Here is a 72,089-nt window from a genome sequence, read left to right as displayed (position 1 = left end):
CTGCAAAATGTTTTATACATGAGCAGTAGCTACAATGAAATTAACGAAAATACAAAATACCAAGCTTAAGGCCATCCCTCAATCACAGATTGTTTATAAATTCTGTAAACACCAGATTATAATTCAGTTATGGCACTATTTTATGTCACCCTCCTCACACTTTGGTTTCTGTTGTGTATTGGTGTGCAGAGTCAATATAAAAATAAAGATAGGTGCATCTATCAGGGAGATGACGATACATACACATTTTACCAGGGGGGGGATGTGGTTTTGGGAGGGCTATTTCCTTTGCATTTCAGTCCTGTATCATTGGTTTCTTCTTTTAGGACCAAACCTAAACCTACTAAGTATAAATTGTGTGTTGTGTTTTATATTTCTTCTTATAGATGATCTGTGAAAGAATACAATAGTTAAAAATTGTTCTTAGTCTCTCTGAACTAAAAGAAAATGCATTTTTGTTTGCTGCATTGCAAGTTGTTTAATTCATTCAGTGTTTTTGAAATCTGTTGCAGCTTTACCCCTCGAGCACTGAGGTGGATGCAGACAATGATCTTTGCTGTGAGAGAAATAAACCAGCGGCAAGACCTTTTGCCGAACCTATCTCTGGGCTACCACATTAGAGACAGCGGTGATGACATACCTGTATCTGTCAAGAGGTCTCTTCTCCTGGTCAATGGACAGCCAGAGAGGGACAGTGGACAAAGCTGTGAAGACACACAAAAGCAGCCTAGCCCTGTAATTGTGGGAGAGGCATCATCAGGAATATCCATGGCTGTTCTGAGAAGTCTAAGCTCCTTCAAAATACCTTTAGTAAAACAAAATATATTAAATTTACAAAATATACAGAATATATTAATATTTAAAATATTATTTTATTAACAATAATATAATTTATTTTTCTTGGTAATGAAAATTGTGATGATGTATTGATGCATGATGCATGATGCATGATGCTGTATCATTTAGATTAACATGCGTACATTTGCATGTTTTTATAATTTATTATATGAAAATATTGATCATTTTGGTCCATATACAATGTTATGTTGATAAAGATGTTGCCTTGTACTGCTACTGCACTGCTAATCTTAATGTTTTCATATTTTAGGTGAGCTACTTTGCATCCTGTTCCTGTCTCAGTAACAAGAGAGAGTTTCCAGCATTCATGCGAACAATGCCAAGTGATTTATTTCAAATTAAAGCTTTGGTAAAACTTGTTCATTATTTTCATTGGACATGGGTCGGGTTGATCGGTGTGGATACAGACTATGCTCAGTTTGCCATCCAGCTCTTCCTGAAAGAGTCAGAAAAATTTAATATTTGTCCTGCTTATGTCAACCTTTATCCTGTTGCACTGACGCAAGATGCAGCAGAGGAACTCGTGAACATTTTAAAATCTTCTTCTGCCACTGTCATAATAAGCTTCTCTGTGGATTCATATCTGCATGGTATCCTGAAAGAGTGCAGACGGCAAAATGTTACTCATCTACAGTGGATTGCCAGTGAGGCCTGGGCCACATCAAAAGCCCTCTGGGAGGATTTTGGTGATCTATTAAAGGGAACATTGGGGTTTGCCATACGGAGAGCTGATATCCCACATTTTGGCAGTTACCTCAGAAGAGTAAGTGTTTCTGTTGCTCAGACGTCCCATTTCCTATCTGAGTTTTGGGAAGAGACTTTCCGTTGTCGGCTGAATGGGTCCTTAAAAACCCATGTACATGGAGAAGCAGCACAGAACTGGCCACCCTGCAATGGCAATGAGAGTTTGGATGATGTGTACACTCCTTATTCAGATGTGTCACAACTCAGAGTGTCCTACAATGTTTATAAGGCTGTGTATCTCATAGCACATGCACTACATGACATGAGCACATGTGTCCCAGGAAAGGGCCCCTTTCAAAATGGGACATGTGGGAGTCTGTATCAAATTCTGCCATGGCAGGTGTGTGTGTGTGTGTGTGTGTGTGTGTGTGTTACTTTATATTTTACATTCTCCTCTGATAATGTGTTACTAAGTAATTATTATTGTGCAAGTATTTTAGCAATGGCTAAATTATACAAAAATAAGGGAAAAAACTCTAATATATATATATACAGTGCTATGCATAAGTTTAGACACCCATGCTAAAGTTGACTAAAAAGAGGAATAAAAAATAATCTTTTGGAAATTGAACTTAATGCCTTAATTTAAAAAATTAGGAAAAATCCAACCTTTAAGGACACCAATTTTCTTTGTGAATGAATAATGTATCGTAAATAAATAAATGTTCTTCCTTAAAATACAGGGTGCATAAGTTTGGACACCCCTATGTTAAATTCCCATAGAGGCAGGCAGATTTTTATTTTTAAAGGCCAGTTACTTCATGGATCCAGGATACTATGCATCCTGATAAAGTTCCCTTGGCCTTTGGAATTAAAATAGCCACACATCATCACATAGCCTTCACTATACCTAGAGATTGGCATGGTTTTATTTCAGTTAGCCTAATAGCTAGTTTGATTTGCATTGAGAGATGATCTTATGGAAAGTACTCCATGCCAATCTCTAGGTATGGTGAAGGCTATGTGATGATGTGGGGCTATTTTAATTCCAAAGGCCAAGGGAACTTTATCAGGATGCATAGTATCCTGGATCCATGTAGTAACTGGCCTTTAAAAATAAAAATCTGCCTGCCTCTATGGGAATTTAACATAGGGGTGTCCAGAATTATGCACCCTGTATTTTAAGGAAGAACATTTATTTATTTACAATACATTATTCATTCACAAAGAAAATTGGTGTCCTTAAAGGTTGGATTTTTCCTAATTTTTTTGATTAAGGCATTAAGTTCAATTTCCAAAAGATGATTTTTTATTCCTCTTTTTAGTCAACTTTAGCATGGGTGTCTAAACTTATGCATAGCACTGTATATATATATATATATATATATGTATTTTAATGTGTTCATTACTTTGCATTATCCTTTCTCCCAACCTTCACCTTAGCTCCTGCACTACATGAAACGAACACATTTCACAACATTAGGGGAAGAGGTCAGATTTGATGACAGTGGTGATCCAGTTGCATCCTACGATCTGATGAACTGGCAAAGAGGGTCTGACGGCTCCCTTCAACTAGTGAGAGTGGGATTCTATGATGCCTCCCTTGAAGAAGACAAGGACCTAATAATAGATGAGCCAGTAATTATGTGGCACAGAGGAGAGAAGGTGTGTGCCATCCCACTCATCACCAGATATTGTTTACTATGTTTGCTGTTTCTTCATCTCTACTTAATGTTTATTGCTGAACTAAGAAGCATCCAGTTTCATAATTTTAAATGGAAATGCACTGTTGATTTTTTTTCATACTAAACACATACACATTTTAATATATTATACATGAGTACATTTTCATTGTTTTATGTAGATCAGGGGTGTTCAATCCTGATCCTTGAGGCTCACTGTCCTGCAGAGTTTAGTCTCATCTAATTAAACACACCTGAACCAGCTAATCAAGGTATCTAGCCCAATACCCACACTTGCAGTTTTGGCCAATAACAAGAAGTAAGTGTGCAAGACTGTCTAAGGTCTGGTAAATGCCAAAGATCAGTGCCCTTGATGTACACTAAATCCACAGTATCTCTAATACCGCTTTGATGCTAAGCATATCACATCATGCATAATGTTCAAGAACTTGTATGCTCTTAAAATTGGAGATGGGCAGAGATTATTTAAATATTAGACCCGCCTCCACTCACTCACACCAGCTCACAGATCCACCCGTTGAGGACCACACATTGACGTGATTGGTTACAAGGTAGTTTGTGACGTCAGAAACACCAACGATTTCAAACCGCGTTTTTGAGACTGTCTTTGGTTCACTGCAGTTTTAAGGAGAAAATACTCATCAATGGTGTTGACTTATAAATGTACACATAGTTTGTCTTAAACCATATTAAAAACACCACTAGTCATATAAACAGCATTAAAAACTTGATTTTTGTTTTTAAATAAAATATCTCCCTTTGGAGTGAACTTTGAGCTTGCAAATCTTTTTTTATGCTCAAACAGCAACATTACACACTAACTAAAGTTGAAAAAGTGATAAAGCATAAAAGGACCCATTTAAAATAAAAATGTGTAAATTAAGCTCTTTTAAAAAAGCTTGTATTTTTGCAACACTGCAGTCTTCATGTCACTTGAACAACTGGGCCAAATACAGGAAATAGTATTATGAAAGTAGACAAGTGCTCAACTGCAAAGACTGCAAGTATACAGATGCTGGTCATAAAATTAGAATATCATCAAAAAGTTGATTTATTTCAAGAATTCAACTTAACAGGTGAAACTAATATATTATATAGACTCATTACATGCAAAGTGAGATATTTCAAGCCTTTATTTGTTATAATTTTGATGATTATGGCTTACAGCTTATGAAACCCATGAAATCAAAATGCCAGAAAATTAGAATATTACATGAAATCACACAGTAATTACACAGTAATACCATGGTCATTGAACCAGGTTTTGGTTCTTTTGGCAGTGTGGACAGGTGCAAATCCTGCTGGAAAATGAAGTCAGCATCTCCATAAAGCTTGTCTGCTGAAGGAAGCATGAAGTGCTCTGAAAATGTCCTGGTAGACAGCTGCGTTGAGTGGACAGCACAGTGGACCAACACCAGCTGATGTCATGGCTCCCCAAACCAACACAGACTGTGGAACCTTCACAATGAACTTCAAGCATCTTGGATTGTGTGCCTCTCCATTCTTCCTCCAGACTCTGGGACCTTGGTTTCCAAATGAGATGCAAAATTTGCTCTCATCAGAAAAGAGGACTTTGGTCCACTGTGCTTTATTAAATCCAGAGTCAACGCAACCGTCTACCAGGACATTTTCAGAGCACTTCATGCTTCCTTCATTTTCCAGCAGGATTTGCACCTGCCCACACTGCCAAAAGAACCAAAACCTGGTTCAATGACCATGGTATTACTGTGTAATTACTGTGTGATTTCATGTAATATTCTAATTTTCTGGGATTTTTGATTTTGTGGGTTTCATAAGCTGTAAGCCATAATCATCAAAATTATAACAAATAAAGGCTTGAAATATCTCACTTTGCATGTAATGAGTCTATATAATATATTAGTTTCACCTGTTAAGTTGAATTCTTGAAATAAATCAAATTTTTGATGATATTCTAATTTTATGACCAGCACCTGTAGGTATTGGGGCAGGCCCAAGGACTTCTGACTCGCTAGAAACCTCCAGCAGCATAATTTGACACCCCTGATTTAGATTATCCTGCAATATTTTAAGTTATTTAGAAAATTGTGCATAAATTATGGTTATCTGTCAAAATGTCCCTACACAAAGAGTTAAGTAAATGTAGCGTTGTTCTACTGCTTGTTCTGTTGTGGTTATTAGGAACCAGAATCATTGTGCAGTCTAAGCTGTATGCCAGGCTCTAGGAAGGCCAGGCAAAAAGGAAAGCCAGTTTGCTGCTTTGACTGCATACCGTGTGCTGAAGGAGAGATCAGTAATGAAACAGGTGTGAAGTTTTTCACAGTTCCTCTCTTAGTGGTTTTCTGAGAAGAAGGAAAAATCTGTGTTTTATGCTTCCCCTTTCCTCCAAATTTTCCACAGACTCAAATGATTGCCTGACATGTTCAAAGGAAACATGGCCAAACCAAGCCCAAGACCAGTGCATTCCCAAAACATTAGAGTTTTTGTCCTTTCAGGAGCCTTTGGGAATAATCTTATGGGCAGTTTCAGCATTCGGGGCCTGTGCAGCATTAGCAGTGCTTGGTGTGTTTATAATGTACAGGAAAACACCAGTCATACGAGGAAACAATATGGAGTTAAGTTTCCTTCTCCTCCTGTTCCTCTGCGCATGCTTTCTGATTGGCCTGACATTTATAGGGAAGCCCACTGACTGGTTATGCCGGACTCGGTATCCAGCCTTTGGAATCAGCTTTACTCTCTGTATTTCATGCATCTTGGCAAAAACTGTAGTAGTTTTAATGGCATTCAGGGCCACCCTCCCTGGTAGTAATGTCATGAAGTGGTTTGGCCCTGCTAAACAAAGATCAAGTGTAATCTTGTGCACTTTTGTGCAAGCACTTATTTGCATCGTGTGGTTAACAACTAAGTCTCCTGTTGCTGCATATAACACCAAGTTCATGAGTGCAACAATAATTGTTGAATGTGCTGTAGGATCTGAAATTGGTTTTTGGTGTGTGTTAGGATATATTGGCCTACTTGCTTCTTTGTGTTTCTTATTAGCATTTTTGGCCAGAAAACTACCAGACAACTTTAATGAGGCTAAATTCATCACATTTAGCATGCTTATATTTTTTGCTGTGTGGATAACATTCATTCCAGTTTATGTGAGCTCCCGTGGAAAGTATATGGTTGCTGTCCATGTCTTTGCTATTCTAGCTTCTGCCTTTGGTCTCTTGCTGTGTATATTTGCTCCTAAGTGTTATATTGTACTTATGAAACCTGAGAGAAATGACAAAAAGCATATGATGAAAAAATAGTACTTTTTTATTCAAGTCTAGTTCATCAGGTTACAGGATTAATGCTTACAGGGCTGAACGTGTGCAAAATTCACTCACGCCATGCTCTTACTTACAGGGATAGTCCACAGTTATTCCTTAGCAAAAATATTAATATAACTCATATAAGTTGACCAGTTATTAAACCTAAGAATTGTGCTAAGAATTGTACTAACATGCTCCGGAGTAGGTTTTATTCTTGGGAAGAGATCACAAACCTAAACTAAACCTCAGACATAAGGAAATGTTACATTTATCTGATGCAATAAAGCCACTTTCCCTTTATTTCTTGCTCAAAATTAAAGCAGTTCACAGTGAAAGCATTTTAGTAACAAAATTGGGTAACACTTTATTTTGATAGTCCGTTCGTTGAGACTTTACTAGTTATTAGTAGCCATTCAGTAGCTTGTCAACAGTGCATCAGTTGACATTCAACAACACTGTTTCAACAGACAAGTAACATACGTTCAACTGACTGCCTATAGACTATAAGGTACAATTCAAGTGTTAATCTACAGATTTTACGAAAAAGTGCCTGTTGACTGTCAATGTTATTTTGCAACAGGTTATTAACCAATTGGCGACTAACTTTCAATTGTCAACTAACTTTCTGTAGATTGAGTACCAACAACTCAAGATCAATCTGTCAGTTAAATGTCAACAGTCATGTCAGCATATGAAGTATATGATACTGTATATCCTACTCAAGGGGTCTCATGTGCATCAAATTAATGATTATTTTAGCTGATTTAAAACTGTTTTTAAAAATGTTTTAACCATTTGTAGATAATCTGTTGATAGTCAACTAAAGATTAGATCTGTTGCTTGTCAACAAATAAATTGTTTATGATCAGTAGACTATTAATAGACATTATCCACTAAGTGTTAGTAGATACATTTTAGGACTATCTAATTAAAGTGAAAAACAGTTTATATCAGTAGAAAGTCTATAACCTATCAACAGATTGAAAACATACTTTTTTTGTACGTTTGGATAGATGCTGAAATGTATGATACAGACATGTCTGCAATGTAGAATTATTACGAATTCACAGCTACAAAACGTTTACGAATCATAAAGATATCTGTATCATTTCCCTTATACTGTTTTATAGATAAATGTAAGTTCCCTTAACCCTACTCCCAAACCTAAATATAAATTACTCATTTTATACAGAATATAAAAAGAATACAACACTTTATGGACAGAGATGTGTAGGGAAATGCCAGTTTTATTAATAGCATTAAAATATATTTTGAGCCACTAACATTAATCCTACTCCTGCCCCTAAACCTACCCATAACCATTTCTTAAAACTATGCAGGCTAAAATTATGAAGAAAAACAACAGATGTGTAATCATAATAATTTATTGCGAAAATGTAAATCAGTACCAAAAGTCGCTCAAATGACGATGTGTTGCAGTCCTCTCTGGCAGTATATAATAGTTTTGTATAAGGGACAGAGCAGAATTTAAGTTATTAATCCATGAAAATGTTAACCCAGCTTCCCTCTGCGTGAAGACGGCGCGCGCGCTTCTGCATTTCAATGTTGTTTCAACTGAAACACGGCATGCTGCAATCTGTGACGAAGCAGGCGAGAGCCAATGAGCGTTTGATATCACTGCCGTAAAACATGTCGTAACGCTTCTTGAGGGTGCAATTTTTGAATTTAAATTCATCACGAGCGCGGGATTTGACATTTACGGTCGCTGCTGAGAATGGAGATGGAGATTGCTGGATGTGGATGAAGGGCTGAATTTGGATCTGTTTCTTGCTTGTGTATGGATTATAAAGATTTGGATTACATCTAACGTTACGTTCGCTAATAAAAATTATGTATTTTGTTAATTTATATTGTGTTTTGGTGTATTATGGTTCTATAGGAGAAAACGCCTTTTGTGTCTCACCGTAACGTTAAATAAACTAAATTTTACAAAATGGTTAAACGATTAAAGAAGGTATTGTTAAGGGTTTAAACTATAGTCTTGTCTGTTAATCCTCCGAAGCGCGTTTGCAGCAGGAACAGAGATTATTTCTTAAATGAGTAACTGTTATAACGTTAAACTGCATTTAATAAATGCGATTTTCTGTAACGCTTACTGTCATGAAAGGCTAAATGTATTAATTAATAATTATTGTTATTTGTTGTTTATAACTTTTGATCTTGGCCTCAGGTATTTGAAATGATGTAGACTATTGAGAGTTTTCTCATTTGGAATGCTCAATATAATTGTTTTCACATAATCAGATGGTTCAGATGTGATCGTGATATCCTAGTAAATAATGGGTTGTATTTTTTTTTATAATTTTTTTTTTTTTAATTTAATAAAAGTGATTTTTTTTTTCTCTGATGTGCTGGCCATAGTGTTTGTTCTACTTCAGTCAGGTTAGGTATGCAATCTGTTGATAGGTTATAGACTTTCTACTGATATAAACTCTTTTTCACTTTAATTAGATAGTCCTAAAATATATCTACTGTAACGAATACGACTCTGGGTAAATTTGAATTAGCTCAAGAACCTAGGGAATTTTGGAAATATTAATAACTATGACTCATGGTCATAATTCATAAGTCGCATGTACATTTATTTTATCAATTATCGAGATTATCTTGTTCTGTGACTGGTCTGACCGACATTTAATTCGTCCAGCGAAATAAATGTAAAATCATTACAGTCAAGAAGAGATATTCACAAACTTCAAGAGTTTCATGTCCTGGCCACGGACATCAACTTCCTGAGTTTATTAATTAAAACTACTCAAGTAGTCTATATTTCGAGCTTGTAGCTTAAGATCTTTTGTTTCATTGACTTTAGAATGGTGGATTTTCAAACACAGAGGCAGTGAAAAGTATTTATGAATTTTAATAAATGCAAAACTATGATTATATGAGCTATGAATATAAACGTACGTAAAAATGCAAACAATAAACAAACAACATATAACCAAACAATAACATAAGTGATCAGAATGAACTGAAAGAAAGAAAAAGGGGGAAAAGAGAAGAGAAGAGGAAGAAGGGTAACTTAATTCGCAGACCTAAGAGAGAGAGAGACCAGGAAATCAACTTTTAGGTTGATAGATAGTACTTGCGAGCTGTTGTACTCTTTCAGTGCGATGCTGGAAAAGGGGACGCGCGCGTGCGCGTGTCCGGCTGGTTTGCGTCTGGCTTCGTCTTCTGGGTCGTTTCGCAAGACGATGTAAAGGCTTACTTGAATTTAAGTTACCGAGAAAATTAGATCATTTCCCTTTTTGAGGGGAAAGGCACGGATGAGCTTAGTTGCAAAGGCAAGGCAGCTACTCGAACATGTGTTGGTCCGAGGAGAAGACTAAGGCCTTCTTCAGATGATCCTTGGAGAAGCGCTGCCGGGGAGGAGAGGAGGAGGTCAGCGGGATCGAAGAGAGAAGAGGGGTCGAAGAAGGAAGAGAGTGTGATGAGGGGGTTTCTGCCTTTTAACAAACATCTGTTTACGCCTTCTCTTGGAACGACAGCGAATCAGATTGTCTTTTCTGAAGCGGGAAAATTCTCTTTGTGTGAAGGAGAAAACGCCTACTTTCACCATATGTCTTATGAGAGAAAGAATTCATATTTCTTCTTAAGATTGTACACCTGGAACAATACATCTTACTGTAATTTACTATGTGTGACGGGTTGAATTAAAACAGGACGGTCAGACAGATACTAATTATGACAGATAAAGGTCGGGGCAACATGATGTTACATCTATATGCATAATTACACACACATAAAGTTTGATTAAACACACAATAAAATTGTCATCGTTTCCGTTATGGCAAGTGAAGGCACCTGGGAAATAAAGGAATATGTATCAAACATTTGAAGAGTTTTCTCTGAAGAGTTCCATGAAAAGTAAATGTGTTGGAATGTTGGTTTGCCAAGGAACTGGATGAGCTGCAGCTTTGGGACCATAAAGGTTTATGACCAGGTCGAGGTCGTATTACAAGACACTATTGAGTGATTTTCTTTCAATGAACCTTCAGAATTACAGATTTTACTCTAGCAAGTCACACCTCTATTATAAATTTGTAATGAATGGTAAAATGACATTTTACTATGTGAAGTCCATATATGGAAATGTGCTTCAGTTGCATCTCGTGGTGGGTTTCTGGTTGAAAGTCCACGAGTGTGTGTGTGTGTGTGTGTGTGTGTCTTCTGGAATGTCCTGAGGCTGTAAAATCACAGGAAGTCAATACTGAACTAGGGGGGTTTTACAAAGGGGGTCTTAAAAACAGGGTCCTCTTTATGGCTCAAATGTCCCTCTGGGGAAATTATTAACCAGACGATGTGTTTTGACGTCACATGATTCCTTAATTTGAAAAGCAGATGCCATTGTTGCTACATAATCCCCCCTGTTGTTAGACGAAATCCGGGATGGACTTTGTCGAACAACAAGTAGGCACAATGGATAGCAGCCCGACTCCTGACTGCCAAAGCAGGACTCACACTCAGAGAAGTCTAGCACGGTGATGTGCATCTCCACGGTCACCGACCACGCCCTGACACTCGTTGTGCCTATTTGTTGTTCAACGAATTCCATCCCGAATTTCGTTTAACAAAAAGGGGGAATGTAGCCACAACGACATCTGCTTGTAATTAAGTGCATCATGTGATCTCCGAACACATCATCTTTTGTACTGACTGGTTAATGATTCCCCCAGAGGGACAATAGAGTCACCGAAGAGTTTTGTGACTTTACAACCTCATGACCCACGCACACACACACACTCACCCCCCCACACACAAAACCTCCTTTGAGTACAATTTCAGGTAGAGATATGGCTCTTGAGTGTATACCTTCTGATATGTATTTGTGATTAACTTTGATTAATAATAGAAGTGTGGTTTGCTAGAATATAGGTTGGAATCCTATAGACTTATGTTCCTTGAAAGGAATTCCTCAGTCGTGTCCTGTTGTAATCCTCCCCCAGACCATAAAACTTTATGACCTCAAGACGGCATCTCATCCAGTTCCTCTGGTAAAGCCAACATTCCAACACCTTAACATACATGAAACTCTTCAGAGAAAACTCCCTAAAATGTTGATATGTATTCCTATGTTTCTCAAGTGTCTTCACCTGCCATAACGGAAATACTGACCATTTCATTGTGTGTTTAATCAAACTTTATTTGTGTATAATGATGCATATGAATGTATCTCTATGTTGCTATCTATGTCACTATTCGTTTTTGGTGTTGTTCTAATCCTCGTCGCGAGACGAAGGAGATTTTTGGTAAGGGACTGTGATAAACGTTATGGTTCCATGCATTTTAATACCCCGAGCATAATATCATATTTTGCCCCCTCGTGATTCCACACGTGGGTCGAGCTGCATTAACACGCAAAGGGATCTTCCCGCTGGAAAACCTCGACAGCCGATTCGTCCTGCACAAGAAAGGGGGCGGGACATTGGACATTGATAAAGTCCAAGCCTTCAGTTTACTCTCTCTCTTATCCTCTCTTCTCCTCTCATCGATCCCGCTGATCTCTCCTCTTCTTCCTCCGGTCCCTGGACCTCCTCCTTCTTCTCCACGTGCAGCGCTGCTCCAGCTGAACGGGCCTGGACTTGGCCTCTGGGACACATGGCCCGCGTCATGTAAAAGCCTGCCGTCGCTGCAACAAAGACTTTAAACCTCTTCCACACGGAAGACGAACCTAATTTTCGCGGTAACTTAAATTCAAGTAAGCCTTTACATCGTCTTGCAAAACGACCCAGAAGACAAAGCCAGACGCAAACCAGCCGGACACGCGCGCCTCTTTTACAGCATCGCACTGAAAGAGCACAGAATACTGCAAGTATATTGAGTTGATAAAAGCTGTTTTCCTGGTGTCTATCTCTTAGGACTGTGAATTAAGTTCCCCTTCCCTTTTTTTTCTCTTTTCTTTCTTTCTTTCTTTCATTTCATTCTGATCACTTATGTTATTGTTTGGTTATATGTTGTTTGTTTATTGTTTGCATTTTTACGTACGTGTATATTCGTAGCTCATAATCTCTAGTTTTGCCTTTATTAAAATTCATAAATACTTTTCACTGCCTCTGTGTTTGGAAATCCACCTTATAAGTCAATGAAACTTTAAAAGATCTTAAGCTACAAGCTCGAAATATAGACTACGTGAGTAGTTTCAATTAATAAACTCAGGAAGTTGATGTCCGTGGCCAGGACATGAAACTCTCTTGAAGTTTGTGAATATCTCTTCTTGACTGTAATGATTTTACATTTATTTCGCTGGACGAATTAAATGTCGGTCAGACCAGTCACAGAACAAGATAGTCTCGATAATTGATAAATTAAATGTACATGCGACTTATGAATTATGACCATGAGTCATAAATATTAATATTCCCAAGATTCCCCATATTCTTGAGCTAAGTCATATTTACCCAGAGTCGTATTCGCTACACTACTAACGCTTAGTTGAGAATGTCTATTAATAGTCTACTGATCATAAACAATTTATTTGTTGACAAGCAACAAATAAGCAACTACATGTAATCTTTAGTTGACTATCAACAGATTATCTACAAATGGTTAAAACATTTTTTTTAAATCAGCTAAAATAATCATTAATTTGATGCATATGAGACCCCTTGAGTAGGATAGACAGTATCATATACTTCATATGCTGACATGACTGTTGACATTTAACTGACAGATTGATTTTGAGTTGTTGGTACTCAATCTACAGAAAGTTAGTTGACAATTGAAAGTTAGTCGCCAATTGGTTAATAACCTGTTGCAAAATAACATTGACAGTCAACAGGCACTTTTTCGTAAAATCTGTAGATTAACACTTGAATTGTACCTTATAGTCTATAGGCAGTCAGTTGAACGTATGTTACTTGTCTGTTGAAACAGTGTTGTTGAATGTCAACTGATGCACTGTTGACAAGCTACTGAATGGCTACTAATAACTAGTAAAGTCTCAACGAACGGACTATCAAAATAAAGTGTTACCCAAAATTGCCCAGCTTTTGCTGCTAATTATTTATTATATTTATTTTATATAAGTTATATATGCGTAATGCATTACACATAAGCATTTATATTTTGACAATTTTCAACTTTTCATTTAAATTATTATCTATAATTGATTTTGTACTAGGCATCATTCTATTAAAGATATCTGTAATTGAATTACCAATAGTAAAAATATAATTCAAAATAGCGCTAACTGGTGATTGACTAGTCATAACTCAAATATCAAAGATCATAACTCAAAGATATCTTCAATTTATCTTCTTTAAAGATCCAAAATACATGTTTAGATTTGAAAGTAATTTATTACTACTTAAGTTACAATTGTAGATATCTTAAATTGGAGTTTTGACTAGGCAAAACTTAATAAGAGATATACTGAATTGGAATTCTTCCTAGTCAAATTAAATTTTGGATATCTCAATCTGATTTTTGACTAGAAAGACCTTTCTCTGGAGATATCTGCATCTAACTTTGTGACTGGGAAAAAAATCAATGTAGATATCTGGAATTAACATTCTTGCTGGTCAAAATTTCTTGCATGAAACATGAAAGTGACAAAAAAAAAAAAAAAAAAAAAACCTGAAAGTGATGTGACTGTAGCCAAGTATGGTGTCCATTTTTAGAATTTGTGCTCTGCATTTCACCGATCCAAGTGCACACACACACACAGCATTGAGTACTGAACAAACACTCTCACAGTGAACACACACCCAGAGCAATGGGCAACCTTTTTTGCTGCGGCACCCGGGGTTATGAGAGTTACATTCAACAAGAGTGGGTATAGAGAGTGGCAGAGAGCACCATTCATTCATTCACTCCCCTCACCTACATTTCCTGCCGGTACTGAGACTCAAACCTGCGACCTTTGGGTTACAAGTTCGACTCTCTAACAAATAGGCCACAACTGCCTAATGCATGCAACATGCATGCAAATACACTTTTGCTAAGCCCCACCTTAAACATTTTATTAACCAATCCTATCTTGGAAACTGTTATCATCTGGCATTTTGTCTAAGAAATTGTATAATAAAGGTCCTGTATGGGTTTGGATCATTTTAAACTGCTTTATACATAAGTAATTAACAAATATGAAAAAAAAAAATAAAAAAAATTGCTGCATGGGGCACATGTAAAAATACCATATATGCAGAGAGGACACTGGAAGTATTTGCTATTCTATATCATTAAAGGCCATCTTTCAATTTAATTTTATAACTTAATTTATACAGAATCTTGTATGAAAATGTCAATTCAAAAAGACATACATAAGAATACATATGTTTTATAAGACCCACGGGCAGAAATTAAGAAAAAAGTGTACCTTCTAAGCTAGGCTTCAAAAAACCGCCCTTTTCCAGAGAACGCGTCATATGACGTAAGGACAGGCAAACAAAGGCGGGGGCGCTGCTGCCCTGGACCTGGTTCTCAGTGTGGGTTTACGTAGTCTGAGAGGTGGTAATAGAAAAGAGAGCTTGTCGTTATCGTTATTATATAGTACGTTTGAGTTGTCACAATGGTGAATTCTTGTGTTTGTTTTGGATGCAACAACTCCAACTTGTCTGGCCATCGGGTCCACCGATTTCCAAACAAGAAACACAAAGATTTCCGTGCTTGGATACGTTTCGTCCAGGCAAAGAGAAGCAATTTCGCTGCCTCCTCGGTGACAAGACACACGGTGGTATGTGAAAAACACTTCACACCGGACAACTACAACCAAGGAGATCTTATGGAATTTCGCATGGGATTTCGACGAAGAGAGTGGGTTAGGCTGGCAAATGGAGCTGTCCCATCGGTGCATGCAAGTCCACCAGCAAAATCTGGCGGGAGTGAAGAGTCTGTTAGCACTAGCAGAGAATCTGCGCGCCGAAAACGGGAGCTTTGCACAGTAAGTCTTATAATACTTTATACAAATTGTTGCATCGAAATGTAGCTCTGCATGTAATTTCTGCAAATGTATTTTTCTTGATGTTATAATGGATTAGTCTTGGCATGACTTAGTTTGAGAAGTTAACGTTAGCACCATGAAGGCACGAAAGCCCGCCTAGCTGTTAACGTTAGCTTACTCATGTTACACCCCCATGAGGCTGCACATGAGCCTCCTGACACTTATTTTATTGAACTAATAAGACAGGGTTCCAGACTGCGACCATTTTCTGAGAATGTGGGAGTTAAAATTTTATGTGGTCGCATTTGTGCGAGTGCATGCAGGTTCATGTAACGTTAGCCTACTACTCGGTTAAATTCACGCATAAATTTTCCTGCATTGAACTTGGTTTAGCGCCCGCCAAAGTGAATTTTTGTCCCGCCAAAGCTTTATTTGATCGGTGAGTAATAGATGAACTGCTGCGCTTGGCTTGTGACAGTGTGCATGTTTCGAGCAGAGAGAGAGAGAGCCCCTGTCGCGCGCGCGCACTCTGTAAACAAGACTTCACCGTCTCCAAAACGCATCCAAGTAATGCTTTACACTTTCGCCTGGCATCCGAAGAGAGAGAGTGCGCGTGCGTGCGCGCGCGACCGGGGCTCTCTCTCTGTGAAGCTGGTATCAACAGGGCACAAGGGAATGCAGCTCGGGACTACTTTGAAAAGATTTTGAAAAGATTAGCAGTCTTTTAAATAATGCATGAATGGGGTATTTTCATGAAAGGACTACATTTTTTAAAGTTTAAAGTTGTGATTTTGTTTTTAGATGTCAAATGTTTAGTTTGTCAAGTTTAGTTTGGTTTTATCAATACGTAACCCCATGTGTACTAATAATTACTTGTGTTATGAAATGCGACAGACTATATGACAGAATATGTTTAATTTAGGATCACCAGCAGCCACTAAACTGGAGAGTGTAGCTGCCAGGAAAGCACTGGTAAAGGATATTCGACAATTGTCACCTCAGCATCAGACATTCTCCCTGGAGGCCTACCATTCCCTCATTCTGCACTTTGCGCCCAAACACACTGGCTTTTATTTTCTTGGGATGTACAGCAGGTAGTGTTATCACTCAAAAGTATCAATACTAATAAAATTAGGCATTTATTTTCAATTTCAGGATATTGCAATACTTTTGTAGCAGGTAAATGATGACAGAATAAATATGGCTAAAAACTAATGCAGTCTTGTATAGCAGACCAAAATGTTATTGATTGATAACTGCATTAAATATTATTTGCAAAAAAAAAAAATTGCAAAGATGAGTCATTGTCTTAGACCCATTTGAACTGAAAACATTAATGTCATGTATTTATGTTGCATTTCACTGCATTGGGTTAGCTTTGGAGGCCTAATGTTCTATCTGCTTATCTCCTACAGACTTCTCTTGGCGGCCCTACATTACAATAGTAATGGCAACAGAGATGTAGCTCGAACCAGTGAGGGTGAGGCACGCTACGCCGTTCGCTACCCACGGTTTCGGAAAGGTGGCTGGGTAGTCCACCCCATCAAGGAGAAACCATCTTACGGTTAGTAGATTCACTTAGTTTTTCAATATCTTTTTTATGTGGGTCAACCATGTTTCTAAATGTGTTCTAAACATTTCTCTCCTCAAGGATACACAACAAATCTTATGGTCTCTCTGGTAGAGGAATACTCAAAGTCACCACAGGCCCTACAAGAAAGCAGTGCTGTCTTGTCCTCTGCTGCCCCGCCCCCCCTCACCACTTCCCTCCAGAAGGTTGCCAAGGATGAGGCAGTCAGCCTCCATCTCGCACGACACTCACGTTTTAACATCTAATAAAAGATCAATTTTACCAGTTGAGTTTGTTTCACTATGGATTTATTAATCATCTTCCAAGCGGGGCCACTGGAAACCTTTGTATGTTTGTCCCTCCTCTGCAAACTGCCTCCTTATTGCTGACACAACACACGAAGGTATGGCTTTCCTAATGTCCCTGCCTAGTATTCCGTACGCCCAGCGGACAACCTGCCTGTATGCTGTGTATCGGAACTGCCTGTGGTGGAGATTGGGACATAATTACATTTTGATCATACCATGTTTTCATAATAAACAATTACAATGGTAAATATTGCATGTCCTGTTGGCTGATATTCTACTGTACTACACAACACCAAAATTGTTTTTATAGTAAGTATATGGAAACCACTGAGTTTAAAAACCTGCTTAACAGGATTTACTATTTTGGTGTAGAAAAGCTGGTTCTTTAAATTGCAGTGTGAAATTATTTTTGCTCAAAACATACTCTGGTCTGCTGGTTCGGAGAGGGCCATGCTCCTGTCTGAAGTTCATGTATGCTATCTGCAGCACAAAAGGATTCAGACAGGATGCTTCAAACCCTGGATGGAGTGTGAGGCAGGTAATGTCTTCTGGGGGATCAAGGTTTTGGACAAGGGTCCAATAGGCGTCGACCTCCCTACAGCACACACTCTCCACTGCTGATGGCATAGCCTCACATCTACCACACAAGCACCTGTTAAACAAAATGTGCTAAGATAAACTCACTCTCCTTCCCTCCTTGTAGCTCTAGTGGTTGGTGTAAGACCTTGTAAGAAACGACATGTAGACTACCTACTTACTTCCTAAAGCTTATGTAAATATGCACTGTAAAAAGACGACCCCCCCACACACACACACACATTTATGCACAGTATAGGCTGTCAATTAGATGCATTTATCTGCATGCCTTACACCCAGTATCCCTCCACGTGACAATAAAATATCCTTGTAACAATGACTATATTTACATGAACAGCATATTCCCGTCCTAACCGGAACACTAACTGCTTTCATACACGTACTCCGCAGTACATGCAAGCTCATTTACATAATGTCTGTCGGAAATACTAGGAGGGGAGTAGTATAACAGCCGGCTAAGTTCGGAATTCCAGCTGGCCGGTTATGTTGTTCAGATATACGGCCCAAACGCTTGACATCTGCAGAAGCAGAACATGCGGACACCTAGGTCTGAAAGCAGCTACTGATTAAAAAAATCAGCTAGCAATTTCTACTAAATTTCACGATAAACTATGTTGTGCAGAAATGCACAGCTTTTCCATCCCTGTCCAGACTAGCTGACCGTCACAGATGTAAGCTAACGTTATAGCCTACAGCATTCATTAGAATCTGGGATCTAAACTCAACATTTTAAGACACATGTTGCATATGGTGACAATCTACATGGATGCTTGAAAAACAACAAAGTCGACAGCAATATTGCAAAATATGATTTATTAAAGATGCAATGTGATAAACATGGAGACAACGTTAGCCACAATTAGCTATAGCCTGTAGTCACTCACCAAGACACCTGCCCAATTCTCCACCGATTCTCCTCACACCACAACTCTATCTCTCTCCTCTGTCCATTTACCCTTCCCCTTAACTCTGCCTGACCCCTCTCTTGCCTAGGTGGCTCATAATTATACGGCAATGGCCCATCGTAAGAGTTTACATTAACCCCTACTGCAACCTCTTCACTGTCTGACTCCATTACGAAGAGATGAGATTTACCGGCCGTTGCGTCACTTCCGATCAGAGCGTTTTTGACAGCGGAAGTAATTTTACTCACACTTTCTTTTTAAAAACTTTTTTCATGCACATTTATGATTAATTTCTTCACGCAAATCGAGTTCCTACACTATTTATCTACACGTTCATTCACAGGGATCTTCAACTTGAAAGATGGACTTTAAGTAGGATAATGTTGAGATATGCATGCTGTGGATTAAATTGTGTTAGCCTTCATTCCCAAACAAACAAATATAATATCCATAAACATTTGTATATGCCTCATGTCTGGAGTAACCTCCTCAACCACCACCAATGTGCAGTATTAATCTGTGTCAAGTTTTTGACATTTTCACATGCAAGTTCTACATGAAATATAGTAGCACAAAATGAAATGGAATTATAATAAAGCTTTTTAATGTTTTTTTTTTTTTTTTTTTTTTTAAACTCTAAGAGTTTTTCACTACACTGTAAACCCGGATAAGTTATACTAACTCAAAAAAAAATTGAGGCAACTGATTGCCGCTATTTTTGTAAGTTTGCAAACTTAAATATCATCAGTAAGCATATAGCTACTTACTTTGAGTACCTGTAAATTATAAATAAACATTAATTTAAATCAAAATATATATTTAGTGTATTGCTCATCTTTACTTTAATGTAACTCAAAGTTTTGAGTACTGACAACTTTAATTATTTCACTTAATTAAAATATCCCTCAAATATATATCAACACTTTTAATTTATCTAAACTTACTTTAAAGAACTTTAAGTGTTATTAAATTAAATTATATAATTTACGTAACTTAAATTGTAGTAGTAATGTTACTTAAATATTTTGTGGCAACTGATTGCCTTGTTTTTTTTTAAAGTTTTCTGTACTCAAATATATACATTTTACAACTTAACAGTACAAATTACAAATCTGAAATCATTAAACAAAGTACAAAAATTTATTATAAAACATGAAAAATTAAAACAGTTCTGTGCAATAAAAAGGCACACCAGGTCAAATAAAAAACATTGAAATATTACCTAAACAGCCATTATGCCAACAAAAACTGTGACAACAGTTCTGTGCAACAAAAAAAAAGCCACACCTGGTCAAAGAAAATCAATTGTCATATTACCTAAAGGAATAGGCATTATGCAAACAAAATTAGTGACAACAGTAATGTGCAATAAAAAGTTACACGACTTAATATGATTTAAAAATGTTCATGTGCGCTGCATCATTTAAAATCCTAACGTTAGAGAAATTTACATATGTTTGTACACTTTTAACTGGTAGCTCTATTCTAAATATTTTGAAAAATGGAAAACCTAACGTGGGTGTTAGTGTAGCTGATACCAACTAGACAGCAACATTATTTGAAACCGCTGAATACTTGCATATGTTTGTAGCCATCCAAACAGTTCGCCCTCAGAGCGCGAACTTCTGTGCATCTGTTTGGAATACGTCTGAGTGCATGTTCAGCGATGACGTCACTTTTTTTTTTTTTACGCCACTAGAGGACGTATGTTTGACATTAAAGTATTTGATTATGGTTGAATCTATTTTTCAAGTTCCCTAAACTCTTAACTTTAGTGTAGTTGTAAAAACTCAAAAAAACTATTACTGTTAATTTAAATCTCTGATAGATGTTGAATAAACTGAAAAATAATAGTTAGCTAAACTTTTTGGCGCATTTTGAGTAACAGGTACTTTCCATTTTAAGTTAGTTATACTGTTTGGGTTTACAGTGACATTTCAGATAGTGAAAATGCATCTGAATGTGTATGAGGTTTCAGACAATTTGCCAAAAATAATTCACGAGTTCACACGTCCACGAAATCAAATGTAGTAGGGGTGGGCAAAGCAGCCGGTATTTGTATCTGTATTTGTATTTGTTGAGGGGGGAAAAGTATTTGTATTTGTATTTGTATTCGAGTAAAATTCAAAATAGGTGTAAAAATCATTTTTTTTTGCGTTACACTTCTAATTTACGTTATAGTGTAAGTATTCTTTAATTATATCCATTATAATAATTATGGATATGCAATATTGGTTGATGTTTTTCCATAAATCCAGCAATGAACATGTAACAAGGAACGTCATTGAAAAGAAAATAACATAACAGCCATTACCTACGTTAACATTACTCTGTCAACAGCCTATTGTCTAAATTACAGAGCTAACAGAGCTACTAGTGTTGTCACGGTACCAAAATTTCAGTATTCGGTACCAATACCAGTGAAAATCCACGGTTCTCGGTACCAATTTCAGTACCAAAGCTTAATTTAGATTAAATTTACATATTAAAGTGTATATCATGGTTACAAAGATGGAAACTGTAGTATTAAAAACACTTTACAATAAGATTCAATTTGTTAGATAACATTAGATAAAATGACCTAAGGGACTGTTCGTTATTTATTTAAGGGGCCACCGGAGGAGTTTTGAGATCTGTTGTCAAAAAAGACATGACCCTCCCTTCGCCAGCAATAATTTTTTCTATGACCCTCCAAAATGATTGTGAAAAAAGGCATGACCCTCCCCGATAATTTATTGATTAGCCTAATTCTGTACTGGTTTGCGCTTGGCAAAGATGTTCAGATAGCCATTGTTTGTTTGTTTTTTAAACCATAACTCTTGCTTTCTCATCTGGCTGTAACGATAGACCAAACCTACGATTCGTTTCGTATCACGATTTTTTATTTTAGATTTGAAAAAAAATAATGTTTTTGGTGCTGATGCGGTGTGACTCGTTCAACATGTGGGTGGCGTTGCGAATAAAGCATCTAAAAGCTGTCACAAAGAACCGGCAAAAGTAATGATTATTAATATGTCATATATAGCTAGACATTTTAATTGTTTTTAATAAACAAGTGTTTTCTGTGTCTACTGCAAAGATGAAGTGACGATGCGTCGCGATCTTCTCAGAACGCGCCAGAGAGAAATGCACATTTCATAAGCAGAAAGCAGTCTGTTTTCCTTCGTTTTGAATTGTTCTGCATGTTTAAAAGTAGACATTTCAAGCTTTCTATATATTTATCAGGTCTATGAGGCAAGTAGCATACCTTACGCTGAGTTTCGGTTCATTTATGAGACAAGAGTCCAGTTCACTCGCCCGCGCCTCCGTGTCATGATTATCTATTTTCTACTATATTTAGACTACTTCTTATTTATTAAATCCAGATGAAACATTGATTAAAATTAAGATAAAATTAATAAAAAAACGAAATTCACTTTAAAGAAAGGCTTTGTGCCTTCTGTTTGAGGTCTCTGTGCAATTTTTAAAGTCGCTTCAGAGCAGTCATGTCCGTGCGTAATGGAGAACTGTCACGTCCGTAACATTTTTTTTTTTTTATTCACATAAATGCAAACACGAAAAATAAAATAAAAATAATATAAAATTTAATTTTCTGTGGAGGCCGATCTTTATTCATCCGGTGGGTATATATATTTTGGTTTGCACAGTGTAATTTATAGAATTACTGAAAAAATATTTTGCCATCTAAAAGTTAAAGATTTTTTTTGTGTCACGTCACATGTGTATTTCCCTCATATTAAATATAAAACGCATGTGTAGACTGATATTTTTCTAATGTCTTGACTCCTTTCAGACGTTTCAAATAAATGCATTTTCTGAGAATTTTTATTTTAAGTTTTGACTGCAAATGTCACTTCCATTCACTGGAATCGCCCAATTTTAACGAATTTATCCTCAACTAGTTTTTGTGGTGTAGGTCTATGTATTTTATGTTAACTTAAATAATAGCCTACTAATAGTGATTTAAAGATGTTGTAGCGCTGCGAAGAGCGCGAGTCGTCAACTTCATCTGGGGTGCGTTTCCCGAAAGCATCGTTGGCCAACTATGGTCGCAAGTTCCGTCGTTACCGACATTGCGATGAACTTGCGACCATAGTTGCCAACGATGCTTTCGGGAAACGCAACCCTGTCTAGCCGACACTGACATAAAAAATAACTGTTTTATTAGTAAACAATTAAAATGTCTCCTGCTATATTGAACATATTTGCCTGTTCCTTACAAAACACTGACAGTGGGGTTTTTGACTGTGTTTTTTTTTTTTTTTTTGAGCAGCTGCGGACAAATTATTACGACACACACACACAATATTGATAAACAGATTTTTTTGTTGTTTTTTTAATACAATAAAAATTTCATTTAATTTATTGTTTAATAAAATCATAAGCCTATTATTTTTAGTTTATTAAAAACAACAACAGCTGTAAAGATGAAGTTAACGATCGCCATCTCCGTAGTGAACACGCCTATAGAGAGAAATGCACATCATTACATAACCAGAGAGTAGCCTATTTCTTTTCGTTTTAAATTGTTAAAAAGACATTTCAAGCTTTCTTAAGATATATTTCATGTATGTGAGGCATATGCTGAGTTTCGTTAAGTTAGGATGAGATGCGCTCCTGTTTACGAGCAGTGCAAGTGACCACGCGGGCGCCTCTATGATTGTATTGTCTGCTATATTTGGTATTTGGCAATTGGTTGATAAAAAAATAAAAAAATAAAATTAAGATATAATTTATACAAAACGAAATTCACTTAAAAAAATCGTTTTCTGCAAAACAAAACTTAATTAAGTGGTCAAAATCATGTCTGACCCGCTCCATGTCTCTCTATTTTGCGTATACTCGTGTGTACAAAACCATAGGCTATAGAAAATGGGTGGGCCCGGACCTAAATGCCCACCCGGGCCCAATGGTAGCGCCGCGGCTGGTGGTAGCCCTACATCTTACACATCGTGGAAACAAAATAAGAATGGAAACTAAAATATGCAGTTTTGCCCTACAGCGCACATTCTATCAGCAGTTCTGGCGCCTCAGTCCCAATACTGTTCAACTCGACGTACGTTCACATCACATGTTAATGCAGCGGTAGAGTTACACTCACAGGACACTGTGCACTTAACAAAAGTTCATTATTTGCTCGTGCTTTAAAGCTTTGCCGGGTAAACATTTATTTGGCATTCTGTTCTGACATGATGCTGCACTTTTTCTAAGCGCGAACTGAAGCGCACACTGTCAAACAGCGCCAAACTGGATTTTTGTTGGGTCAGACCCATCTGATAATCGAAGGGGGTCTGATAACGCGAGATCAACATGGAGCTAAATGGAAAAAAAATAGCACCAAACAAGCCACTTTGAAATGTTGCTGTTTTAATGAATATAAAAGTTGGGTGACCCTCCCCCTAGACTAAAAAAAGTTGGATGACCCTCCCCTCAACAAAGAATAAAAAGACATGACCCTCCCCTATTTTCCTCCGGTGGCCCCTTCCATAAATACCGAACGGTCCCTAACAATAAACAATAGTTATATACTGTCGCAATTATTCTCCTTGGGGTTCATTTAAAAATACATTTTTAAAATCAAAAGTTAACATTATTTATGTTAACATTATTTAATGCACAATGACTGAAGTGAACAAACATGACCAATCAAGTGTTTGTATTAAATAACATTCACAAACATTAATTAATGTTGTAAAAATATATTGTTCACTCAATGTGTTGATGTTAGATGCGCATTAAGTAATGCTAATGAATGGTATCTTATTGTAGTGTTACCAAATACAGGAGATAAAACGTGTTTTATTTGACTTGGCTGTACTTTTATTTAATCCAAAACTGCATTCATATTTAATTTTGAAAGGGCTTTTTAACCCTGCTAAGAGTTATCCAGCCAAGAATAAGCCTAGAACAGCTTTTCTGATGGACTGATATTAATGACATGATGACGGCTTTTTATTTCATTTCTCATTTCAAATCAATTAGTTCTTTGCTGATACTTCCTCGTCATCATGGAGAGCGCAGTTCGCACCGCGTCTGTCGTTGCTATGCAACCAACATAGTCGCGCCTGGAAAAATGGGCGCGCCGCTCGCTTCTATTATAAGCGCGCTTGCCGCGCGCCTACATTTGAAATCTGTGAATGACCCCTTATGGCAACGTGACATTAGCCTAATCCAAAATATTTCCGTGTCATTTCCTCCTTTCTTATCAACAAATGGATTTACAGCCGGAGGAAATGCAGCTTTTTGATATAAAGTATTTCTTGTTCCCGAATACAAATATTTTTTAAGTATTTGTTCGAAATAAGTATTCGTAAAAAACACATTATTTGTGCCTTTCCGAAAACCGTATTCGGGTTCGGCTCCACCCCTAAAATGTAGTATTTCAAGCGTATTTGGCATGCTGTCCAGGGGAGGGCTCCGAGCTCGGAATTTAGCCCGAACCCAGAGTACTCCCCCTTTAACTGGGATAGAAACCAGCCGAGAGTGAGGTGATGGGGTGGTGGAGGGATGCTGTGAAACTTGACATGAGACAGAGGTGAGTAAAGGCTTTATTTATACCGGCTTCCTCTTGTGCTGATTGGTTGATTACATGAACGTGCTCCTCCCGAACTTTGTTACATAAAACTTCATTTCACGAGTTCACACGTACATGAAATCAAATGTAGTATTTTAAGCGTATTTGGCATGCTGTCCGGGGGAGGGCTCCGAGCTCGGAATTTGGCCCGAACCCAGAGTACTTCCCCAAAAAAGCCATGTAAGCGCAGGACAGCGATCATAAAATGAAGTTAAATTAACCCCCCAAAAAAGTGAAGGGTACGAGAAGGAATTTGCAAAAAACGAGTTTGACCGTTCGACTGGGAGGGCTCTCACAGCATCCGACGGGAGCTTGGATGCTCGCGGCATCGGACGGGTAAGCCCCGCCAACAGTTGAACGGTCAGCTCGAGTACGACGCAAGATTTTTACGAGCGTGATTTGGGAACACAAGTAACTTTGTGGGCGAGTCTTGGGCGCTGTTGCTATTATACCGGCGGGATAAATGACTCTTGCGCCCGACGCAAATCTAAAATGGGTTGGTCTGAAGTAGCTTCATTACTCATAGGTGTGGTTTGGGCGTAACGTGAAATAAACCAATCAGAGCGTCATCTCACATTCCCTTTAAGAGCAGACGCGCTTTTTCCATAGCGGATTGCTATTGTAACGGCGGATTTGCCAGGCGCGCGCCAGGAGCGGTTCACAGCCAAGGAGAGCAACGCTCTCGTCACGGCCGTAAAAGAGAGAAGTTACATTGAAATGGAGAAACCCACCCAAATTAACTTCGGTTAAACAGGCATATGATAATTTGGGTAAATGTGTAAGCTAGATGTATGCTTTTATAGTAAATTGTCTATCTATCTATCTATCTATCTATCTATCTATCTATCGTAATAATGTATGATTTGCAAAAATGAAAACTGCTGCTTCTGTGTAGATGAGAGAATCAAAGTGTATGCGCGTTGTGCACACGCTACATTGATTATGGCCAAGCATACGCCCTTAAAATAGCATATGAATAACATGCTCAACGCGCCACTGACTTTAAACAATTTTTTCCTGGTTAGTGGCGCAATTGTTTTCTAAGCCTGCAAAATAGCATGAAGGAACGTTTGCGCTGGAACATGCCTCCTCTTTGCGCTGAACCGCCCTGGGGAGCGCAAGTGTATTTCCTAACTTACCGACGTGCATCTGTGGAGGGAAAAGTCCGCTTTGCGCGGGTGCAAAATAGGAATGATACATGCGTCGGTGTACAAAGTCAATTGAGCTGGGTGCAAGATAGGGCCCATCATGCCCATAAAGAAGTTCAAAGGGAGAAAAACCAGTGGAGGCTTGGGGTACTTCCCTGTATGCAAATAAAAGATATGGCAGCCAGAGATCCCAGTCTGTACCACTGCTGTTCACAAACTTTCGCAGCATCTGCTTCAGCGTCTTGTTGAAACGTTCTGTCAGCCCATCCGTTTGGGGGTGGTAAGGTGTGGTTCTCAGGCTCCTGATGCCAAATAATTGATAGACCTGCTTCAACAGAGTTGACATAAAGTTAGCTCCTTGATCAGTCAGTATTTCACGAGGGAAACCCACTCTTGAAAAAAACTGTACTAGACAAAAAGCAACAGATTTAGCTTTTATGGACTTCAATGGGAACACCTCTGGGTACTTGGTTGCATAGTCTGTTATAACCAGCATGTAACGGTTCCCAGCTTTACTCTTCTCAACAGGACCAACAATGTCCATCCTAAGGTGTTCAAATGGAGTGGCAATGATGGGGAGTGGTATGAGTGGAGCTCTGGAGGGAAGGCTAGCAGATGTCATTTGACACTGAGGACAACTTTTGCAGAATTCAGCAACATCTCTACACAGTCCAGGCCAGTGAAAATGCTGTTTAATGCGGGCTGTGGTTTTGTGCTTACCTAGGTGGCCAGCCCAGGGAACAGAATGCCCCAACACCAGTATAGCCTCTCTGGCTGCTTGGGGGACCACTAGCTGCAATACGGATTCCTGTTGACGGTAGAGAATGTCATTTTGCAAGATGTACTCCTCTTTGCTCACGTCCAGCTCATCTCCTGGCTCCTTCTCCTTGATTTTCTGAAAAAGAGATGCTAAAGATGGATCAGATTTCTGCATGTTTATGATACTGGCTGGCATTTGAAATTCTAAAGGCAACTCGGGCTGGGTGTTAGTTTGTGACTTCACAACTGTGTGAAGGAATTTCTCTTGTCTTCTCTGCCTACGAGTTTTACGTGACTTCCTGGGTGTTGCCTCGTCACTGTAGAATGGCAAGGTACTGAGGATCTCCAGGTGCTCGTTAGACTTCTCACCCCCAATTTCCACCAACTGCGGAACGGCTGCGGATCCGCTCCGGAACGGCGGCAGAGTCAATATGTTTCCATTAAAGTCAATGTGTGTATTTTCACTGACTGCGGAACGGCTGCGTTCCGACTCCGGCGATCCGCAGCCCTCCAGAGCAGATACGCAGAGCTTCTATTTTTGCCGGATGCCGGAGAGCTCCGCAGCACTACAGGGCAGAGTGCGCAGGACAGGAAGTCGAGCAAAAAACAGAACAAACCAAAACAAAATAAAAGATCCGGTTAATTTTTAAAATAAAATACACCGTGATCATGGCGGATCATATTTCCCTACACTACACCTTGAAAACGTCATAATATACCATTCGTCATTAACGTTCTGTTTATAGAAACTATATATCGCGCGATCATACGTGAATTAGCGAGATCTCGTGGGTCCTCGTGACTTCAGCTGTCAGTCATGGACGCAGCCGTTCCGCAACAAATCCGGACCTGGTTGGTATTGAAGGACGACGAAGCACGGAGCCGACACGCAGCGGAGCCGATCCACAGTTGGTGGAAATCCGGGGTTAGCCTGCCACCTGGTGACAGCAGCATAGCATTTTCTGGTTTTGTCTGATTCGAACAAATAAAAAAGTACTGGGAGGTCTCGTCCTAGCACAACAGGATAAGGCAATTTATCAGCTACCACAATGTTCAAGAGATATGTTTGATTGTCAACTTTGATATACATGTCAGCAGTTGAGTAACTCTTCTCATCACCATGCACACAACATATAGGGATGGTATCTCTGGTGCTGATAATATTGGTTGGTACAAACTTCCTGTGCACAAGTGTCTGATCACTCCCGGTATCAATTAAAGCTTTGAGAGCAGTTCCATTAACTTCAACATCAGCCATCTTTACAGCCTGGTCATTCTTTGAAACAGCATCCACATGAGGGCGTGGTACAACACACATCTGAGTCAACTTTGCTGTATTTTTAGGGCACATGGGATTTGTATGGCCTTCTATTCCACAGAGATAGCAAATTGGTTTTCTACCTGAGGGTTGCGATGGTCTGCTAAACAACTGGTTCTCCCCAGTGGGAACCTTACTCCCACTGGCCTCTGGCTTTGGTTGGTACTGCTGGGTGGATTGATACTGCTGAGGGGGTTTACGGCTGTCTCTTGGGGTCTTCCATGAGTTGTAGCTCCATGGCTGTCCTTTTCTCCTCGCCACCACAAACACATCCGCTAGTTTAGCAGCCTCCATGGCAGAACCTGGGTCGTGCTCTCTGATCCAAATCTGCAGCTCAGGGGACAACATTCTCAAGTATTGCTCCAGCATGATCATTTCACCAATTTCTTGTGTTGTTTTACCTTTTGGATGGATCCACTTTCCATACAGCTCCTTGATTCTTGCATACAATGCCTTTGGGCTCTCGTCAGGGCTCACCTCTAGGGAACGGAATCTTTGCCTGTAGGTCTCAGGTTTAATGTCATACTTGGAGAGAATTGCACCTTTAACCCTATCATAATCAAGAGAGTCATCAATGTACATATGCACATAAGCACTTCTAGCTTTACCAGTTAGCAATGGCATTAAATGAAAAACCCAGTCTGGCTTCTGCCATCTGCAGGCTAAGGCAATACGCTCAAATGCAATGAGAAAGTGTTCAATATCGTCATCATCAGTAAATTTCTCTAGTCTGGGCACATGGTGTGGATGGACTTGACCTGCTGCTGTCGTAGTTGAATCAGTCACAGCAGTGGGATCCATTCAGGTTTGAGAACGAGGTCTGTTGGGTGGAAAGGCCTCCAGATCTTGATCAGAATCTGTTGGTGGAGGCTCTGACAGTGGAGATGTTCAGGCTTGTACTTCCAACTGCAGCATCTGAAATTGATGTTGAAGTGTTTTAAACCACTCTTCTTGTCTTGTAGTTGCTTCCTTCTGCTTCTCATCTCGGGCCTCCTGCTGTCCCATGTGTGCTCGAAGAATGGCTGCCAGGTCAGACAGGGTTGGCTCCTTTCCTTCATCTTCAGTGTTTTCCACTCCAAAAGCTCCATTTTCTCCTTCTTCACTAACAGGTTGCTTGTCCGATGCAGTTTGGCTTGCAGCTCCTCCTTGTTGTCTGCCTTTTCCACCTCTTCCACCATGATTCATTTCTTCTTGTTGGGGAATAACAGCAAAAAAAAAAAAAAAAAAAAAAAAAAATCCTGTGTCCGTCACTGGATGATCCCACCGCTGCCACCAATTGTCAGGGACCAAGGCAGTGAGGCAAGAGGACACAGGAGGCTGTTTTTCAAAAAGTGGGGTTTTATTACCCAAAATATTGAGAAGTTACATAAGGACCAAAATTAATAACTAGGCCTTAAAAAGAGGTCAACAAAAAAGTAACTGAATATAGACTCAAATACATAGACTCGTAACACAAGGTTAACTGAACAAAAAACTGACCTGCCACAAAGACACAGAAAGGAGTTTATATAACGGCTTGACAAAACCAAATAACATAGAAGGGGTAAACAAACTAACACTTGAGAACTCAAGAGCTAACTAAGGACAAAATCCCCCCTGGCACATGGTGAGACATGGTATGGCCTAATGAGCTGGCTCCCGGATATAGGTCTCCTCAGCCCTTAGCCACTCCTTTCGCCCAACCAGGAAGGGACCGCCCCCAACAGTCCAGGTAACTCAACACAAAGAAACGTGATTAGTGCACACCCTGTAAATCAATGTAAAAGTATAGCAAAATAAACCAAATAAAAAAACTGTATTGTATTCGTTATTTAGATATCATAGTTTAGATGACTGTAAATAATAATCAGTGCAACAAACTAAAGAGGTGAAATAATAAAACGGTAATCAATGTTTAGAACTGAGGTGATGTTACCCTGTGTGGCCGTAGCCATCACAAATGTCAAAAGTCAAATATAAATAATACCAACAACAAAATGGATTTAAATGTAATTTTATTTACTGGATAACTTAAGTAGTATAGGTCATTTCTGCTGAGGAAAAATTTTGGCTATTCATGCATTTTTTACTGTACCGTATTATTACAACTTTGTAACACTTTTTAAAAATGTATTTATTTTATTTTTTCATCATATGTTTTTTCTCATTTTTCTCAGGTTTCAGAAGTACAATATAACATTTAGGAGCAAATATACACAACAAGAGACCAAAGGCAGAAGCTAGAATAGCAAAGACATGGACAGCAACCATATACTTTCCACGAGAGCTCACATAAACTGGAATGAATGTTATCCACACAGCATTTAAATGTAATTTTATTTACTGGATAACTTAAGTAGTATAGGTAATTTCTGCTGAGGAAAAATTTTGGCTATTCATGCATTTTTTACTGTACCGTATTATTACAACTTTGTAACACTTTTTAAAAATGTATTTATTTTATTTTTTCATCATATGTTTTTTCTCATTTTTCTCAGGTTTCAGAAGTACAATATAACATTTAGGAGCAAATATACACAACAAGAGACCAAAGGCAGAAGCTAGAATAGCAAAGACATGGACAGCAACCATATACTTTCCACGAGAGCTCACATATACTGGAATGAATGTTATCCACACAGCAAAAAATATAAGCATGCTGAATGTGATAAATTTAGCCTCATTAAAGTTGTCTGGTAGTTTTCTGGCCAAAAATGCTAATAAGAAACACAAAGAAGCAAGGAGGCCAATATATCCTAACACACACCAAAAACCAATTTCAGATCCTACAGCACATTCAACAATTATTGTTGCACTCATGAACTCTGTGTTATATGCAGCAACAGGAGGCTTAGTTGTTAACCATACGATGCAAATAAGTGCTTGCACAAAAGTGCACACGATTACACTTGATCTTTGTTTAGCAGGGCCAAACCACTTCATGACATTACTACCAGGGAGGGTGGCCCTGAATGCCATTAAAACTACTACAGTTTTTACCAAGATGCATGAAATACAGAGAGTAAAGCTGATTCCAAAGGCTGGATACCGAGTCCGGCATAACCAGTCAGTGGGCTTCCCTATAAATGTCAGGCCAATCAGAAAGCATGCGCAGAGGAACAGGAGGAGAAGGAAACTTAACTCCATATTGTTTCCTCGTATGACTGGTGTTTTCCTGTACATTATAAACACACCAAGCACTGCTAATGCTGCACAGGCCCCGAATGCTGAAAATGCCCACAGGATTATTCCCAAGGGCTCCTGAAAGGACAAAAACTCTAATGTTTTTGGAATGCACTTGTCTCGAGCTTGGTTTGGCCATGTTTCCTTTGAACATGTCAGGCAATCATTTGAGTCTGTGGAAAAATTTGTGAAAAGGGGGAGCATAAAATGTATTTATTTAATTGTTTTACATTTATTGATTGATTGACGTCTATGTTTTGTATATTTATTTATTATTATTATTATTTTTCAAAATTCCATTAAGTGAGGAGCTGTGAAGAAATTCACACCTGTTTCATTACTGATCTCTCCTTCAGCACACGGTATGCAGTCAAAGCAGCAAACTGGCTTTCCTTTTTGCCTGGCCTTCCTGGAGCCTGGCAGACAGCTTTGACTGCACAATGATTCTGGTTCCTAATAACCACAACAGAACAAGCAGTAGAAATGTAGTCTGAACTCAATCAGAGTTTCACCACATACTTTCATTGCATAAAGAAATATGCAACTTAAAACCTGCAACTTATGCAACCTTACACATAAAAAATGTAGCCGGATTATTTACATTTAACATATTTTGGTAATACTTTAGTTTGGGGTACAATTCTCACTGTCAACTAGTTGCTTATTAGCATGCATATTACTAAGTTAGTAGCTGTAATTTAGTACTTATAAAGCACATATGAATGCCTTATTCTGCATGACAATATTCTACATTCCTTAATCCTACCCAATACCTAAACTTAACAACTACCTTACTAACTATTAATAAGCAGTAATTAGGAGTTTATTGAGGCAAAAGTCATAGTTAATAGTAAGTTAATCGTGAGAATTGGACCCTAAACTACAGTGTGACCCAAATTGTATGTACAAATGTTTAGTACAAAATGAAATCAATAGTCCATTGCCATGTAAAGTTACAAAACTGGATTTTATTAAGTTCAGCCATAATCATTGGGAAGATTTGAAGGCAAAACAAACATAGTAAACAATATCTGGTGATGAGTGGGATGGCACACACCTTCTCTCCTCTATGCCACATAATTACTGGCTCATCTATTATTAGGTCCTTGTCTTCTTCAAGGGAGGCATCATAGAATCCCACTCTCACTAGCTGAAGGGAGCCATCAGACCCTCTTTGCCAGTTCATCAGATCGTAGGATGCAATTGGATCACCGCTGTCATCAAATCTGACCTCTTCCCCTAATGTTGTGAAATGTGTTCGTTTCATGTAGTGCAGGAGCTAAGGTGAAGGTTGGGAGAAAGTATGATGCAGAGCAAAAACATTCAAATGCATGGATGGAAATATTTAGATACATAGATGTTATATTAAAATATTGCTTTAAAACTTGTACACTGCTTGATAATTCCTTATCAGTGCTATAAATGCAGAGAACGTAAAATGGTGAGTAACACACACCTGCCATGGCAGAATTTTATACAGACTCCCACATGTCCCATTCTGAAAGGGGCCCTTTCCTGGGACACATGTGCTCATGTCATATAGTGCATGTGCTATGAGATACACAGCCTTATAAACATTGTAGGACACTCTGAGTTGTGACACATCTGAATAAGGAGTGTACACATCATCCAAACTCTCACTGCCATTGCAAGGTGGCCAGTTCTGTGCTGCTTCTCCATGTACATGGGTGTTTAAGGACCCATTCAGCCGACAACGGAAAGTCTCTTCCCAAAACTCAGAGAGAAAATGGGACGTCTCAGCAACAGAAAAATGTATTCTTCTGAGGTAACTGCCAAGATGTGGAATATCAGCTCTCCGTATGGCAAACCCCAATGTTCCCTTTAACAGATCACCAAAATCCTCCCAGAGGACTTTTGATGTGGCCCAGGCCTCACTGGCAATCCACTGAAGATGAGTAACATTTTGGCGTCTGCACTCTTTTAGTATACTATGTAGTTCTGATTCCCCAGAGAAGTTTACTGTTACTATAGCAGATGAGGCTTTTAAAATGTTCACAAGCTCCTCCACTGCATATTGTGTCAGTGCAACAGGATAAAAGTGGACATAAGCAGGACAAACGTTAAATCTTTCTGATTCTTTCAGGAAGAGCTGGATGGCAAACCGAGCATAGTCTGAATCCACACCGATCACCCCGACCCATGTCCATTGAAAATAATATACAAGTTTTACCAAAGCTTTAATCTGAAATAGATCACTCGGCATAGTCCGCATGAATGCTGGAAACTCTCTCTTGTTACTGAGACAGGAACATGATGCAAAGTAGCTCACCTAAAATATAAAAACACATTTCAGTAAGATTAAAAGTCTAATTTTAATCTTCTTGAAGATCAATTAAGTAATATTAATCTATCTGTCAAACAAAATATGATAGTATTAAATCAATACAGCATTACAACCTTCATAACGAAGAAAGAAATGCAAAAATGTATAATGTTAAATGTTTTACCAAGGGTATTTTGAATGAGCCTAGAGTTCTCAGAACAGCCATGGAGACTCCTGATGCAGCATCTCCCACAATTACAGGGCTTGGCTGCTTTTGTGTATCTTCACAGCTTTGTCCACTGTCCCTCTCTGGCTGTCCATTGACAAGGAGAAGAGACCTCTTGACAGATACAGGTATGTCATCACCGCTGTCTCTGATGTGGTAGCCCAGAGATAGGTTTGGCAAAAGGTCTTGCCGCTGGTTTATTTCTCTTACAGCAAAGATCATCGTCTGCATCCACCTCAGTGCTCGAGGGGTAAAGCTGCAACAGATTTCACAAACACATGTATTGAATGCATTGCGTAATTGCAATACGACAAAGAAAATTAAAACAATTTCTAAACATTTAAATTGTTTTACACAATTTACACAATGAAAGCATGACACACAATTTATACTTGGTTGGTTTAGGTTTGGTCCTGAAAGAAAATAATGACGATATAGGGCTGGAATGCAAAGGAAAAATCCCCCCCAAAACCACATCTCCCCCCTGGTAAAAGCTGTATTTATCCTCATCTCCCTGAAAGACACAGTTGTCCTTGGTTTTAAGCTGACTCTGCAAACCAATACACAGAGGCCAAAATGTAAGCAACATTGCATAAAGCCATGCCATAACTGACAAAGAGAAATTAATCTAATGGGTACAGCATATATAGATAATCTGCGATTGAGGGATGGATTTAACTTTTCACCTGAAGACAAGCAAACCAAAAGCATAGGCCCCTCCTGCTGTCAATCTTTAATGTACCAAGCCCTTGTGAATTTAATCACTTATTTTAACCAATTATAATGCATGCCTGATACACATTCAACCATGAGACAACCTTTAAACATTCAATTAAAAAGGATTAGAACGTTTGTAATCTTTAAAGCTGCAGTCCGCAGTTTTTCCTCTTTGTCGCCATCTCTGTTCGAAATCTGCAATTGCAATTCTTCGCGGAATTATCAACTTTACGTGCGTTGTCCCTCGGCATGGCACAGTGCGGATGAATCCAATGTTTTGAGGAGAATGTGCGGCTGTCAGTCAACGTGCTGTCACAGATTCTACTTTTTGGAAATATGAACAACATAAGAATTTTCACCGGAAAATGTCGTCTAAACAAGTAAGTAACATCCACTTTTGTTCTGACCAACTAAGGGGAAAAAAGCATTGCAGTGAATCGCGCCAATTAAATCTAACGATCGCTTATCATATCACGTCAAACCGTGCAAATTATACTTTGTTCTCAAATTGTTAATGTTAACAACACCAGTATTGCGTGACTACATGCCCTTCTGATATTTTTCTTTGTTTTCGCATGGGCCAGTTGCAATCTCTTTTTTTTCTCCCAAGTCTTTAGCGTTTTACAACGGGTGAATATCAAGTTGTCACTGGTGATTGTCGTTTGAACCTTTCTGGATCCGCCATCAAATTGATAAGTTTAATTATATCAAGTGCTGTGAGAAAAGGCTATAAATCTCCACCACCAACATCCTCACACGCAATATAGCCTACTAGCCGAGACTCCTTCTTTATGTGAACAGATGTGACATCATGACGCAAAGACATGCTCGAATTTCCCGTGGAAATCCACCAGTACCACTGGAATTAAAAACATTATTACAAGCTTACCATTTTGAATCGAGCTACGGCAAGCAAATAGTTTTGAACACTGCTGGTTATGTACTTGCTCAAAAAATTATTTTGGATAATTTTTAACCCAAAAAAGCTACGGACTGCAGCTTTAATGCAATTCTGGTTTAATAAAGTGGTCGTATAACAACTTTAAATGTGTTATTTTATATATATATATATATATATATATATATATATATATATATATATATATATATATTGTCGTGGATATTTTTCTCAAAACCTAACGACATGGGGCGTCTGCACTCGACACCCAACTGATCTTAATATCTCTGGCGTCTCCAAATCGACACCAGTACCTTAAACTCTCTGGCGTCTGCTCTCGACACCAATACCTTAACTCTCTGGCGTCTGCTCTCGACACCAATACCTTAATACTCTAGCTCTTGCGTCTTCAGTCGACAACTGGCCGAGTTTCTAACTTACTTGCTTCCCTAAACTAGCTTCCTAAACTAGCTTCCTAAACTAGTTTCCTGTGCAGGAATAAATTGACAAACAGACCTGCAAATATCCTTTAAATGCTTTAATCACGGCCAGGAGATCTTCCCGAGCAGTTCTCAGGGAATCTCTCCCAAGAAGCAAGGCCGGAGGATCTCAGACAAATTCCATTGAGAATCCCACCCTAAAACACAGATACAACAGTTTTTATAGAATCAAGAAAACAAATAAGACTAACATGTCACCTTCAATATGATTGGTTCAATTGGTTCAAAAATATATATATATAAATGCATTTAAGTCCCCCGCAATAATTAGAAAAGGCCATTGTCTCCCCCGATATTTGATATTCTTGATGCTGCTCTGTTGCACTCAGGGACGGACTGACAATCTGTGCGTTCTGGAAAAGTCCAGAACGACCGTCCAACCGAGGGCCGTTAGCACAAAAAAAAAGTCTAATAAAGCAATATGAACAGCTAACAGCAGGGGCACTTATACGATCAGTTTTATAAGGCTTACCTACTGAACTTTTAAATTTGCAATGCAGTACGGAATGTGATGAGACAAGAAATGATTAGCATTTTTAACACATTAGAAATATACAAATAAGAGTGAATTGCGCAAAATATTGCAATAAAATATTCTTTGGAAATAGTTTTTGATTCCTTCATAACTACAATATACCTGGAACTTTCAGTGTTCTTATTTATTTTTCTTTATTCCCTTAAATCCCTTGTAATCATTTAATTTCTTTAACTAAAAAGACCAATAACACCCCCTCCCCCCAATGTTCAAGACATGGTTACGGCCTTGATTTACATTGTACAGTAATTATATACCATCAATTATCTGAAAACGCAACATAATATAATAACATTTATATAAACATCTAGGTTAAGCATTTGGCAGTTGCGTTTTATGATTTTATGCATAATTCTGATTCAATATAGCTCAGGAAGACGTCATGCATAATCATATGCATGACTAACATATAAAACCGAAGGTAAGAGAAGCATCACTTTGCATTTTTTTTCTTCTCATGGAGGTTAACAGGATAATGATTCATATTTTTGTCTCTGTATTTCACCTTTCCAGTGCAGCTGTGACTTCAAACTGCAACCCACAGGGTGACTTTAATCTGCCAGTGTTCATGACTAGTGGAGACTTCACAATAGGAGGAATTTTTCCTTTGCATTATAGAGTAGAGCTTCCACCAACAGACTACATAAAGAGACCTTTGGCAGCACAGTGTCGAGGGTAAGGACATGTCTTATGTTTTTTTTTTTTTTTTTACGTCTTTCCTAACCTGTAATTTTTTTTAAAAAACTGTTGTTTACTGTTTACTTTATTATTTCTCCAATAAATAATTCTGAGAAACCAATCCATTGTCTTACAAGAATTTCAACTAAGATGTATTTTTTTTTTTATGAAGGTTTGATCCAAGAGCTTTCCGATGGGCTCTCACTATGAAGCTTGCTGTGGAGGAAATTAACAACAGAAAAGACCTTTTACTAAACCATACTCTGGCTTATAGTATCTTTGACTCTTGTGCCACTCCTGTAACGGCTCAGAAAGCAGTCCTGGCAGTACTGAATGGGCAGGATGTTGTTCAAAGTTTTATGTGTTCTGGAGCTAGTCCTTTATTAGGAATTGTAGGGGAATCTGGATCCTCACAATCCATCGTTGTCTCCAGAACTCTGGAGCCTTTCAGAATTCCCATGGTAAATATATATATGACTTATAATGATGTCTTATAATGAAAGTATGTTAACTACTCTTGAGAGATTTTTATATAAATTTTTCTGTTATGTACAAATTTGGCTAAGAGTTGTTGCTTTTTCTTTTTCTTTCTTTTTCTATTTTTTGTTAAATTTATAGATAAGTTATTTCTCAACCTGCTCTTGTCTAAGTGATCGGAAGCAGTTCCCAACATTTTTCAGAGTGGTTCCCAATGATGATTACCAGGTCAAAGCTATTGCACAGCTGCTAGAAAGGTTTGGCTGGACATGGATTGGTGTGGTCACTGAAGACCATGACTATGGCAGGTTTGCTTTACAAGGCTTAAAGCGAGAAATTGAAAATACCAACATTTGTTTGGCCTATCATGAAATGATACCTAAAGACTATACCCAGGAACAAGTCCTGAAGATTCTTAAAGTAATGAAGGAATCAACAGCTAATGTGGTCATTGTTTTTTCAGGAGAGGGTGAATTTTACCCTTTCTTAAGAGAGTTTGTGGCTCAAAATATCACAGGAATTCAGTGGATTGCAAGTGAGGCTTGGATTACAGCTTCAATTTTAGCAGAAACTTATCCATTCTTAGATGGCACAATTGGGTTTGCAATACGTCAAGGACACATCCCAGGTCTCCAGGATTACCTCAAAACAGTGACCCCAGAAAGGTACCCTTCAAACCCTCAAGTTCAGGAGTTGTGGGAGGCTCTGTATGGTTGTTCCCCCTCCACATCCAACTTGAACAGTCATTTGCCCTCCTGCACTGGGAAAGAAACTCTCAGACAAGAACACTCTGCCTACATGAACACTTCCAGCCCTCGTGTGACCTACAATGTGTATAAAGCAGTGTATGCCTTTGCTCATTCTCTACATAACCTCATTCACTGCAGGCCTGGAAATGGACTGTTTGAGAATTTATCATGTGCAAACCTCAGCAATGTGTTTCCATCGCAGGTAAAAGTACCTTAGGGTTTGATTAGAACTGGTTTTCAGACAGAATAGCAATTATATTGTATGAGATGAAGTGTATTTCTTCTTACTAAATTGACTTACTTCTTGTTGCTTTGTTATACTCCAAAGCTTCAGGATTATTTACAGGAAATCTCCTTTTCTGTTTCTGGAGAGGAAGTTAACTTTGATATCAAGGGAGATTCAATCCCATCATATGACTTGATAAACTGGCAAAGACACTCAAGTGGAGATATTCAGTTTGTGAAAGTGGGCCTGTATGATGGTGCTCAGCATTCTGGGAGAGAACTGGTGATTGAGGAACAGGCCATTATGTGGTCTAAACAACAGAACAAGGCAAGGTGTTGACTGTGCACTGCACTGCCATCTGTTGTTCTTTTCAAATAAATGTCAATATGTGATCCTTGAGCCCCTATTAAAATAAAAACACTGAGTATGATAAGGGATTTTTTTTTTAAAAAACTTGTTTATGCTTCAGTACAATTTGAATGAGTCAATGCACTTTTTTTTTTACTTTATAAAAAAATAATTGTGATATACTGTAGGTACCGGTGTCTGTATGCAGTAACGGCTGCACTCCAGGATTCAGAAAGGCTGTCCGTCGTGGGCAACCTCTGTGCTGCTTTGATTGTGTCCCATGTGATATTGGCAAGATCAGTAATCAGACAGGTGATGTATGTTTTCCTATTGACAATAAAATATAAAGCCTCCATCATTTGATTTAGTTATTTTCTTTCTTCTTTTTTATATATATATAGATTCAATAGATTGTCTGTCATGCCCTGAAGATTATTGGTCCAATGAAAATGGAACAGTGTGTGTCCTGAAGGTAGTTGAGTTTCTCTCCCATGATGCAATGGGAATCAGCCTGACTGTGATAGCTATAGTGGGAGCCTTTCTGACTGTCACAGTGCTGGGGATATTTCTGTACAACAAAGGAACCCCTATAGTCCGTGTGAATAACTCAGAGCTCAGTTTCTTCATCTTGTTATCACTGACTCTATGTTTTCTATGCGCTTTGGTGTTTATTGGGGAACCCACATCCTGGTCCTGCATGCTACGACACACTGCCTTCAGCATCACCTTCTCCCTCTGCATATCCTGCATCCTGGGCAAGACTTTAGTGGTGCTGGCAGCTTTTACAGCTACCAGACCAGGAAACAATATAATGAAATGGTTGGGCCCAATACAGCAGAGAATCATCATCTTCTGCTGCACTCTAGTTCAAGTGGTCATATGTACTGTCTGGCTTGTAGCATCCCCACCTTTCCCCTATAGAAACACTAAATATCAACAGTCCAAGATCATCTTGGATTGCAGTGTGGGCTCTGATCTGGCATTCTGGTGTGTGTTGGGATACATAGGCCTTTTGGCTTGTGTCTGCTTTTTTCTGGCATTTTTAGCACGGAAGTTACCAGGCAATTTTAATGAGGCCAAATACATAACCTTCAGCATGCTTATATTTTGTGCAGTGTGGCTGGCATTTGTACCTGCATATGTCAGTTCACCTGGTAAATTTACAACTGCTGTGGAAATTTTTGCTATTTTAGCTTCTAGTTTTGGCCTGCTCCTCTGCTTATTTGCCCCCAAATGTTACATTATTTTATTAAAACCTGAAAAGAACACCAAGCAACATTTAATGGGAAAAGTTACAAAATAAAACCATTTTGTCTTATTGTATGGATAAAATATTTGTGACAACATCTGTAATACAACAGATTTCAAGAAGATATATTAAGGACATTATAGCTATAAATAACTGTGAAAACCAAATTATATCTGCAACATTTTAATATTACAATAATAAAATTAGATTATACATTTATGATATTTTAAATGTTAATATATATGATTTTTACAATAAATAACATTTACAAAATGCATGTAGACGTCTTTAAAAAAATATTGTCTAAGTCAAGTCAAGTCAGCTTTACAATACAGATTGTTTCAAAGCAGCTTTACAGAGAGAACAGGAAAATAATGCAACAAAGTTTGTTTCGGCTGTACAGCAGATCTAGAAGAAAATAGCATTAAAGTCCAGGTTAAGTAAGTTCAGTGATGGTTCATTTTAGTTGTAAAAAAATTATTAATTTAGTTAATTTATATATAGAGCCACTCTGGAGAAAATGCCATCGTCTATGTCATTGTGATGTCATCGTCCAGCTCAGTTCAGTTCTCACATAAAAGTATCTTTAATAATATAATGCTTTCAAAAGTACTTGATCATTTTACCGATTCTTAAAAAAAAAATCAACCATGTGATGTTTGTTCTAAAAGATAACATAAACACACTTTTCACAATTGTTTGTTTAGAATGACTAAATAATAGACAGTTGAAAGGTTAACTGATTTGCACATGCAATAAAAGGCAATAAAATACATTGTGACACTGGGTAATATAACAGCAAAAATTACTCATTAAACAATAAAGAAAAGTTCTAGCATGATTTCTTTGCAGATGACATAAATTTTTATGTAATGCAGTGGAATATATACATGTAAACGTGTCCATTTAAAACTGCTATCCTGCTGTTGCAAAATGCTATTAAAATAAAGCCTGTATATATGTCATGTATTTAATTTGGGACTTTGTGGACAAATAACATAAAAACCTGTTTGACATGAAAAAAAAAAAATGAAAAAAAAAAGAGGCCTGCAATTTGTCCTCAGGCTAGGGAATACAGACGTCAGTATCACTTATTCCACTTCTATTTTTCTAGAGTTAGATTATTGGCTACTGACATAAGGTCTGGTCCATTGCTGCCTATTCTGAGCCAACCACTTAGAGAGGAGATATCTTCTCAATGATATGGATCTTGTTTTAGGGCAGACCACTGTGAACTGGTCATTTAAGGTGTGTTCACACTTGTAGTTAAGTTCACTTGGTTTATTTGGTCCAGACCAAAAAAACCCAACAACATTTAGTCCTGGTCCGCTTACCGTTCACATTTTCATTTTAACACCGAACCTAAAGGTATAGGGATATGTTCACAACCTGATTGGTCGGCTTTTATTACATATATTTCATGATGGAACTTACCGGTCATCCAAAACAATGCGGTGTGCTGGGTTAAATGCGCTCATTGTATGTGCATAGCCTACATATGATGGTATTTTGACCAGCTGAGAACTCGCGAAGAGCTTATAAAATGTGTAAAGGAGTAAAACAGCAGCAGGAATCAAACAAAGATCTGCTGCAAGGAGACGTGGTTCTGATGACTGTACCGAACTGTAATGGGCAACATTGCGACTATGGCGAGAAAAAACAGGTATGCTTGAGCATTCTGTCGTTTTTAAGGTCGCATCTTGTGACATCATGTCCCATTTTTGGTTCGTTTACATGTCTTTGGTCCATGTTGCATTCATATTCTATTCGAATAGAGTTTGTTTGGAAGCGGACCGAGACCCATCTTTTCATCGGTCTCGGCCTGCTTGTTTGGTGCGCACCAGGGTTCGGATGGCAGCTATCACACTTATTCAAATGAACAGCACTAACAGAGCAATAGCACCAGGGATCATTTTAATGGAACCAAACATGCTAAGTGTGAACACGCCCTTACTCTCTGGGCACTGAAGTGCTATGACGGGCAAGGACTCTCTAAATGGCCTAGATCATTCACAGAGGACTATTATGCAATCATCAAAGCCTATCTGACCCAGTTATTCTGGATTCATTACCCAATCTTCCAAGGAAAGTTTTTCTGATTGAATCACCACAATTCACCTATAAGCCCTGTTTACACCTGGTATAAAGATGTTATAACTTGGCAAGGTTATTTAAAGGCAAATTAGAAAAAAGTAGTAACTGGTTTAGAGATTGGCATTGTTACCAACATAAACATTGGTTTGTGAACCTAGTGAATGCACAGCAAGTGTGATGCTATGCAAATTATGTTGATTTGTGTTTTATTACGAGTATGTCTCTTTCCCTTTTTGCCTGCAAAACCTTTTCGGTCTGAGGTTCTGTTGTTGTGGCTAAGCTACTTCCACTGCATGTAGTAGTAGCCTGACGTTTTTTCCTTTATGAATATGGCATAGACGAATGATGAAGTGCAGTTTCCTGAAATCTGTCCTGACAACTCTAAAATATAAATAATTATCATAGGCTCATAGAGATTTAGGGTAAGGCAAAAACATGATTTGGAAAATGGTTTTATGATGTACTCATTCACTATTTAAATTTTGCTCAAAAAGTTCCATAATATAGCTTTAATTTTTGACGAGGCGTCATATTTAAATTAGATTCGACATATTAATTTGTTATTTGCTGCATGGTTGCTATTATACGCCACCTAATTTAGCAAATTCTGTAACCCATGGAGACATCATACATAATGATATGCAAGGTAGCTAACCATATAAAATCTTTGGGACATAGAAACATCTCTTAGCTCTCTTAGTTTTTTTGGAGCTTGATAGAACAATGATTTACATTTTTGTCTCTGTATTTCACCTTTCTAGTGCAGCTGTGACTTCAACCTGCTCTCCACAGGATGACTTTGATCTTCCAGTGTTCTTGTCTAGTGGAGACCTCACAATAGGAGGAATTTTTCCTTTACATTATAGAGTAGAACTTCCATCAACAGACTACATAAAGAGACCTTTATCAGCACAGTGTCAAGGGTAAGGATATTTGCTATTTTCCAATAATTTCTGGGCAATTCAATATTTTGCCTGCTGTTTAATTTGTATTCCGTTTACCAAAATCAAAAAATAAGATGGTAAACCAATGTTCTAAAAACAATTTTACAAAGTTATTTTTGTGGCTTTAAATGTAGGTTTGATCCAAGAGCTTTCCGCTGGGCTCTTTCTATGAAGCTTGCTGTGGAGGAGATAAACAATAGAAAAGATCTCCTTTCAAATCATACACTGGCTTACAGGATTTTTGACTCTTGCTCTACTCCTGTAACGGCTCAGAAAGCAGTCCTAGCAGTACTGAATGGGCAGGATGTTGTTCAGAGTTCAATGTGCTCTGGGGCTGGCCCTTTATTAGGATTAATAGGGGAATCTGGATCTTCACAATCCATTGTTCTCTCCAGAACTGTGCAACCCTTCCAAATACCCATGGTAATAAGTTATTTCTGTTCTGTTTATGTTCTGTATCTTGGAAACATAAGCTCAATATGCATATATTATTTTAATGTATTTTATGGTAATTAATTTTTTTTTTTTTCTGTTTTATAGATAAGCTATTTCTCAACCTGCTCTTGTCTAAGTAATCGGAAACAGTTCCCAACATTTTTCAGAGTGGTTCCCAATGATGATTATCAGGTCAAAGCTATTGCACAGCTGTTAAAAAGGTTTGGCTGGACATGGATTGGTGTGGTCACTGAAGACCATGACTATGGCAGATTTGCTTTGCAAGGCTTAAAGCGAGACATTGAAAATACTAACATTTGTTTGGCCTATCATGAAATGATCCCAAAAGACTACACCCAAGAAAAAGTCCTAAAGATTCTTAAAGTAATGAAGGAATCAACAGCTAAGGTAGTTGTTGTTTTTTCAGTAGAAGGGGAATTTTACCCTTTCTTGAGAGAGTTTGTGACTCAAAATATCACAGGAATTCAGTGGATTGCAAGTGAGGCTTGGGTAACAGCTTCACTGTTAGCAGAAACATACCCATTCTTAGATGGCACAATTGGGTTTGCAATACGTCAAGGACACATTCCAGGTCTTCAGGATTACCTCAAAACAGTGACCCCAGAAAGGTACCCTTCAAACCCCCAAGTTCAGGAGTTGTGGGAGGCTCTGTATGGTTGTTCCCCCTCCACATCCAACTTGAACAGCAATTTGCCCTCCTGCACCGGGAAAGAAACTCTCAGACAAGAACACTCTGCCTACATGAACACATCCAGCCCTCGTGTGACCTACAATGTGTATAAAGCAGTGTATGCCTTTGCTCATTCTCTACATAACCTCATTCACTGCAGGCCTGGAAATGGTCCATTTGAGAATTTCTCATGTGCAAACCTCAGCAATGTGTTCCCATTGCAGGTAAAACTGTTTTAGGCTTTATACTTGGAACATTTTCAATTTCGGTGACTTTTTTCATAGCAAATGTAATTGTGTAATTTATCTGGTCTTTTAAACAATATTATTATTATTATTATTATTATTATTTTGTTTTTTGTTTTTGTACTCTAAAGCTTCAGCATTATCTTGAGGATGTTTCCTTCTCAGTATCCGGAGAAAATGTTAACTTTGATAATAAAGGAGACTCAATTCCATATTATGATTTGATAAACTGGCAAAGACACTCAAGTGGGGATATTCAGTTTGTGAAAGTGGGCCTGTATGATGGTGCTCAGCATTCTGGGAGAGAACTGGTGATTGAGGAACATGCCATTATGTGGTCTAAACAACAGAACAAGGCAAGGTCACGCGCAGAAAAGTTAGTTCATGCATTTATGACCTCGAGACTAGATTACTATAATGCTTTATTAGCCGGTTGTCCTGCATCCTTAATAAACAAGCTACAGTTAGTCCAAAATGCCGCCGCTAGAGTTCTTACTAGATCAAGAAAATATGATCATATAACACCAATTTTATCATCACTACATTGGTTACCTATTAAGTTCCGTATTAATTACAAGGTACTGCTACTGATTTATAAAGCCCTAAACGGCTTAGCTCCAGTCTATTTAACGGATCTTCTATCGCCCTATAATCCATCGCGCTCTTTAAGATCACTAAATTCGAGGCTTTTGGTCATACCTAGGATATCCAGATCCACCAAAGGAGGGAGAGCATTTTCACATTTAGCTCCAGAACTCTGGAATAGTCTTCCTGATACTGTTCGTTGCTCAGACTCGCTCTCCCAGTTTAAAGCTAGATTAAAGACGCATCTCTTCAGCCAGGCATTCATATAATACTTTTAATCTTAAAGTTAAATCCGACCTCTAGTTTATAAATGCCAGAGGAGAACTGGCCCCCGACTGAGCCTGGGTTCTCCCAAGGTTTTTTTCTCTCCATTAGGTCACCTGATGGAGTTTTTCGGTTCCTTGCCACTGTTGCCTTTGGCTTGCTCAGTTGGGGATATTTGGGGATATTTAATTTAATTAATCAATCAACAATACTATTGGTCAGCATTACCAAACGTGGACGTTTTCCACTAGAAACAAACATTGATGTATTATTTAATAGTGTGAAGCTGCTTTGATACAATCTGTATTGTGAAAAGCGCTATATAAATAAACTTGACTTGACTTGAAGGTGTTAACTGTGCACTGCAATCTGTTGTTCTTTTAAATATTTCACTATGGTGTCCTTGAGCTGCTTTCAATCAAAAACATTTGCTAATGTATGCTGCGTATAACAGAGGAAAACATACAGAAAATACATTGAAATTTGTGATTATATTTACTTTTTTTCATAGGTACCTGTCTCTGTGTGCTGTAATAGCTGTGTCCCAGGGTTCAGGACGGCTGCCCGTCGTGGGCAACCTCTGTGCTGCTTTGACTGTGTTCCATGTGAGAGTGGCAAGATCAGTAATCAAACAGGTAGATGCACCTTACTGCATGTTGAGTGATACATATTTATAATTGTGTATTATGTATAAATATTTACTTGCATTTATTGATAATGTCATTCATGTAATTGTTTAAATTCTAAATCTCTCACATGCACAGTGATTATTATTATTATTATTTTAATTTTTTTTTTTAGATTCAGTAGATTGTCTGTCATGCCCTGAAGACTACTGGTCCAATGCAAACGGAACAGTGTGTGTCCCGAAAGTAGTTGAGTTTCTCTCCCATGATGCAATGGGAATCACGCTGACTGTGATAGCTATAGTGGGAGCCTTTCTGACTGTCACAGTGCTGGGGATATTTCTGTACAACAAAGGAACCCCTATAGTCCGTGTGAATAACTCAGAACTCAGTTTCTTCATCCTGTTGTCCTTGACTCTGTGTTTTCTATGTGCTTTGGTGTTCATTGGGGAACCCACATCCTGGTCTTGCATGCTACGACACACTGCCTTCAGCATCACCTTCTCCCTCTGCATATCCTGCATCCTGGGCAAGACTTTAGTGGTGCTGGCAGCTTTTACAGCTACCAGACCAGGAAACAATATAATGAAATGGTTGGGCCCAATACAGCAGAGAATCATCATCTTCTGCTGCACTCTAGTTCAAGTGGTCATATGTACTGTCTGGCTTGTAGCGTCCCCACCTTTCCCCTATAGAAACACTAAATATCAACAGTCCAAGATCATCTTGGATTGCAGTGTGGGCTCTGATCTGGCATTCTGGTGTGTGCTTGGATATATTGGTCTTTTGGCTTGTGTCTGCTTTTTTCTGGCATTTTTAGCACGGAAGTTGCCAGGCAATTTTAATGAGGCCAAATACATCACCTTTAGCATGCTTATATTTTGTGCAGTGTGGCTGGCATTTGTACCTGCATATGTCAGCCAGCCTGGTAAATTTACAACTGCTGTGGAAATTTTTGCCATTTTAGCTTCTAGTTTTGGCCTGCTCCTCTGCTTATTTGCCCCCAAATGTTACATTATTTTACTGAAGCCTGAAAAGAACACCAAGCAACATCTCATGGGAAAAGTTATTAAATGATGCAGTGGGATGTTGAATGTGGAATAAGTATCCAAAAAATATTTTACCATAAATTAATATAATAATATATGATTATTATCTAATATGATATGTTAAGTTTATTCTAATCTGATATCTTCATATAGGGATATAGGAAACAGACTGTGTAAATACTTGTATATACTTAAAATAACATGAGACTATATACACCACAAAATTGTATCATGTCCTAAAGCAAATTTACTCTCTTTCTAATGAATCCAATGTATATGGTCATGGGTTGCGCTACTGTTGTAAAAAGGAATCATATTAATAAAGCATATTTATGAATATCAGTATTTTGAATCCTTCTGATGGCATATGACCATGACACATAATGAGATGCATGAAGATCTGTGTCTGATATATATAACAGGGTGTCCTGCCCACTGTAGTCATGCTGAGGGATGCAGCCATTAGAGAGCATGACTGTCCTTCTCCTGTGGCTTCTGGTTTACCATCTCAGTGCACTCACTCCTGGAGATGCTTCTAAATGTGTCCTGCAAAGTGACTTTGAGCCAGGCCTCATGGCTAATGGAGATTTTCATATAGGTGGCATTTTTCCTTTGCACTACAATCAGGAAATTCCAGATCTCAACTGTACTTACAAACCGGGGCCAGTCAAATGTAATGGGTGAGTAACAAAAATGTATTTTTTTTTTTAAAACTGCCTAGAGAATATAATATTTGTAGGGTATAAATATCTTAAATTGGTGTTTTGATAGAAATATTTAAACGTGTACAACTTAAGTTTGGATGCCTTTTATTTCATTCTTTCTGTTTACTTCATCTGCAGATTTGATCCGAGAGCTTTCCGCTGGGCCCTTACAATGAAACTTGCTGTAGAGGAAATAAACAAGCGAGCCGATCTTCTACCTGAATACACTCTGGGTTACAAAATCTTTGACTCTTGTGCATACCCTCTGACTGGGCAAAGATCAGCAGTAGCTGTTCTAAATGGGCCAAATGAGCAATTAAGCCCCATGTGTGCAGGTCCTGGTCCACTGCTTGCTATCATAGGAGAATCCGGGTCAGCTCAGTCTATTGTAGTTTCAAGACTTTTGCAGCCTTTCGGGATACCAATAGTGAGTCTAAAAATAAACATTTTTAATTATTTTTGTGTTAATATAAAGTGTGCTTGTTTGTGTGTGCTTTTTTTTGTGAGAAAATAATTAAATAGAGAATAAATTGCGAAAAATAAATGTTCAGTAATGGAGAGTTAACAATGTACACAGTCTTAGCTGTGTAAATTAAAACCATGCAGTGCAACCTAAGATCTAATAATATTCTTGTTACAGAATTTTCTTCTTCTTTTTTTTTTCTTCCCCTTGATAGATCAGTTATTTTTCATCATGTGCATGTCTTAGTGATAGGAGAGAATTCCCTACATTCTTCAGAGTAATCCCTAGTGATGCCTATCAAGTAAAGGCCATTGCACAACTCCTGCTGCATTTTAACTGGACCTGGGTGGGAGTGGTACGAGGAGATCACGAGTATGGTCGCTTTGCCCTTCAGGGCTTACTGAAGGAGTTAGAGGATACAGGCATATGTGTTGCTTATCAAGAGATGATTCCTCTGTTATACGAGCGTCAGAGGGCACTGGAAATCATTCGAGTCATGAGCCACTCCACTGCTCGTGTTGTAGTGGTATTCTCAGCTGAAGGGGAGCTCACACCATTCTTAAGAGACTACATGGAACAGAATGTCACTGGGATACAGTGGATTGCTAGTGAGGCATGGGTTACAGCCTCTGTGTTCACAGGAAGTGAATATTACCCTTTCCTTGGAGGGACCATTGGATTTGGCATACGACAGGGCCAAATTCCTGGGTTAAGTGAGTATCTCACAACAGTGAACCCACAAACGTACCCCTCAAATCCTCTGGTTCATGAGCTGTGGGGGGCTTTATATGACTGTTCGCCCAACAGTTCCAGCTTAAATAATCATCTGCCCTCCTGCACAGGGCAGGAGACTGTTAGGGTGCAGCACTCTGCCTATTTTAATACTTCTAGCCCCCGCATTTCCTATAATGTTTACAAAGGAGTGTATGCCATTGCTCATTCCCTGCACAACCTTCTTCACTGTACACCTGGGAAAGGGCCGTTCAAAAACTCCACATGTGCAAGTGAACATAATGTCTACCCATGGCAGGTACTCAAAATAATGAGTGCTTAAATGATTAATGCTAAATTAACTCTGTACAAAGTTATGACTTGAACTAATGCAAACAGTCTTTTATCTCCTAAACGCAGTTACAGCAGTATCTCCAAGAAGTGTCATTCACTATTTCAGGAGAGACAGTGAACTTTGACATGAAAGGCGATTCTATCCCATCTTATGACCTCATAAACTGGCAGCAGGGCTCAGCAGGAAATATTGAGTTTGTTAATGTGGGGATGTTCGATGGTGCACAAGAATCTGGCCAAGAACTGGTTATCCAAGAGAAGGCTATCATGTGGCCCGGACATCAGACTGAGGCAAGCTGTTCTCACAGTGTATTTCAGTACATGAGATTCCATGTTCTGAAGTTCTGTAGGGTCAAATGGAGGTAAGTATCAATTTGAAACATGAAAGAATTGTTATTCTGAAGATGGAAGATCAGTCAGTGGGAAGGAAATGCAAAAGGCAAAATTAATCGTTGTTAATCAGTATGTCCTATTATCATTATATATCCAGGTTAGTTAGTAGCAAATTAGTTTCTTGTCAAATAATTAATAATGCTATTGACCTATAGGAACATTATTAATATACACTTGTATACATTACTAATATATGTGTGGCTGTGTTGTTAAGCAGGTTCTGGTGTCTGTGTGCAGCAACAGCTGCACTCCGGGATTCAGGCAGGCTGTCCGTCGTGGCCAGCCTCTGTGCTGCTTTGATTGTGTACCTTGTGACAGTGGCAAAATCAGTAATAAGACAGGTTGGAGAACAACTTCAATAATTCAGAAAAAAAAAAAAAAAAGAAAAAAAACCTGTGACCTTGATCCTCATTTTTATAGTCTTTCCCTCTCTTTAGATTCATTAGAATGTATGGCCTGTTCTGAAGATTACTGGTCAAATGCTGATGGAACAGTGTGTATTCCAAAAGTGGTTGAATTCCTATCCCATGATGCAATGGGAATGACCCTAACAGTAATAGCTGTAGTGGGGGCCTGCCTCACTTTAGCTGTGTTTGCTGTATTTGTCTATTACAGAAACACTCCTGTTGTACGCATAAATAACTCAGAGCTCAGTTTCTTCATCTTGTTATCACTGACTCTATGTTTTCTATGCGCTTTGGTGTTTATTGGGGAACCCACATCCTGGTCCTGCATGCTACGACACACTGCCTTCAGCATCACCTTCTCCCTCTGCATATCCTGCATCCTGGGCAAGACTTTAGTGGTGCTGGCAGCTTTTACAGCTACCCGACCAGGAAACAATATAATGAAATGGTTGGGCCCAATACAGCAGAGAATCATCATCTTCTGCTGCACTCTAGTTCAGGTGGTCATATGTACTGTCTGGCTTGTATTGTCCCCACCTTTCCCCAATAGAAACACTAAATATCAGCAGTCCAAGATCATCTTGGATTGCAGTGTGGGCTCTGATCTGGCCTTCTGGTGTGTGTTGGGATACATAGGCCTTTTGGCTTGTGTCTGCTTTTTTCTGGCATTTTTAGCGCGAAAGTTGCCAGGCAATTTTAATGAGGCCAAATACATAACCTTCAGCATGCTTATATTTTGTGCAGTGTGGCTGGCATTTATACCTGCATATGTCAGTTCACCTGGTAAATTTACAACTGCTGTGGAAATTTTTGCCATTTTAGCATCTAGTTTTGGCCTGCTCCTCTGCTTATTCACCCCTAAGGTTTATATTATTTTACTAAAGCCTGAGAAAAACACCAAGCAACATCTAATGGGAAAAGACAAATAATACAACTGATCATGTTTTGAGTCCAATACAAAGTGAAAGAAATAGAAATAATATGAAATAAATAACCAAAAATAGCAAATTAACAGTAATTGAATAAACACTTTTTTATATATATAATTTTTGCTTACTTTATTAATCTGAATACATATTACTGCAATTTTTTTTTAGATTGTATTATGAGTGGTACTTGATGTCTTTTTGTTAACAAGTGTACACATTGAGGCATGTAAATCAAGCATACACTGAAAAAAATGAGTCGTTGGATCAAAGTAAAAAAATTACTTCAACTTGTTACAAGTAATCGGTTTACTTTATCTCAACTTAAAAAAATTAATTTACTCAAATCACATTTCCATAGTCAACTTAAAGTAAAAATACTCTTTCAACCAAAGAGATTTGTTTAATTAGCATTAAATTATAAATTATTATTTGGATTAACTTAATTTTTAACATTTTTTATATATTAAATATCAAAATGAATACAAAATCAAATTACAAACATGAAATATAACCGAATTTTTGTCTGAAAAAATAAGCCTTTTACACTCTGAAATCAACATTTAACTGTTTATTTAGTGCAATCTTCCAACAAACTCACAGAAACCAGAATTTCCACTTGTTAAAACATGTGATGAAGAATTCATTTGATTTACAAAAGTCAATTCTGAAACCGTTTATGTGCATGACTTAATAAAAAAAAAAAAATACATTCAATAATAAAACCGTCAACAATGTAATTTTGTACAACAAAAAAAATCATCCATCAATAAATGTATACATCAATTCCATTTGCTATAGTAAAATTGTCACTTGACATTTCAGATTACCTTGCATTAAATTTAGGAATGTAACAGAAAACATTGAAAAGCCCTTAATATGGCATTGATAAATCATCCAGTGTAACATCAATTCTTTGAAAAAAACCAAGAAAAAAAAAAAAAAACCATTGAAACATTGAAAGCTCCTTAAAAGGCATGACATGCAGGAACATTTAAAGGGTTAGTTCACCAAATTAAAATATTTTTAATGAGATCTGAGAGCTGTTTTACTCCTTCATAGGTTGCTATGTAATTTCATTCTGCCGGCCAAGACAAGTTAGTAAAGACATTGTTAAAATAGTCCAAGTGACTACAGTGGATCAACCTTAAGTTTATCAAGCGACGAGAATACTTTGTGTACAAAAAAAAAAAAAAAAAAACCTTTCGACTTTATTCAACTATTAATTTTTTTGAGTTTGGGTCTTGAGTGAGTTCCCGAGAGCGCCACGACACAAGCGCGAGAACTGAGAAGATGACGCTCACGATGAGTGAGTAAATACCACCAGAATTTTCATTTTTGGATGAATTAACCTTTTAAAATCCATTTGCATCTTCACTATGTCCATGACAATTTTTTGAAAGGCCTCAAAGGTATATTTAAGTACTTCAGGATACCTCAAGTTCTCAGTACGTGATTCCAAACATCATGGCACAAGCAGATGCAACTGAGGACAACTCATGTAAAACCTCAGTACCATCAATGACAATGCTGATGTCCAGGGGAGTGCTTAGACCATCACTTTCATAGAGCACAAAAACTGTCCAAGTTCTCTCTGTGCTTCATCTTTTTGGCCAATCTGAAAGACACAATAAAAAAAAATTTTTTTAAAAAAAGGAAACAATTCTTACTCCGAGAGCTAATTCATAAATTCAACTCTTCTTACCAAAAAGAGACCAATTACTTACCGTTATCTTCTGACTGGACTACAATGACTCCAAACTGTTGTCTTTCAACATCTGTATCTTAAAAAAGACAAACACAGCAATCACCAACTTTCATAAAGAAAATTAAAATCCATGGATATGCTTTTGCACCTAAGAGCCAAAAATTGTGCAAGTTTAGATATTTATAAATAATATGTTAAATAAGTTGGTGTAATTTGAACATTTATCAATAATTATTTTCAAAGTTGCAAAGATGTAATTTCATACAGATTTCATAAAATACTGTATTTTGTGTAACGTATTATGTAATAGGTCATTGCGTGCGTGTTTAAAATGTTTAAACTTTTATGACGTAATCGGAACCTACTGCAGTGTGTTAAAACGTAAACAACGTAATTGATCAATCAAGTATTTACCATATATTTATTCTTTTAAGGTTATACAGTAGTATGTATATATGAGGCTACTGTCACTTTAAGAATTAACACACATACCAACAAAGACAAACTCGATTTTTTGGCAAATGTTTAAGACACAACCAAATGTGTTAAAGTGAATACTTGGCAAGGTAGACATTTTCAATTAAAATAAAATATCTATGACCATTCAAACGCCATATGACACTAAAAACCCATACACAAAAGAAATATATTTGAAATATATTTTCAGGATATATTTTGGAATATATGCAAATATTTGAAATTGGCCCAATAAATATTTTTCATACTTATATTTCATATATTTTTGTTATATTTCAGAATATATTTCAATGTATTTGGAATATATGCCACATATATTTTTAACACTTTTGGGGACCCATACAGAAAAAAATACATTGAAATATATTCTGAAATATAACAAAAATATATGAAATATAAGTATGAAATATATTTATTGGGCCAATTTCAAATATTTGCATATATTCCAAAATATATCCTGAAAATATATTTCAAATATATTTCTTTTGTGTATGGGAAGAACTCAATTCAGTGCTCTGCAATATATTGATAAAGTGTAAATTCTCTGATGTCCACTTTGAATTCAAACTTTGAATTATTTGATAAAACACGTTTGCATTAATCAGTTAACTGATCCTCATGTGATTATAAATGTATGATAGAAACAAACGTAATTTAATTTGTAACATTACTCACCATGTAATTTTGGGTCCACCATGAGGTTATCCTGCAGCAAAAGAAGATGATGGTCGAGAAGAATTTTGTCCGTGCGTGGTCGTCCGTGGTCACTCGACTTAAACAGAATGCAAACTTGTCATTTGATTTGAAGCATAATCACACCAACTTAACTGTTGCTTGACTCATTTTAAAGTATTAACCACTCTTGCTACTTTATTTTTCTCATTCACCAATGTTTCTACATCAATCAAATGTCAGAAACTTATGCAATCCACTCAATGAACGAAATGTATACACGCAATGTATTATAACGTTAACGTTACAATCTCTACCGATAGTAACAATTATATACTATTTTAAGGTTTTTCCTGTATCAAAATGAGTTGAAGGTGGTAAAATCCTGCTTGGAAAATAGGTATCTGAACTTGGGCTGTCACGATTATTAAATTTGGTAGACGAGGAGTTTTACCGCGACGCGCTGTTTGAATGCTGAATGGATCAAATGATTGACAGCTGCAACGGAGGGAAGAGGAGATTGCGCAAACTTTAATTTAACGATGTAAAATTTCTTCTGTCCCTCACAAGAAGATATGAAATGGCTTTACACCACTTAAATCATTATATTAGAATTTGTGAATGATTGAGTAACAATATTTCTGATTATTTATCGCGACAGGCCTAATCTGAGCCTGTCTGAGTTTTGAGGACAGCCGGATCGGGAACGCCATTTGACGGAGGCGGGAGGCGGTCGCCTTGTAATTCTCAATGCAGGAAAAACCCAAATAAATAATGTAATTAAAAGTCCACAAATTATCTAACGTTACTGACGTTACTTAAGTAGCCTATCTATTAATGGCTATCCATCATTACTAGGCCTAACAGTTAACGTTATAGCTAACATTAACTGTACACTTGAAATATCAGATGACTCTGACCAAAATAAAACAGATATTCAACCAAACACATGCATGAATGCATTGAATTCTACTTTAATATTATAGAAATGTATATTAACGGCGATAAAACTTAATGAAAACTTATTTTAGGATTACTCACCAATACTGTGGATCCGCAACGGTCTTCATACAGCAAAACAAGATGGCGGCCGAACAGAAAATTCTCGACCCAAGCTTGATGACGTCAGTAGTCACGTGGTTTGGACGTGGACGTAAAATTGTAATTTGATTTAAAGCAATTAGTTTAAATTACACCCAAAATTTTTTTTTACTTCAAGACAACTAAACTCAATTACATTAGACCAACGACAAGCCAGAAAAGTGAATGTATTGAGTCAGATCAAGTATAAAAAGTTCTTTAAACTAATGACAAGCCGTATGCACTTTTTAGAGTGTACAGTAATAACACAATGCTTCAAAAATGGGTATTTGTAAGAGTATATCAATTTACTGGACACTACAAACAACAAACTATAAAGGACTATTATGTAACAATCAAACTCAGACCTACACTTCTACAGGGATACTACAGCCATGCATACCCTTTACAAATAATAATTATAATAATAATAATAATAATAATAATAATAATAATAACTAAAAGACAAGAAGTTCAGGCTAGAGACTGAGAATGTGAGACAAATGTTAGTTAACCCCTTAACTGTCTGTCACCCCCTTTTTGAGAATAGTCGTGAAAATGCACTTGTGAATGGTTTTAATTCAAGAATGCTTTGGAATATAGACCTACATTTGGTCTTGTTTTAAAGAAGACACTCAGCAGATTATTGCACTTCAAATAATGAAAGTATAAAAAAAATTATGTAAGTTTAAATATACTGTAAACCAAATATACTGTACTAAATATTTGTATTTTATATAAATAAATATTTTGCAAAATAATGTTTACTCTAGAATTACTAAAAAATCAAATCCATACAGGTGCTGGTCATAAAATTAGAATATCATCAAAAAGTTGATTTATTTCAGTAATTCCGTTAAAAAAGTGAAACTTGTATATTATATAGACTCATTACATGCAAAGTGAGATATCTCAAGCCTTTATTTGTTATAATTTTGATGATTATAGCTTACAGTTTATGAAAACCACAAAATCAAAATCTCAGAAAATTAGAATATTACATGAAATCACACAGTAATTACACAGTAATCCCATGGTCATTGAACCAGGTTTTGGTGATTTTGGCAGTGTGGGCAGGTGCAAATCCTGCTGGAAAATGAAGGAAGCATGAAGTGCTCTAAAAATGTCCTGGTCGACGCCTGTGTCGACTCTGGATTTAATAAAGCACAGTGGACCATTGTCCTCTTTTCTGATGAGAGCAAATTTTGCATCTCATTTGGAAACCAAGGTCCCAGAGTCTGGAGGAAGAATGGAGAGGCACACAATCCAAGATGCTTGAAGTCCAGTGTGAAGTTTTCACAGTCTGTGTTGGTTTGGGGAGCCATGTCATCGGCTGGTGTTGGTCCACTGTGCTGTCCACTCAACGCAGCTGTCTACCAGGACATATCCAGAGCACTTCATGCTTCCTTCAGCAGACAAGCTTTATGGAGATGCTGACTTCATTTTCCAGCAGGAATTGCACCTGCCCACACTGCCAAAATAACCAAAACCTGGTTCAATGACCATGGGATTACTGTGTAATTACTGTGTGATTTCATGTAATATTCTAATTTTCTGAGATTTTGATTTTGTGGTTTTCACAAGCTGTAAGCCATAATCATCAAAATTATAACAAATAAAGGCTTGAGATATCTCACTTTGCATGTAGGCTAATGAGTCTATATAATATACAAGTTTCACTTTTTTAACGGAATTACTGAAATAAATCAACTTTTTGATGATATTCTAATTTTATGACCAGCACCTGTATTTCTATCCAAGTTGTGTTCCAAATTCGAAGTTGATATCACAAAAATTGCACAAAAAAGTTCCAATGAGATTTTGTTAATAGCCACCGGGTGTCACCCACATCCCATTGTTTTTTTTTTTTTTTTTTTTTTTTTTTTTTCCTGTAACAAATTTACGGAAGCCCTGAACCGCAACGTAAAAAAAAAAAAAAAAAAAAGTATGTGTAAAAAAAAACAATTATGCAAAAAAAAAAAAAAAAAGCTATCATTTCGAGATTAAAGTCGAAATGTTTCGAGATTAAAGTCGAAATGTTTCGAGATTAAAGTCGAAATGTTTAGAGAATAAAGTCTTCCGTAGAAGTTGTGTGTGTGTGCTTGCCGTTATTTCACACGTGTGCGTGCGTGTGTGTGTGTGTAAATACATGCGCTTGTGAAGTCGAACTGCCGTCTATAATAGTACGTTCTATATACATTTTAAGTGCATCATTCTGTATCCAATCATTTGACCGGATCCCGTGATTTCCTCAAATATAATAACCACTGGTGGTTGAGGAAAGATTCCCTGAAATGATTGTAAAGCGCTTTTAAGTGTAGGCCTACAGTAGACATATGAAAGCGCTATATAAATGCCTCATTCATGCATTCATTCATTCATTCATAAAGCTGGATATCTTGATCCAGTCTGACAGTATATTTTATAACGTCCTATAGCCTAATGTCATGTTGGTAGACCTGTAGAATATCCCTTTGTTGAAAGCCCAGATAAAAGTAAAAAGCTATTATTTTGTGTAGATCCAGTTTACACACACACACACACGCATGAATGCCTGTGCGGCAATGTGAAATAACGGCAAGCACACACACAACTTCTACGGAAGACTTTATTCTCGAAACATTTCGACTTTAATCTTGAAACATTTCGACTTTAATCTCGAAATTATAGCTTTTTTTTTTTTTTTACATAATTTTTTTTTTTTTTACATACTTTTTTTTTTTTTTTTTTTACATAACTTTTTTTTTTTTTTTACAGATTTTTTTTGTTTTTTACGTTGCGGTTCAGGGCTTCCGTACAAATTAATACATTTCTGTTCAAATATCACTTCTATCACAAAATATGGAACCTTGAGACTCAGACCTTTCTTTTCAGAAAGGTCTGAGTCTCAAGGTTCCATATTTTGTATGGCATGTGTTTTGTCAAGATTAGAAAAGGTTTTGATTATAAAGTAGTTAAAATACATTTTGTAATATGAAACTTGACACCGCCCACTACACTTCTGTCAGTACCCAAGAATTTAGAGTACCGTTTCCATGGTAACGCAATGTCATCCAATTTCAAAACAGTTTTCACAGGATGAACTTTGTGTTCATAAGCTTTCGAATGACTGATTCCTAATTTATGATGATTACTAAAATATGTGATATGAAAAAAAGTAAAAAAAAAAGTTAAGGACAGATCTCATTGCAAACTTGTCAAAATAAGTAGGATGATGAGAGAACCAAATATAACAAAAAATCCCAAACGTCCACACGTAATAACCTAGAATACTGTCTAACATTTGATGGCTGCTCTGTTAAGTCTTCGTCGTCGGTTAGGAACCTGGGTGTGCTCTTGATACTAATCTTTCATTTGAAAGTCACGTGTCTAGTATCTGTAAAAACGCATTTTTCCATCTTAAAAATATATCTAAATTACGCCATATGCTCTCATTGACAAATGCGGAACAATTAGTTCATGCGTTCATGACCTCAAGGCTAGATTATTGTAATGCTCTACTGGGTGGTTGTCCTGCACGTTTAATAAACAAACTACAGCTAGTTCAAAATGCAGCAGCTCGAGTTCTTACCAGAACCAGGAAGTATGACCATATTAGCCCGGTTCTGTCAACACTGCATTGGCTCCCTATTAAACATCGTATACATTTTAAAATATTGCTGATTACTTACAAAACACTAAATGGTTTAGCTCCGCAGTACTTGAGCGAGCTCTTAACGCATTATAGTCCTTCACGTCTATTGCGATCTCAAAATTCCGGCCAGTTAATAATACCTAGAATATCAAAATCGACTGCTGGCGGTAGTTCCTTTTCCTATTTAGCGCCAAAACTTTGGAACAGTCTTCCTACCATTGTCCGGGAAGCAGACACAAAGCCAGATTAAAGACGCATCTCTTTGACCTAGCATACACATAACACATTATAGACTTCTTTAATTCAATGATTAGGCTACATAGATTAGATCAGCCGGAACTGGGAACACTTCCCATAAATCCTGATGTACTCGTTACATCATAAGAAGAATGGCATCTACGCTAATTTTAGTGTCTTTGTTTATCCCGAGGTTTTCCCGCAGCCTGCCGGATCCAGGCCGTATCCAGATCTGATGAAGGACCTGCGCCTGGACAGCCCGGTCTCACCCCAAAACGTCACATACTGACGCGTCTTGACCAAACGGCAATATACGACGAAAAGGGTACCCCTAAAACGTCCATATGAGACGAAGACATAAGCGCACCAGCAGCGCCTCTTAGCGGTACCCTAACGCATACCTAAACCTACCCATAACCCGAATAGTCACATACGGACGTTTTAGGGGTACCCTTTTCGTCGTATATTGCCGTTTGGTCAAGACGCGTCAGTATGTGACGTTTGGGGGTGAGACTGTGTTGGCCTGGACCCGATGTCATAGTGGGGTGCTAAAGTGTCAACTAGTCTCTCCCTATGGAGGATCCCTTTACCACTCTACAGATAAAGCGTTTTCGGGAAATTCGTTTCACGTACCTACCCTGAAGAAACAAAATAAAATTCTGTATCAAAATTTTATAAGGCACCATTACCTTGTTTAGGCTTGGTTTGTAGGGAACTCCAAACCTGTGCACATATATTCAAACGCACATAACTATAGAACCAATTCTTAATGCGCATGTGAACGCCATCAGTGCTTCTCACAGGTTCGCGTTTAAAGTCTGTGTAGAGAGAATGGTGTCGTCTTATAGCGGCCCCTAATTTAATAACAAATGATCGTTGCGACGGAAGCGAATCAATGAACAATAACTTTAGCTCGATTAAAGAATCACTATAAAGCCAAAACAATCTCTGTTACCATAAATTATACGTTTATCTCTGTAAAGTTGCTTTGAAACAATCTACATTGTTAAAAGCGACTTGACTTGACTTGACTTATATTTATATTTGCATCTGATTAACCCTTTAAACCCGAAGTGTCCCGCCGGTGGAAAAAAAATTCAAATTACTAAGCAACCAATGAATGGAACAACACAAAATACTCCCAACAAGTGCTGAGTTATCACTCTAAAACGAAATGTACCCCCCGCTGGCGCCACCTAGCTGCGAAATAAATAATCATAATATTTTTCAAAAATATTACATTGATCAACTTAAAATAGGTGTCATTTGAAAGCTTAAGAGTCTGAAATTTACAATGAATGTAGCCAATTTGATAAACTCCTAAGTAGTGCTGAGTTATTTGCTGATAAATAGAAAAATAAAATTCATAATTTATAAACTACTTTTTTGTACTACATTCAGCAATATGTCAAATACATCATACAGCTCAGATAGTCCTGTGTCATATGTCATTTGAAAGGTCTCAATACAGCAAGCATAATTGTTTCAGGCTTTTTACTAAACTTGAGCGAGGTTTTTGTAAAAGAAGCCCTTCAAGAGACCCATGTGTAAACCATATATGGATGCTGAATTTTAGACACATTTCCGCTCGTAACTTCAGGAAACATGCTCCGATTGTGGAAAATGACACATCATTATTTACAGCAGATGCTTACAATTAAGATGAGTCCAAACTCAACATAATCCATTACTCAGAACTAAAGATATTCCTCATGGAGTTCTAACACAAAAAAATCCACAGACTCACGTAGCCAAGCAAGGTAGCTTAGACTTGGCCTTTTTACTCGTATCTTCATAAAAAATACATTGATCATGAAAAATGGCACAACGTTATTTACAGCAGGAGCTCACGATTAAAAAGAGCCTAAACTCAATATATTCCATCAATCAGATCTAAAGATATTCCTCATGGCGTTCTAACTTTTCAGTCTCTCCCATTCACTTTCAATGGCCCATTGAAACAATGGCCCTCAATGGCCGAGTGGAACACCACAAGTGTAACTCTGTGCCATTTTGTCCAAAATAAAAGTTTTTCAAAACAAAATTTCTGGTGAAAAATTAAAGTAGACTAGTGTGATCAACAGTGCCAATTTTCTTCAGATTTTATTTAATATTTTAAATATTCAAAAATAATGTTTTTTTTACTCAAAAAATGAGATGCCTACTCTCAAATAAATGAGGCCTACGATTAATCAGATGCAAATAGAAATATAAAACCAGTCCTAATCGAAAGAGAACAAGTTGACAAAAAGATTGAATCCAATATTGGGTGATAATACAACATAACAAGTGATTTATAAGCTATTTTTTGTAGGCCAGTCATTTTTGACCGGGAAGACCACAAGTGTGACAATGTGCCATTTTATACAAAATAAAAGTTTTTCAAAACAAAATTCCTGGTGAAAAATTAAAGTAGACTAGTGTGATCAACAGTGCCAATTGTCTTCAGATTTTATTTAATATTTCCAAAATTATTCAAAAATAATGTTTTTTTTTTCTCAAAAAATTTGATCCCTACTGTCAAATAAATGAGGCCTACGATTAATCAGATGCAAATAGAAATATAAAACCAGTCCTAATTGAAAGAGAACAAGTTGACAAAAAGATTGAATCCATTATTGGGTGAAAATATACTATAATGAAAGATTTATAAGCTATTTTTTATAGAACGGTTATTTTTGACCGAGAAGATCCCGGGGGTTATAGGGTTTTGAACACCACACAAGGATTAAAGAAGGTAGGTCCTGTTTTTGAAGTTTAGAAACTTTATGAACACCCACAGCACATATTGACATTATGTATGACTCAGCATTCAAATATATTAACCACACCCTCTTACATTTCCCCTTGCAAATTCATTTCCACAGAGAACAATCTTGGCTATTTAAACATGGTGCAATGCTCACCTGATATTTGGAGAGCTCACTGTCCTAACAAGAGAATGAATGTTTTATTAATTGTTACAGTACTTTGCATTGGCAGACTTTGTCCTGCTGTATTTGGGGTTAATTTAGGCATCTGCATCCTGCAAGGTGACCCTCAGCCACCTGCCCTCTTAAAGGATGGAGACTTTGTTATTGGAGGGGTTTTCTCTATTCATGACTATCTGAGGACAGAGAAGCACCTCTATACTAGATGGCCACAACCACTAGAGTGCAGTGGGAGGTTAGCATATATAGTATGGAATATCACTCTTAATATAACATGTTGATATTGAAATTGTTCAAATTATAATTCTATATCAATAAAATATTAATTAGTTCATATATTCATAAAAATATTATCTGATGTTTATAATCATGTGATAAAGTTATGAGAATTCATATGTGTAACTGTTTTCATGTAAAAGTATATTTATTTTTCTATTGTATTTTTATTTATTTATTGTGTTTATCTCAACAGCGTGGGTTATAGAGAGATGCGCTTTGTTCGTGCCTTTGAGTTCGCCATCAATGAGATCAACAACAGCTCCGATCTCTTGCCAGGCATAACTTTAGGGTATCATATATATGACTCTTGTGCTTCTGTGCCAATGGCAATCAAAGTAGCCTTTCAGCTTGCCAACGGACTAGATCTCATATTTAACGACACTGATTCCTGTGTAAAATCTGCAGCTGTTACAGCAGTAGTCGCAGAATCTGGCTCCACGCCGTCTATAAGCATTTCAAGACTTCTCGGTCCATTTGGAATTCCACAGGTGCGGGTTCAATATGATTACTTCATGTCATTTTAAAAATAAATGCAAATGTAGTTCAGATATAGATCTTTTACTGCATCTATACAAAGAACGACCAATAGAATGTATGTACTTGATTTTTTGTTCGGTTGCTTACTTTTTCACTTTCCCTTAACGGTAAACTAGGTAAGTCATTACGCAACATGCGCGTGTCTCAGTGACAAGCGGCAGTATCCTACTTTCTTCAGGACCATCCCCAGTGATCACCATCAAGCGGCCGCACTGGCACGGATGGTCAATCACTTCGGATGGACGTGGATCGGGGCTGTGCGCAGTGATTCAGACTATGGGAACAATGGCATGGCATCATTCCTGAAAGCTGCGGAGGAGGAGGGAATCTGTGTGGAGTATTCTGAGGCCTACTACAGGACCCAGCCACGCAGTAAACTGAAAAGAGTCGCCGATGTCATTCGCAGATCAACGGCTCGTGTAATAGTTGCCTTCCTGGCCTCAGGTGACATGAGAATCCTCTTAGAAGAGCTGAGTCAGCAGCCTCCTCCTCTGATGCAGTGGATTGGCAGTGAGGCGTGGGTTACAGACCCAGAAATGCTGCGGTTTAATTTGTGTATCGGTGCTGTAGGCTTTGGAATCCCGCGATCTGTTATCCCGGGATTTCGTAACTTTTTACTTGACCTGTCTCCAGAGCAGGCGCTGAAATTTCCCCTGCTGACAGAATTCTGGGAAAACTCATTTAGCTGTAGTCTAAAACGGCAGACAGGTTATTCTACTGGTATGCCAGCATGTGATGGCACAGAGGACCTGCACGCATTACAGAACCCGTACACAGACACGTCCCAGTTGAGGATCACTAACATGGTGTACAAAGCCACATATGCTATAGCTCATGCCCTACATGGCATTGTATGTAAGGAAAAGCATTGTGACAAAAACATAAAAGCTGAGCCCCAGCAGGTACGTTTTCAAATAAAAAAATCTAACTGATTTTAAATGAGAGAAAGAAAAACAACAACAATATATATATATATATATATATATATATATATATATATATATATATATATACAGGTGCTGGTCATATAATTAGAATATCATCAAAAAGTTGATTTATTTCAGTAATTCCGTTAAAAAAGTTAAACTTGTATATTATATAGACTCATTACATGCAAAGTGAGATATCTCAAGCCTTTATTTGTTATAATTTTGATGATTATGGCTTACAGCTTGTGAAAACCACAAAATCAAAATCTCAGAAAATTTGAATATTACATGAAATCACACAGTAATTACACAGTAATCCCATGGTCATTGAACCATGTTTTGGTTATTTTGGCAGTGTGGGCAGGTGCAAATCCTGCTGGAAAATGAAGGAAGCATGAAGTGCTCTGAAAATGTCCTGGTAGACGGCTGCGTTGACTCTGGATTTAATAAAGCACAGTGGACCAAAGTCCTCTTTTCTGATGAGAGCAAATTTTGCATCTCAATCCAAGATGCTTGAAGTCCAGTGTGAAGTTTCCACAGTCTGTGTTGGTTTGGGGAGCCATGTCATCGGCTTGTGTTGGTCCACTGTGCTGTCCACTCAACGCAGCCGTCTACCAGGACATTTCCAGAGCACTTCATGCTTCCTTCAGCACACAAGCTTTATGGAGATGCTTCCTTCATTTTCCAGCAGGATTTGCACCTGCCCACACTGCCAAAATAACCAAAACCTGGTTCAATGACCATGGGATTACTGTGTAATTACTGTGTGATTTCATGTAATATTCAAATTTTCTGAGATTTTGATTTTGTGGTTTTCACAAGCTGTAAGCCATAATCATCAAAATTATAACAAATAAAGGCTTGAGATATCTCACTTTGCATGTAATGAGTCTATATAATATACAAGTTTCACTTTTTTAATGGAATTACTGAAATAAATCAACTTTTTGATGATATTCTAATTATATGACCAGCACCTGTATAAATAAATATATATATATATATATATATATATATATATATATATATATACTGTATATATTCAGAATCTTACCCAGTATTTCTGCATTGATAATTTAACGAATTATATTTCAATCAACACAATGTCATAAATACATCTGAATTTTGAATGTCCACCCTGCAGGTTTTTGATCAGCTCAAGCGAGTTAACTTCATCAAAAATAATTATTCTGTTTCATTTGACACCAATGGAGACCCTGTGGCCACTTATGAACTTGTGAATTGGCAGCTTCAGGGAGACGGTTCAATTGATTTTGTTTCAGTTGGTCATTATGATGCATCACAGCCTAAAGGACAAGAATTCAGTTTGAGCACAGCTATCATTTGGAACGATGGCAGGGAAATGGTATACATTGTTTTGTTCTGTTCATGTGTAAGTTAACTGTGAATATCTGTGAATATCTGTGAGTGCTGTGTTCTTGTCTCCTGCAGGTGCCTGTGTCTGTGTGCAGTGAGAGCTGTCCTCCAGGCACTAGGAAGGCTGTGCAAAAAGGAAGACCTGTCTGCTGTTATGACTGCATTGACTGTGCTGAAGGAGCAATCAGCAATGAGACAGGTACTTTTGTTTAGGCTTATTCTGCTAAATAAAGAATCCATTTTCTTTGCATCTTGTATGCCCCCAAAAGAAAATATCTTGCTTTTCTGTTCAAGGCCGGTCATTCTAACCCACAGTAAATTATGGTATTCTCTATCATCTTTTGTGTGTGTGTCCATCGCATTGCCAACACATCTGTGTGTAATTTAACTATTAATTCATTTTCCAGATTCTGTAGATTGTTATCCATGCCCTCCAGAGTTCTGGCCCAACAATGAGAATGACAAGTGCCTTCCTAAACCAGTGGAGTTTCTGTCTTGGGATGAGATCCTCGGTATCATCCTCACTGTTTTTTCTATGGCCGGGGCTTTACTGGCTTTGAGCATGGCTTTAGTGTTTTATAAAAACAGGACATCTCCAATAGTAAAAGCCAACAACTCAGAGCTGAGCTTTCTGCTGCTCTTCTCATTGGCTCTGTGTTTCCTCTGTTCACTTACTTTCATTGGTCGGCCCACTGAATGGTCCTGTATGTTGCGTCACACAGCGTTCGGGATCATTTTCGTCCTCTGTATCTCTTGTGTTCTGGGGAAAACAATAGTGGTGTTAATGGCCTTCAGGGCTACACTTCCAGGAAGTAATGTAATGAAATGGTTTGGGCCTCATCAACAGAGACTCAGTGTTTTTGGTTTCACTCTTGCACAGATCCTTATATGTGTGCTTTGGTTAACAATATCTCCACCTTTTCCTTACAACAATATGCAACACTACAAAGAAAAGATTATTTTAGAATGCAGTTTAGGATCAGCTATTGGTTTCTGGGCTGTACTGGGTTATATTGGCCTCCTAGCTTTCCTTTGCTTTATTTTAGCTTTTCTGGCCCGAAAGCTGCCTGATAACTTTAATGAGGCTAAATTCATCACATTCAGTATGCTCATATTCTGTGCTGTTTGGATTACATTTGTTCCAGCTTATGTCAGCTCTCCAGGGAAATTTACTGTAGCTGTGGAAATATTTGCAATTTTAGCTTCTAGCTTTGGTCTGATTCTCTGTATTTTTGCCCCTAAGTGTTTCATTATAATTTTTAGACCAGAGCAGAATACCAAAAAAAATTTAATGGGTAAAGTACCATCAAAGGCCCTCTGAGACACACACAACTCTCGTGCCAACTGTTTAATATAAGATATGATACATTCTGTGATTTTAATGCGTAAGCTTTGACATCAACTGACATCACTGTTCCACATGTTTGTGCTATGATTGTTACAAAAACAGTTTAGAACAGCAAACTTATCAAAATGAATTTCAAGATAAATTTGCATTGATAAAGTTTTATAATTACACTTGTTGTCTGAACAGATGTATAATCTTGTGTACTTGATTCAGCATGTTTCTGAGTTATGCAATATACAGATATACAAATAAAAAGTATTTTATAAAACATTGTGTAACCCAGACTAATTCAGTATTATAAAATATATTTTTGTAAATTAATGGGGTTCACAAAAACGTAAATAATTAAAGATTGGAGATGTCAACAAACCCTTTTCGTTGAATAAATTATGTGGGAAAAATAATTTGTAATATTTAGGGTTATTGGTTCAGCCAATCAGAATACTGTTGATATGATCCGCCCACTGAGCAGATGCGCGAGACCGGAGAGTGGAGAAGTCTGAGAGAAATTCGTCTAGTTTAGTCATAAAGAAAATTGAGAAATAATTGAGTAAAACTATAAAAATAGTCTTTACATCTCTTCAGGATTGTTAAAAGAGGAAGATATTGAGTGGATTCTGTAGTTGTTTTACTCCTGTGCCGATCGATGGGTTAATTACATCGTCGTATTGCTGGAAAGTGAATATCTGGATGTGGTGAGTTCATTTATGTGTGTATGCTGAATTTAATGTTTAAATAAGAAACACAACACTACTTTTGTGAGAAAAACAGAAGTTTATTTCATTTGTTATGTCCATAAGATTTATGTTGTATTTTTGGAGGTTATTGTACAATTTCATTGTGCTGAGTGAGTTCAGTCATTTTCACTTGGAGTCAAATTGCTTCACGTGCATGTCTCGTGCGCGTGCCTGAAAAGAGAAATGTTTATTAGCAATGTAATATTGTAAAAGGTACAATATTGTAAAACACTGATTACTTTTATTTGTATGTTTAAATGTTAATTTACTCTGATGATGAGATACTTACCTTATGTGATGCCATTGTTGACTAAATGCGGTGGTGCATTTCTGGCCTTTTGAACAGGTCAGGTTTTTTTTCTGAGTGGAGTTAATTCTCATGGATGGCGAGCCAACCTAATCGGATACTGGACGAAAAAGACGAAAATTCATCTTAAAGGACCAAGAGAGTATCTTGATTTCATATTTTGTTTTCCCTGCTCAAGGTAAAACTTTTCCTGCACAGAGACTGTTTTTTTTTTCTCCATACGGGACTGAGAACTGAGATACCTAATAGAAGGGACTGATATCAGTGATTGAGTATTTGGAAATTGAACCTATCGTCGACGTGAGCGTGATATTACAACATTGTGGTTGAGTCTGAACAGGTTTTGTCAATTTGCTGTTGGGTACATTATTAATGTATTTCTAGTGTAAAACTGACAGTGATTTGTTCAGTGACTTATTTTATTTCTTTTCATTGAATTGAAGTAATTAATTTCTAATTGTTTATTTATTTTATTTTATTGTGTTTACTTTAAAAGGGGAAAGGCCTGTGCATTCAAACAAACATTTATAAAAGTTATATACTTACCTTAACTGTGGTGTCCTGTCATCCCTCAGCAATAACTCTCCATCTCCGTAGTCGAACATAACAATCTTCTGATCTCCTAATTGGTTCATAAAGTGAAGTCCAAATTTATAAGTAATAACCCGTTACAATTGCTTTATAATATTCTAATATTTGTGATGTTATACGTGTAACCTAAAAATGTATTACAGTTTTTCTCGATTGCTTAAACACATTTCTTGAAACTATGCCTCGTATTCTCAAAACTATAAACACAAATCCATAACGTCTCACCCAATTCCCCAAACATCCTATTTTCAGGTCAAAATGAAGCTCTACACTCAAAACCATTCACTCTTGCTGAAAAAACAAACTTTGCCCTCAAACAGGACACACAAGCCCTCAAAATCACACACACTACAACATAGTCTAAGACACTGGTGCAATAAATTCAAAACAACATTTCCAAAACTGGTAAGTTATGTTGCTTGTGGTTCCCCCATCACAAACCTTTTCACATGATGAACACAAAAGACACAACCAGTGGATACATTGGCACATTTTTATTCATACACAGAAAACATTTTTATTCATACACAGAAAACATTTTTATTCATACACAGAAAACATTTATTTTTTCCTGTTTTACTCTTTTTTTTTTTTACTCTTTTTTTTTTACTCTCTCCTCTATTTTTTTTTTAATATTTACTTACAGTAGTGTGTGACCAACATATGACAGTAAAAGAGCACACACAAACCTTATTCTAATATGGAATTCGAATTGTATTGGAATGGTAAAGAGTGTTGGGACGTAACAGGAGGGCCTCCACTCAAGGATACAATATGATGGACACGTCTAAGAATGTTCCACATATGGTTGAAATACCATCATTTGCCTAGAAAGATAACATTCTGGGAGTCAAGACTATAAAGGAGAAAGGATGCCCTCCCTTCACTGTCACACTCTGCAGCCACACTGTCTGACTGTATGACTGCTGGCCTTTTCTTGCAAGAAAATAAACCTCATCAAAGACTATTGGAAATGTTTGTCTCTTATTCAGTGATAGAATTTTGTTTGCCACCACACCTCCCTGAAGGTTCTCGAGGCGATGGTAAAGTGACTCAAATTTGGCCTTACTCGTAGCCGAGCCTCCCTCATAGTCATACCATTGACAAAGACATGGGCAACTAGAGTGGCTTGAATTTCATCTGAGACTGCTTGTCTTCTTGTCCTTGCCCTTCCTCCTCCTCATTCTTATCCCTCTTCCTTCATGTCTTTCTAGATCCATTGTTCCAAAATGCAATAAACTGATTTGGGCCCTTTTATATATCTATTGAAGGTTCTGATTGATGTGTGTTAAATTTTGACTCTTAGTGTTTCCACTTCGGTAATTGTGTGCTAACTGAGCTGAAGCTGTGCTGACTTGAGTGAACAATTTTGAATGCTAGTGCTTCCTAAATGACAACATGGTCTAAGCAATGAGAAATGAAGGGATTTGTGTGTAGAGTTTTGCAGTGACAGTTCAACAAATCTGACTCATGTGTCAAAACAGGGAATAGTGTTTATAGTTTAGTGAAATGGGTGTGCTTTTTGATAAATGGCGTTATGGTTTTGAAATTTTAGTTCAAAAGCCTGGTTATAGTGTTTAAGCAATCGAGAAAAACTGTAAGTTTACACAAACATATGGTAATAAACTTTTTCCCGGACTGAGAGATCATGGCTTATGTTTACTTTATTGATAATTTCTTCAAAACAATCATTAGCTAATTAATGCATATAAATGTGTAAACAATGCGGTCTTCCCCCTGATAACTTTGTCAGTGGCAACATGGAGGAGAAGTTGATTGTTGCTGTGTCTTCTTTCCCCGTTCTCTATGTCACATCCCTTTATTCATATAGAGACAGAACAATGAAAACTGACGCATGGAGCAAAGTGGCAGAGGTTGTTGATGTTCCTGGTAGGTTTAAATGTAATAAAACTGTTTGTGTCCATGTTAAGTCCTGTTTACAATAGGCTATTGATTTCACATAGGCTATAAGACACATTTTGAACAGTGTGAGTGGCAGTCACAATTACAAATTCTTTATTGTATTTTTAGACTATTCGATAAGAAAACATAATGGTTCTCAACACTACTAGATAGCAAAGACTTGTTTTTGTTGCTGAATAGATATATTTTGGTTCACAAAATTTTAATCAATATCACTTGCTTTTAAATTACATAAGATAGTCCCTAACTTTTTTAGTTTACCTAAACTGAGCTGTTCACATGTGTTAAAAAAAATGTGTTAAAATAATGCAAGAAGTAGGATAAAATGATTGAACTTACATTTAGCAGATGCTTTTATTCAAAACAACATATAATAGAGGCAACAATATTCATAGTCTACAATGCCAGTAAAAAAAAAAAAAACCTAGGAACTAATTTGAGTAAATAACAATCTTCTTTTAAAGTAACATTCTTAAATTAAGGTACATTTATTTGAGAAGCAAAATAACAATGGATAATAAATGTTGTATTCTGTGAAACTCATAACATGCATAAAAAAAAAAATAAAAAAAAAAATACATGGCATTCCGGTAAGAAAAAATACACTTCATTCAAAGAGAAAAAAAGTTTATTTGGTCTTATTAAAACAATAAACCTCTGTTAATTTCAGAATCAGAATCAGAATCAGAAAGAGCTTTATTGCCAAGTGTGCTTGCACCCACAAGGAATTTTTCTTGGTACTGAAGCTTCCAGTGCACATATACAAATACAAATACAACAAGAAACATAGTAATACAAATTCTAAGAATAAAATATATAAAAAAAATAAATAAAAATAAAAATAGTATAAAGTAAAAAAGTAGGGTCACAGTTGGGTTTAGTCCGAATAAACATTTACAGATTATGAACATATTTACAGTATTTTGAGTAGTATGAATAATATAAATATAAATATCACCTGAGTTAGAGAATATTACACTAGACAGTGGGAGTCTAGCGCATGTTACAGATTATGAACATATTTACAGTATTTTGAGTAGTATGAATAATATAGATATAAATATCACCTGAGTTAGAGAATATTGCACTAGACAGTGGGAGTATTGCACTTACAGGCATATGCCTTGGGGGGCATGTTAAGTGTTCAGAAGGGAAATGGCCTGTGGAAAGAAACTGTTCCTGTGCCTGGATGTTCTTGTGGCCAGTGATCTGTGTCGCCGTCCTGACGGTAACAGTTCAAACAGGGGGTGTCCAGGGTGAGTGGAGTCTGTGATGATTTTACCTGCTCTCTTCCTCACTCTGGAAGAGTACAGGTCCTGGAGGGTTGGCAGGGGGGCACCAATAATCCTCTCTGCAGTCCGGACTGTCCGTTGTAGTCTCCTGATGTCCGATTTGGTAGCTGAACCAAACCAGACAGTGATGGAAGTGCTTAAAACAGACTCAATGACGGCTGAGTAGAACTGGATCAGCAGCTCCTGTGGCAGATTGAACTTCTTCAGCTGGCGAAGGAAGTACAGTCTCTGCTGGGCCTTTTTCACAATGGAGTCAATGTGATTTGCCCACTTCAGGTCCTGAGAGATGGTAGAGCCCAGGAACCTGAATGACTCCACTGCTTCCACAGTGCTGTTCATGATGGTGAGAGGAGGCAGTGCTGGGGTGTTTCTCTCAAGGTTGTTATAGCTGCACCAGACAGCCAGCTGTTCAACCCCCAGTCTGTAAGCAGACTCGTCACCATTTTGGATGAGACCGATGACAGTGGTGTCGTCTGCAAATTTCAGG

At 37.5% G+C, this 72,089-nt stretch overlaps 6 protein-coding genes and 1 long non-coding RNA gene across 7 annotated transcripts; 5 read left to right on the top strand and 2 right to left on the bottom strand.

Annotated features, from left to right (window-relative positions):
* Window positions 1-129: 129 nt before the first annotated feature.
* On the top strand, window positions 130-6,520 carry LOC307160657 (extracellular calcium-sensing receptor-like; the record flags this gene model as incomplete). Its single annotated transcript, XM_079874849.1, has 6 exons — window positions 130-356; window positions 513-810; window positions 1,109-1,942; window positions 2,986-3,207; window positions 5,406-5,529; window positions 5,625-6,520. The coding sequence occupies 6 exons, from the start codon at window positions 130-132 to the stop codon at window positions 6,518-6,520; spliced, it is 2,601 nt and encodes an 866-aa protein (XP_079730975.1).
* A 9,877-nt stretch (window positions 6,521-16,397) lies between these two features.
* Window positions 16,398-17,611, top strand: LOC307160673 (uncharacterized protein). Its single transcript, XM_079874865.1, has 3 exons — window positions 16,398-16,519; window positions 16,841-16,989; window positions 17,077-17,611. The coding sequence occupies exons 1-3, from the start codon at window positions 16,509-16,511 to the stop codon at window positions 17,259-17,261; spliced, it is 345 nt and encodes a 114-aa protein (XP_079730991.1). The 5' UTR covers window positions 16,398-16,508; the 3' UTR covers window positions 17,262-17,611.
* A 13,432-nt stretch (window positions 17,612-31,043) lies between these two features.
* LOC307160534 (extracellular calcium-sensing receptor-like) lies at window positions 31,044-34,865 on the bottom strand (the record flags this gene model as incomplete). The annotated part of the gene is made up of 6 exons (XM_079874693.1): window positions 31,044-31,939; window positions 32,096-32,219; window positions 32,824-33,045; window positions 33,223-34,056; window positions 34,235-34,532; window positions 34,660-34,865. 6 exons carry the CDS (start codon window positions 34,863-34,865, stop codon window positions 31,044-31,046), a joined length of 2,580 nt encoding a protein of 859 aa, XP_079730819.1.
* Window positions 34,866-35,242: 377 nt separating this feature from the next.
* On the top strand, window positions 35,243-47,614 carry LOC307160533 (extracellular calcium-sensing receptor; the record flags this gene model as incomplete). The annotated part of the gene is made up of 7 exons (XM_079874692.1): window positions 35,243-35,250; window positions 37,440-37,601; window positions 37,777-38,065; window positions 44,232-45,041; window positions 45,194-45,418; window positions 46,423-46,546; window positions 46,713-47,614. 7 exons carry the CDS (start codon window positions 35,243-35,245, stop codon window positions 47,612-47,614), a joined length of 2,520 nt encoding a protein of 839 aa, XP_079730818.1.
* A 425-nt stretch (window positions 47,615-48,039) lies between these two features.
* Window positions 48,040-51,547, top strand: olfcv3 (olfactory receptor C family, v3; the record flags this gene model as incomplete). The annotated part of the gene is made up of 5 exons (XM_079874691.1): window positions 48,040-48,266; window positions 48,429-48,717; window positions 48,968-49,783; window positions 49,885-50,109; window positions 50,429-51,547. 5 exons carry the CDS (start codon window positions 48,040-48,042, stop codon window positions 51,545-51,547), a joined length of 2,676 nt encoding a protein of 891 aa, XP_079730817.1.
* Window positions 51,548-52,950: 1,403 nt separating this feature from the next.
* On the bottom strand, window positions 52,951-53,332 carry LOC307160684. The gene is made up of 2 exons (XR_013821601.1): window positions 53,272-53,332; window positions 52,951-53,162 (listed from the first exon to the last, which is right to left on the bottom strand). It is a non-coding gene; the product is annotated as an uncharacterized lncRNA (long non-coding RNA).
* Window positions 53,333-62,293: 8,961 nt separating this feature from the next.
* On the top strand, window positions 62,294-66,725 carry LOC307160660 (extracellular calcium-sensing receptor-like; the record flags this gene model as incomplete). Its single annotated transcript, XM_079874853.1, has 6 exons — window positions 62,294-62,517; window positions 62,755-63,049; window positions 63,215-64,000; window positions 65,172-65,393; window positions 65,480-65,603; window positions 65,812-66,725. The coding sequence occupies 6 exons, from the start codon at window positions 62,294-62,296 to the stop codon at window positions 66,723-66,725; spliced, it is 2,565 nt and encodes an 854-aa protein (XP_079730979.1).
* Window positions 66,726-72,089: the final 5,364 nt, after the last annotated feature.

This window comes from Squalius cephalus, assembly GCF_949319135.1.
Source record: "Squalius cephalus genome assembly, chromosome: 6".
In the NCBI taxonomy this organism is placed as follows: Eukaryota; Metazoa; Chordata; class Actinopteri; order Cypriniformes; family Leuciscidae; genus Squalius; species Squalius cephalus.
Note: the sequence above shows the minus strand (reverse complement) of the source record. Positions and strands in the feature narration are given on the sequence as shown.

Excerpts from the sequence above, each read along its gene's own strand:
- LOC307160673 (XM_079874865.1), top strand. Across the intron at positions 16,990-17,076 it reads CAAGGAGAAACCATCTTACG|GATACACAACAAATCTTATG; the intron begins GTTAGTAGATTC and ends TCTCTCCTCAAG.